This window comes from Hakea prostrata, chromosome 4 (genome assembly GCF_041222555.1).
Source record: "Hakea prostrata isolate BN-2017 chromosome 4, UWA_Hpros_2, whole genome shotgun sequence".
In the NCBI taxonomy this organism is placed as follows: domain Eukaryota; kingdom Viridiplantae; phylum Streptophyta; class Magnoliopsida; order Proteales; family Proteaceae; genus Hakea; species Hakea prostrata.
Window position 1 is genome coordinate 51,082,098 of NC_142603.1, and position 60,948 is coordinate 51,143,045.

Here is a 60,948-nt window from a genome sequence, read left to right on the forward strand (position 1 = left end):
TAATCCCCAAAAATTATAATAAAAGAAATACATCTTCACATATAATTCCACTAAACAATTGCTTAATTAATCTGGCCATTCATAAAATCAGGCCATCCTGTTTAAAATCGAGATGTCCCTGCTCTAAGCCGCTGACGGCGCCTTAATGTAGTTTACGACGCCAGCCTCCGACAGTGCCGCCGCGAACGGTTGCCGGGCCTTGCCTTTAGCCGGTGACATCCTGTAATCCAGAGTTTCGTCGTTGTAAATGTCCCACCACTTCTTCACCAGTTTCTTGATGTCATCTCTGTCCATGTTCTCTTCCTTCCCAGTGTACCTCCAGGGTTTTGATCCCTGTTTGATCATGTCCATAGAAAACCCAATTAATACCAGATCAATCGAAACCAGGGACATAAGCTAGCTAGTAAAATTTATTACATAATCTTTGAAAGCTAGCTAGTTAAATTTATTACATAGTCTTTGAAGTTGAAGAAACTCACCGCAGCACAGTAATGGATGACTTTGGCCTTGTCCAATTCGATATTCTCTGGGTGACGCCATAGCATGGCCAAAACCAGATTGTATACTGGAGGAATGGGCATATAGATGTCCTTGAAAAACATGTTCAGGAAGTCTTGCTCTGCAAAAGTTGTTGGTGGAGTAACCATGACAGACTTCAAGAGATCATCGCAGGTGGAGAGGCTGGGCTCGAACACGAACATGCCGGCGTTGAAGTAGAGGGCAGGTGGTGAGCCCATCTCGGCGGGCCACTTAACCCTATCTGGGCACTGCTGGCAGTAACCGATCTTGTACTGTGGAGTGTGGCTCCATGTCTTCTCACAGAAACAATCCATCACTGCGTGGAAGTAGCCATTTTGAAGATCAAAGAGGTGATCAATGTTCTCAAATACTTGAATGTCTGCGTCCAGGTATACCATCTTCGTGTACTCCACAAACTGCACGGTCAAAATGTGAAGTTAATTACATTGAGTTGATTAGACGCTGCTACTGGTGGTAGAAAAGAGGAACAAAGATTCAGAAAGAATGAGACAGGAAAAAAAACTTGCGTGGTACCTGCCAGATACGGAGTTTGGAGTAGTTGATGACATAATACGCCATGGCGAATTGGGTCTGATTCTCAGGTGGATAGACAGGCTCGATCTCTCTGACGATGCAGCCCTGAGACTCCAGGATCTGGCGATGCTCTGCCGGAACGTCAGGCAAAACAGCCACCACGAGTGGGTAAGCGTTGTTCACCTTCCTAAGCCCCTTGGCCAGACCCACAGCGCCTTTAATGTAGTCACCATCACCTGCCAAGAAAGTAACATAGGCTCTGCTAGGTTTAAGAAGGGCAGGTTTGGTGAAAAGAGCGGTGCTAACAGTATCGGAAGCCATGGAAATTCGCCGGAAAATTGCAAATTAAGGACTAACGATTATGAGATGTTGGAGGACAACGAAGGACTGGGATTGAGAGATTGGAAATCTTAGAATGGATAATCTTACCAATTTCTAGTTGGGTCAGTTTGTCTGTCGTAGTTCGGAAACTCAGGTTAACGCGTCTCTTAAATAGACCTCGAAGTTGAAAGATGGTGCTAGCAGCGAAGTTTCCTGAGTAGAGAGATTCAAGGGATTCTAGTGATCTCACTATTTTCTGCTAACACGTAGAAGAACGTGGCGATCCAACGGTTTTCCGGTATATAGTAAGTAAACTTTCAGTCGTGTGTATCCAGTAGGAATTTTGCTTGGGAGCAGTGCCTACGTGGCACTGCTCCAAGCAGTGAACGGTCAAGATTTGAGTTGGGTGTTAGATTAAATTTATCCGTCCATTATGAGCATGTCACTAAATCCACTTATGATAAACCGTTTTATTCAAACAACCGAACCTCGGGTTCAATTCGTAATCGGGTTTTCGGTCCCCGTTGGCCGGCCTTTGGGCGTCGTCTTCTTCGCGTCGTCGCGCTGCCCCGGTCGCGTCTCCTGTTCTCGCCGTTCCGCCTTGGGTCTCGTTCTCCCGCTTGGCGCCTCTGTTGGCTCGGGGCGCTTCCCGCCTCTTCCTCCACCTTCCCTTCCCCCCGTGCCGCGCTACTTGGGTGTCCGTCCCTTTCTCGTTTTTTTTGGTGGCTCGGGCGCATGGTGCTGCCGGTGGTGCCCCGTGTATGTTGGGGTTGGGTGTTTGGGCCTTGCTCCCGCTATCCGTCGGTCTTGGTGTTGGGCGTTCCGCTATGTTCCTTCCATTTCTCTCCGGTGCTTCGCGGTTTGACTCGGTTATCGCGTTGGGTTTGGGGACTCCTGCTTCTGGTGGGTTTGTGGGTTTGGGTTCGGCATGTCTGTGCGAGTTGCCGCTGTGGTTGCGTTGTTCGCTCGGTGTCCGGCTCGCCGCACCATTTCTCGGGTGGTGTTGGATGCTCTGATCCACTCCCCCTTCGTCAAGGATACGTTTTCAATAATCAATGTTGCCCCTTGCTTTCCCTCGTCCCACTTATTTTGACTCAACCGTTTAGGGTTTTGTCCCGGAGAGACCTGCCGATTCTCCGGGGCGCTTGGTGGCGCGGTGGCCCGGGTTCTCGGGTTACCTCGGTTTTTTTCGTTGACCCATTGGTTCGGTTTGTTTGATCGGTTTTTTCATTGTTGGTTTTAGTGCCGGATCACTGCGGTGATTTATCTTCCCACTTCAATATTGCCGTTCCTGCTTGGGCGTGCCCGTGGCCTGCTCCCGCTCCATCTAGTAGTCAAGTTCAGGCTCATGGTCAAAGTGGGCGGTTGAATAAATGACTCTGACAGGAACGAATCGTTTTGTGGGGACATGGATTGAGACAGACTAGTCAGACACTGTCCCTTTGAAGATAAAGCCGTGGTCGGCGCAGAAACGATAATAAGATGCCATGTGGACTACGTTGCATGTCATTTGTTTTTTTTGGGGGGGGGGGGTTAAAATCTGGTGTGTCAGTTTCATTATGACCGTTTTAGGTATAGAATCTTCTACCGACAGTTTCATCCGAGGAAATATAGACTGAGATGGTGTGAAAAGGAGTAGCCAAGAGTGGCTCTACTCGACCTGCTCGATAGTGTTCTTTTGGATGTCGTTTTCTCCGGCGATGAGGGATTATCCAAATTTTGTCCTTTTAGGTCAAATTGATTTTTTGGAAGTGTTATACGCGTGTATCTAAGTAGGAAAATCTGGCTGGTACTTTCTAATCAGGTTAGATTTTTATTTGTAGCAGCTCCTAACTACTACCAATGGTGGTGATTGCACAACATAATCAAAATAAGATCGAAAAATTGAGAATCACATGATGGAATTTACTTGTAAATACAATTTTTTATTTTTTATTTTAAGGGTTTAAAGTTCACTAATTTACAAAATTAGACCTCTCATTTACCCTCTTTCAAATTCCTATTTCATTTTTCTTTTGACGAGTTTTCTGAAAATTTGTTCATTTTGGTATCCGAAACTGTCGGATTTATACTTTGATCAGCTCCTAATCACTCGCCTTCTAATTCCACTGTCATTGGCAACCATCATGAGTATTAGACCATGCCGATCCGCATTCATAGCAAAATTCAAACCCACACCTACAGCCACAATTAACCCAAAAAAACTATAGGAACAAAGATGTGATTTGAGCGATATACATAACTAGCTAACCAATCATGAGTTCTATTGGAATTTTAAATTTATTTTTAAATTATAAGTTCAAAATATTTTTTGTGTTTAGAAAGAAGGGTTAGAAGTAATGTTATTCCCTATTTAGATACCTAAATAGCCATGGGTAGTCTATGAAAAGTCTTGTTTGAATGGCTAACTAACAAGACTTAAGGGAAAAGACATGATCTGGGAAGTATCTTTTAGAGATACCCTTTATAAGTGTCTCTTCCTCTTCTATATAAAGAGAGGAAATGATCCCTAGGAACTCTAACAGTTTTAACATCAATATTAGTCTTTTGGTTTTCTATCAAGGTATGAGTGCTTTTGATGAATTTGTGAGTATTACCTTCGGACGTTCTTTGCAAGTAAATTCCATTGGAGTTTATGTCATTGGAACTAAGGAGTTGTTGTATCTTGGAGGTGAGGGTGCCACGGTCAAACTCAGTCTGCACTATAGGGGGCGTTCAAATACCTTAAGGAAAAGTACTGATATGTATGCCTCAACTCACCGTGTTCGAGTTCTTCTTGTTGTTATCGTATTGTTTCCTCGATGACATACAGATGCATAGTGATGTTACCTATTTCTTCTTCAACTACAACAAAGACATAGATATCTCTCCAAATCAGATAAGTTCTATTTCATCAATTCTATAGTCTTATACTTGCTGCCCATATAATGATTTCCAACAAGTCCTGAGAGAGAGTAACGTGATTACAACCCTCTCTTTTCTCAACAAAGAAGCTGCATTTTGGGCATATCTTCCACTTGAGCTTATTAGCCAGTTCAACATCCATTAAATCTTGTATTGTTGTGGTATCGTTTTTGTCCAACCTCTGGAGCTCCTCGCAGGTAATTCCAGCATGCCATGGAACCTTGCAGTGTGGCAGAACAACCTAAAGCAATAGGGGCACTCTAATTCCCTAATGATATTATTAACTGACATTCCCCCTAGATTACCTTCAATATTGTCAACAACCAACACTCTTGAACAATCCTTGAAAGGGCAATAGAATCTGGAAAAACCAAGTATGAGAGAATTGCACAGAGTTGTCGACCAACGATCGAGAACTTGGTCAGGGACAATGGAGTGACGGTGGTGTGGCTCAAACACTGTTCTATAGTCGGGATCGAGGTACTTCACTTGGTATGCGTTTTCTTAGATCTTCGATGCCACGTGCTTGGCGATACAGTGTCGACAGTAGGAGTGGCAGTAGGTGGGAATACCACCAAGAGGTTAATCTCAGTCATCAATTAATCTCAATTGAATAGTTCCAGCCGGACACCGAGATGAACAAATACCAAGGAAACTACTCAAAAGAAAAACGAAATAAGGGGTTTGATTTTGTAAATTAGTAATCTTTGAACTCTTAAAATATAAAAATAAAAAATAGTATTTACAAATAAACCTCCGCCATTTGATTCTCAACTGTTCGATCTTATTTTGATTACGTGGCATAATCACCAGTGTTGGCAATAGCCAAAAACAGCTAGCAATTGCAAATAACAATTCGTGACTCTATTTGACGTGCTCGATAGTGTTCTTTTTTATGTCCTTTTCTCTGGTGATGAAATTGATTCTTTGAAAGTGCCATACGCTTGTATCCAGGCAGACACACACATTGCATTGGAGATCTGGCCGGTACTTTGCCACGCGGCTAAGAGATTCCTGGGAGACGTCTTTCCTCTTGCAGCCATTTTTAGAGCACCTTTTCTTCTGTTTTCTCTCTTGGGCGAGCTAAAAGCAATATGCAAATATTATTGAGTGAATTTGCCTACTCAAGACTTGTGGTAGATCTGATTTTATATAATGTAGTGGTGTTTGTGTGGGTTGTCCATAATGGGACGAACTGAAACTCTAAACTGAATATTCAAGTAAAGACCTCTAGTCTCTTGGAACTTTAAGAATCTTTTGGCATCCTTAGGTTTGCTAAATTCGAAGTGGGTGAAAAGAAAGGGGAAAAAAAATTAAATTTTTTCATAAAATCCTTCAAGAGGATCTAGCCAAGGGGTTATACCATGTCCACCCGTGTCGGAATTTCTCGACAACCTAGTGCTAATATCCATGCTTTCACATTGGTCAACATTGTTTTGCTTTTATATACAAGAGTCGACAACTCTAAACTTGTGAGGATTTCCACTAGAAAAAAAAATATTTGTATTTTGTCTTCAAACACAATATCAAGTGACTGGATGTAGAGTGAAACCCATTGATGTTTCCGAAGGTAAGTGCGCGTGCGCCATCAACTTATTTCATAATAGAGATCTTGCTATCAGGGAAAGCAAGAGAATCTCTGGAGATCCTAATGTGTGCCAATATTTGGATTGGTAATGTAAAAAAGCTTCCGAATTGGAATCAAAACCCCAAACTGTTCGGATAAATGGTCAAATAAATACATAGAAATCCAAACTGTTCTATTTAGCTGTTAAATTTGAGTAACCATTACATCTATTTACATAATTAATCCCTCCAAAAAAAGAAATACATCTTCACATACAATTCCAAGGAACAATTGCTTAATTAAACTGGCCATCCATAAAATCAGGCCATTCTGTATAAAATCCAGACGTCCCTGCTCTAAGCTGCCGACGGCGCCTTAATGTAGTTTACGACGCCAGTCTCCGACAGTGCCGCCGCAAACGGCTGCCGGATCTTGCCTTTTGCCGGTGACATCCTGTAATCCAGAGTTTCGTCGTTGTAAATGTCCCACCACTTCTTCACCAGTTTCTTGATGTCATCTCTGTCCATGTTCTCTTCCTTCCCAGTGTACCTCCAGGGCTTTGATCCCTGTTTGATCATGTCCATACAAAACCCAATTAATACCAGATCAATGGATACCAGGCACAAGCTAGCTAGTTAAATTTATTATATAATCTTTGAACTTGGAGAAACTCACCGCAGCACAGTAATGGATGACTTTGGCCTTGTCCAATTCGATATTCTCTGGGTGACGCCATAGCATGGCCAAAACCAGATTGTACACGGGAGGAATGGGCATATAGATGTCTTTGAAAAACATGTTCAGGAAGTCTTGCTCTGCAAAAGTTGTAGGTGGAGTGACCTTGACAGTCTTCAAGAGATCATCGCAGGTTGAGAGGCTGGGCTCGAACACGAACATGCCGGCGTTGAAGTAGAGGGCAGGTTGTGAGCCCATCTCGGCGGGCCACTTAACCCTATCTGGGCACTGCTGGCAGTAACCGATCTTGTACTGTGGAGTGTGGCTCCATGTCTTCTCACAGAAACAATCCATCACTGCGTGGAAGTAGCCATTTTGAAGATCAAAGAGGTGATCAATGTTCTCAAATACTTGAATGTCTGCGTCCAGGTATACCATCTTCGTGTACTCTACGAACTGCACGGTCAAAATGTGGAGTTAATTACATTGAATTGATCAGACGCTGCTACTGGTGGTAGAAAAGAGGAACAAAGATTCAGAAAGAACGAGACAGGAAATTAAACTTGCGTGGTACCTGCCAGATACGGAGTTTGGAGTAGTTGATGACATAATACGCCATGGCAAATTGGGTCTGATTCTCAGGTGGATAGACAGGCTCGATCTCTCTGACGATGCAGCCCTGAGACTCCAGGATCTGGCGATGCTCTGCCGGAACGTCAGGCAGAACAGCCACGAGGAGCGGATAAGCGCTCTTCACCTTCCTTAGGCCCTTGGCCAGACCCACAGCGCCTTTTATGTAGTCACCATTACCTGCCAAGAAAGTAATATAGGCTCTGCTCGGTTCAAGGGCAGGTTTGGTGAAAAGAGTGGTGCTAACAGTATCGGAAGCCATGGAAATTCGCCGGAAAATTACAGAGATGTTGGAGGAAAACGAAGGACTGGGTATTGAGAGATTGGAAATGTTAGCTTAGAATGGATAATCTTACAAACTTCTAGTTGGATCAGTTTGTCTGTCGTTGTTGGGAAACGCAGGCTAGTGGATCTCTTATATAGACTTCCAAGATGAAAGATGGTGCTAGCAGCGAAGTTTCCTATGTACGTAGAGATTCAATGGATTTAGTGATCTCGATTATTTTCGGCTGACACGTATAAGACGGTGTCTGTATCTAAGTAGTCAAGTTCAAGCTCATGGTTAAAGTAGGCAGTTGAATAAAATCTGTTATATCTGACAGGAACGAATCGTTTTGTCGGGACATGGGATTGAGACAGGTGCCACTTCTCTGCTGTCAAGTCTCAACAACCAACCATATCCAAAGCCAAAGTCCAAAGACTAGACTAGTCAGACGCTGTCCCTTTGGTGATAAAGCCGTGGTCGGTGCAGAAACAATAATATGATGCCACGTGGACTATGTGGTATGTCAGTTGGTTTTTTGGGGATAACGTCTGGCTTTCTGGGGTGTCATTTTCATTATGGCCGTATTTTAGGTATGGTATGATTAGTTTCTTCTACCCGAAGGTAACTATATATTCGCCAAATTTCGGTGATATGGGGAGGGGGTAAAACGAAACCCACTTCCCAAAATGAGATATGCAAGATATAGCTGATTTCTTGGCGATAATCGCGATATATTGAAAAAATAATATATTTCTTTTATTATTAATTCGCGATTTTTATGTTATTTCTTGCATTTTTTAGACGATTTCTCTCACGCTTTTATCCCAATCTTACCAATTCTTTCCGATGATTCAAAACTCAAAAGTTAATGTACTAAATATAATTAGAAAGAAATTTTACATAGAATAGTTTATAGATAGGAAGACAATTTATAGCAAAATCTTCAAAATTAATGAGCAATCTTACCAACTATATTCTAGTGATTTAATCCTCAAAAGTCAACATGCCAAATGTGGTTAGGAAAGAGTATATACATGAAATAATTTATGGAAACAATTTAAATTGTGAAGGAATTTTGTAATAGAATCGTATGTTAATCATTCCAATTATGTCTGAATGATTTAGGCCTTAGAATGTAACATGTTAATGTGACTAGACAAAAGATTTAAATGGAAATATTTATAGGAAATAATTTAAATTTACCACATATCTGCATCAAATTAGAATATAACATCAAATTTATCAAAATTATTGATCAAAGTAGTCCCGAAATAGGGGGCAAAAAATTTTCAATTGAGGGGCGAAATATCGCAATCTTTCACCAGTTCCCCCGGTTCGCGTATCTTCTACCGACAGTTTCATCCGGGAAAATAGAAACACCTTGTGTGAAAAGGTATAGCCAATCTGAGGCAAAAAATTTTAAAAATAGCCAAGACGACTTTATTAGAACTGCTCGATAGTGTTATTTTGGACGTCCTTTTCTTAGTGACGAGGATTATCTAAATTCTGTCTTTTCACGTAAAATTGATTCTTTGAAAGTGCCATACGTGTGTATTCAGGCAGACACACATTGCATTGGAGATCTGGCCGGTACTTTGCCACGTGGCACAGAGATTCTTGAGAGACGCCTTTCCTTTGGCGGCCATTTGTAGAGCACATTTTCTTCTCTTTACTCTCTTGGGCGAGCTTAGAGCAATATGCAAATACTATTGAGTGAATTTGCCTACTCATGACGTGCAATAAATCTGATTTTATATAAACATAATTATGATGATGGATCAAACACAGCTATAGAGGTAGAGCTTTACAAGAGTTATAAGTAGAGTAATACTCACCTTTAAACGCGCTAGGATTCTTTGACAGTAAGAAAGTTTTATCCTAGATTCAATCTTGATATAGTGGTTTTGGTGTGGGTTATCCATAATAGAACGAACTAAAACTCTTATACCAAATATTCAACTAAAGACCTCCATAATCTCTTGGAATACTCTAACAAGAAAATTTTGGCATCATTGGTTTGCTAAATTCAAAGTGGGTGAACAAAAAAAGGGGTGGGAAAAATTAAACTTTTTCATAAAGTCCTAAAACATGGTTTGTTGTTTGTTCTAGGATTTCACTAACGATGATCTTCCCAGTTTTATTTATGTTTTCCTTGCAACGTTGTACTTTCTGTAGGTGTTAATAGCACTCTCGTTTGCTTTTCCCCAAAATGCAATAACTTGGAGGTCATACAACAATTTCGATCCTTTTTCATTTTACTAGTGTTTACTATTGTACTTTCCCCAAAATGCAATAACTTCATTTCATTTTACTAGTGTTTATGGTGATCCTATTCATCGGCAATGACACTGTTTGGGAATCTATTTTTGAATCTCAGTGTTGATTGTACTTTGCCATGGGTCCTAGTAGGGGATTTTAACTCATGTTTGCAATGGAAAGAGAAAGATGGGGGGCGGCCGCCTGCTCCCTATGAGATTTCTTAGTTTGCTGAAATGGTTAAGACATTGTGGATTGCTAGATACTAAGTGTCATGGCTCCTCTTATGCATGGTCAAATTGACATGTTGGTGATGCTCATATTCGTTTTAGCTTGATCGCGTATTGGCAAATTTTTCATGGACAACCCCTTTACATAATGCAACTGTGTTTCTTCGTGGGCCAATAGGATTTGATCATAGCCCTTTGGTCTTGGATACAAACAAAGATGTTTTTAAGGGTCAAAGGCCTTTCCGGTTGAGGTGATGTGGTTTGATCATCCCACTTGTAAAGATGTTGCACGTTCAACTTGGAGGAAGGACTTTCATAGGGCACATGCTACAATCCTACATGACAAGCTGACTACTTGTAGAGATGATTATAGGGTGTGGAACAAGATTGTATTTGGTAATTTGTAGATTCAGATTAACTCTACAGTGGATCTATGAAATCCTCCAAAACCTTAACCCAAAAATCCATATCGTAGGTCCAAAAACTCGGAGTTCGCAAAGAAGACAACTGTTGGTCATCCAGGTAGAGACCATTAGATTGAATTTCGAACCAATGGAAGTAGATGGATCAAGAATACGATGATTATACATGTAGAAGGTCTCAGAAAATCAGGTAAGACTCTTCTATTGCATAGAAAAGAACCTAAGGCAGAGCTAGAGAAATCAGGCCTTAACTTTGTTCTTGGAACAAAAGTATCAGCGTTGGCTGCCTGCCCCCATTTTGTAACGCAGCTCATTGTATTTGGTCTAATCCAGAGTTTTTATTTGCACGATTCATGAAGTTTATATACATCCCTAGTGCTAATTTTTTGGATGCTACTGTGGGATACAACCCAAGTTGGGGGTGGAGGAGTATTTTGTGGGGTTGAGAAGCACTCAAATGTGGTCTGGGATGGTCGTTTGGACGGGGATAATCGATCAACTTATGGAAGGACAGGTGGATACCATCTTCATTGGGTATGGTTTCTCCAAGGCCAAGAGCTTTGCAATAGACGTCAAGTGTTGTAGCGGATATAATTGACCAACAGACAATGTCTTTGGTGAGTTAATGTTGTAAGCCAATTGATTTAGGTGATGACATTCATCGAGTCCTTTGCATCCCTTTGCTGCAGTTTCCAGGTGAAGACCAATTTGTTTGGTGTGCAGGGAAAGGGGGAACCTTCACTGTCAAACCTTGTTACCATCTTCTCTCCAATCTTAAGCAGGAGGCAGCAATCCATTAGGCATCTACTTCAAGTGATGCTTGGAAAGTGCTTTGGCAATGGAAGACTCTTCCCAAGATTCATCATTTCCTATGGCGGGGTTGTATGGATGGTCTAGCTACAAGGGAGAGTTTGGTGCAGCAAAGAGTGCAAGTTTCTCACAATTGCTTGTGTTGTGGAGAGCAGGAAACTATTGGGCATGTTTTATTGGGTTGTAGGTATGCTCGGATTGTTTGGTATGGGAGTGGATTGGCCTATCAACCACCGAATGGATCTTCACCGTCACTAACAGAATTCATCCACTCATGGTTAGAACACATGACAAAGCTATGAAGAAACGGTTGTGTTCCATGAGTTCCTTCATTATGTGGCAACTGTGATTATCTAGAAATCGTTTGGTTTTCAAACAGAAGGACACACCACCCTTGTTAGTCATTAGGAAAGCTCAAGTTCCGCATAAGAGTTTATGGCTATGATGATTACACGGCCTTCGCCACAACAGGATCCTTGACAGCATCCCATGCTACAACAACGTCGATCTCCTATTAGTATTGATGTTCAAGTCAATATTTACTGTGATGCAGGATGGATACCGAAGTCCAATAAGGGAGGTATGGGATATGCATTTATTGACCAATCTGGGAACTGCAAGTATGCGATGTCTCTATGAGGAACTTCTGATTCTGGTTGTGGTAGGGGAAGCTCTCTGTTTGTGAAGTGCACTCAATGAAGCACCACTAGTTCAAGGATATGGTCATACTCATTTGTGGTCAGACAACCTCTCTTGTATTGTTTATTTACAACAACAATGGGTGTACTTCCGCATGGAGTGAGAGGTGTTCTGCAGGATGTAATCCACCTCGCATCCCAAATGGAATTTTTTATTTTTGATTTTGTTCCAAGTGTATCAAACACTTTGGCAGATGCATTGGATCTCGCTAGCAGGGAAAGCAAGAGAATCTCCCGGATCCTAATGCGTGCCAATATTTGGATTGGTAATGTAAAAAAGCTTTCAAATTTGAATCAAAATCCCAAATTATTCGGATAAATGGTCAAATAAATACAGAGAAATCCAAACTGTTATATTTAGCTGTTAAATTTGAGTAACCATTACATATATTTACATAATTAATCCCAAAAAAAAAATACAAGAAATACATTTTCGCATACAATTCCAATGAACAATTGCTTAATTAAAATGGCCATTCATAAAAATCAGGCCATCCTGTTTAAAATCCAGACGTCCCTGCTCTAAGCAGCCGACGGCGCTTTAATGTAGTTTACCACGCCAGTCTCCGACAGTGCCGCCGCAAACGGCTGCCGGATCTTGCCTTTTGCCGATGACATCATGTAATCCAGAGTTTCGTCGTTGTATATGTCCCACCACTTCTTCACCAGTTTCTTTATGTCATCTCTGTCCATGTTTTCTTCCTTCCCCGTGTACCTCCAGGGCTTTGATCCCTGTTTGATCATTGTCCATACAAAACTCAGTTAATACCAGACACAAGCTAGCTAGTTAAATTTATTATATAATCTTTGAACTTGGAGAAACTCACCGCAGCACAGTAATGGATGACTTTGGCCTTGTCCAAATCGATATTCTCTGGGTGACGCCATAGCATGGCCAAAACCAGATTGTATACTGGAGGAATGGGCATATAGATGTCCTTGAAAAACATGTTCAGGAAGTCTTGCTCTGCAAAAGTTGTAGGTGGAGTGACCTTGACAGTTTTCAAGAGATCATCGCAGGTGGAAAGGCTGGGCTCGAACACGAACATGCCGGCGTTGAAGTAGAGGGCGGCGGGCCACTTAACCCTATCTGGGCACTGCTGGCAGTAACCGATCTTGTACTGCGTAGTGTGGCTCCATGTCTTCTCACAGAAACAATCCATCACTGCGTAGAAGTAGCCATTTTGAAGATCGAAGAGGTGATCAATGTTCTCAAATACTTGAATATCTGCGTCCAGGTATACCATCTTCGTATACTCCTCGAACTGCTCAAAACGTGAAACATGTTTATTGAATTGATCAAACTCTGACACTGGTGGTAGAACAGAGCATGAAAGATTCACAAAGAATTGAGACTGGAAATTAAAATTGGGTAGTACGTACCTGCCAGATGCGGAGTTTGGAGTAGTTGATGACGTAATAAGCCATGGCGAATTGGGTTTGATTCTCAGGTGGATAGACTGGCTCGATCTCTCTGACGATGCAGCCCTGAGACTCCAGGATCTGGCGATGCTCTGCGGGAACGTCAGGCAGAACAGCCACCACGAGTGGGTAAGCGCTGTTCACCTTCCTAAGGCCCTTGGCCAGACCCACAGCGCCTTTAATGTAGTCACCATTACCTGCCAAGAAAGTAACATAGGCTCTGCTAGGTTCAAGAAGGGCAGGTTTGGTGAAAAGAGCAGTGCTAACAGTATCGGAAGCCATGGAAATTCGGCGGAAAATTGCAAAAGGACTAATGATTATGAGATGTTGGAGGAAAACGAAGGACTGGGTATTGAGACTTTGAGAGATTGGAAATCTTACAAATTTCTAGTTGGATCAGTTTGTCTGTCGTTGTTAGGAAAAGCAGGTTAATGGATCTCTTTTATAGACTTCCAAGATGAAAGATGGTGCTAGCAGCGAAGTTTCCTAGGTACGTAGAGATTCAATTCAATGGATTTTAGTGATCTCCATTATTTTCTGCTGACACGTAAAGACGGTGACGATCCAACGGTTTTTTCGTTATCTTCTAGTAAAACTTTTGCAATTGGATCAGTGGCGTCAGTAGCGGAAAGAAAGAAAGAAAGAAAGGCACTGGGCCACTCCACTGAGAGGAGCTCTCATGAGACATGCAGATCTGCATTGTAAGGTTTTAGTCAAAGTTCAAGCACATGGTCAAAGTGGGCGGTGAAGTGAAGTGAGGCATTTTTTTTAACCAAATAGATGGATTAATCTTGATTGATCCATCTGGATTCGATCTTATATGGATCTCAATGGACCGGATCCCAACCGTTTTGTCGGGACATGGATTCAGCCAGGTGCCCTTTCTCCTATATGTCACTACCAACTGTCATAACTGCTCTAACCAACAACCCATATCCAAAGCAAACGACTAGTCAACTCCGTCGATTTGAAGATAAAGCCGTGGTCGGTGGAGAAATCGATGATAAGATGCCACGTGCACTATCTGGTATGTCAGTTACGTTATGACCGTTTTAGGTATAGAATCTTGCTTCTACCGACAGTTTTATCCAAGAAATTTCGACAGTTGGTGGGGCCAACTTTATCCATTGTCTTTCTACGTTCTGTGGCTCCGAAGACAGATGTTTCAATGCATGCAATCGTTTTTCCTCTGATAGCCATTTGTTGAGCAACCTCTTTTTTTCTTGTTCTTCTGGGGACTTGAAAGTAATATGCGAATCTGTACGTTAATATATTCCTTGACAATAGGAGAATTTATCTATTCAATCTTAAAATAGAATATTCAAATAAAGATCTCTATAGTCTCTTGGAATATTTTAAGAACTTTTTTAGAATGGTTGGTTTGCTGAATTTGAGGAGGGTAAAAAATATAAGTATTTTTATATATCAAAATTTAAAGGGTAATTTTTTTTTTTATTGAAGAGACATGTCATTTTTTTTACTCCATCTCTTATAAGTATCTCACATATTTAATGAGATTTTTTAAAAAATTTAAAAAATATAATAAATATTCAACTCACATTTCTAACTTTTTTACAAAATTAATTTTCTTTCATATTTTCTTACCCTTATTACAAGTAAATTCCACATATTCTTTTTTATTTAGCAAACAAGCAATGCATTTACTACTGTTATTCAGTTTCACCAAAAACTTCTAGATGCTCTTTTACGTAGTCACCATTACCGTCTAAACATGTAGCATAGGCTCTGCTTGGTGTTAGGGCTGGTTTGGTGAAAAGATCACTCGTCACTGTGGTGCTAATAGTGTTAAAAGCCAATAAAATTCGCTAAAAATTGAGATGAATATAGCAGACTCGTACGCTGGATAAGGATGAAGAAGAGTAAGAAAACACTGAACCTTATAAGCAACTTTGTTTCCGAAGGGAAGGAAAAGAAAATTCTATCTCGTGATCTGACCGAGAAGCGGATTACCCAAAAAAAATCTGACCGAGAAGTAGAAAGTTGGAAAGAGACTTCTACTTCTTTTGGTTGGTTGAAATGAAAGATGGTGCAGCGAAGTTTCCTAGAAAGAGGGAATTAAACGTGTATGTTGCACGTTGTAACCGTTCTCAGTTTTACCAAAAAAATAAAAAATAAAAAACTTTTTTTTGGTAAAAATAAAAAAAATAAAAAAAATAAAAACGGCTCTAAGTTGTAAGTGTTAGCACCGCCCTCTGTGGTCGGTTAATATATAGTGAAATCAAAAAGCGACACGGATGGACGTTAAAACTACAGCGGTTTTACAGGTATATTTTATTTTATCCACAAGCGGCGTGGGCCCGTGGGGCATCGATTTGGGTAATAATATTCAATTTTGTTACTGATGTATTACGGGGAGAGGGGATGGCTCCAACCTCCAAGTGTCCCATTGAGGACCTTTAAGAATTAAGACACGTGTCCTAAATGGTTCACGACGCCAGGTGGCAAGCTGGGGGCTGGGGGCGCAATCAATGATCTTTTGACCCTTTGATTTGCTGGTAAAATTAGAAAGAGAGTTGGTGGCTTGGTGCCTCCTCCTCCTCATTCTAGAATCTGATAGGATATGCTTGAATGATGGGAGAATATTCTGATCACTGGTTCGCTAAGTCTGACCCACAAAGTTTTTGAGGTCCCATGGCTAAAGAGATTCCCTGTTCACCAGTGGTCCACTTTTCATGAAAAGCCCTTGAGTTTATGAATCCCATTTATGTGATGGTCGGCCCACTCTCATTGTTTTTGTTTGTTTCACTGGTTAAACTATAGTTTTGATTGATTTACTAAAGACACCACATTTTAGATGCAATACACATCATTTATAAATTTAAATGTAGTTTATCGGTTTTACACCTTACATATTGTTAATTGTCCGATACATACAACGAGTAATAGGACAACCTCATGTAGAAGGTTAACACACTAAGGATGCTCTAATTAAGACAACCCATTATTTAAGATTCTATTTTCTTCCTTGCTTTCTTCTTCAATAGTTTTGCTATTCTTTAAGGTCCTGTTTGGTCACATGAATCCAAAGATTTGAAATCTCTGGATTCATGAATCTAAGAATTATACCTGCTTGGTTGTAAAAATCTTTAGATTCATGAAATCTAGAGATTCACATTTTTACACTAAAAACGTGAATTTGTAGATTTATGGGTAAGGAGTGAAATCCAGAGATTTCAAAAAAACTATACATTTGTACATTCACAAAAATCACGTCGATCAAATAGTTTTTTAGGATGAATCCACAGATTTCATTCCACAACCAAACATCTAATTTTATAAAATATAACTCCATATATTTGAAATCTATAGATTTGAAATCTCTAGATATTTGAAATCTCCAAACTCATGTAACAAAACAGGCCCTAACAGAATTTCCATCTTAATGGATTCTAGCTAGTAAATTTTTTTCTGATTCAAAAGTGATATTAAATTCTGTTGCAGTTATCTTCAAAAGGGACATCATGGGATGAGATAGAGTTATCTTCAAAAGGGTCATCATGGGATGAGATAGACTTTGAGTTCTTTGATCATGGTGGATTCATAATCTGCCAATCATCATCAATAATAGTTCATGTTGATAAGGGGAAAGGTTGGAATCAGTAAAACTAAACAACTCTCTTCCTCCTTCCCCAACCCCCCACCCCCTGTTAAATAATGGAGGAATTTCAAATCTAAATTTAACTAGGTTCTGTTATGTTCTAATTGTTTGGCCTCTGTTCTCTTGGGTTTGTCTTATGATTATGATAATTTTTGGGCATGAGTTCTCCCATGCAGTCCTCGTGTTTTTCTTTCAAATTTGCTATAATCGGCTCAAAACATTTATGGTTCTACGTATATTTAATTGCATTTTGCTATTTATTTCTTTGTTCTAGTTGGGTTTTGTTCTATTGCATTGAACCATTAACTTAATTGCTCTTAGGTTGCAGTAGTGGATTATGGGATTTTTTATTTATCATACATTAAAGACAAGTGATTTATTGTCTTGGTACCCTTCATCCATACAATCATACATACTCCATTTGTATTACTTTTAATTGTTTCTGTATGAAAATGATGTTCCGTAACCTAAAGATCCTAAATCTTTGTCTGTCATAAACCAAAAAGTTGTGTGATGTCCTGTACTTTTAACAAACAAATGTGCGATATTACTTTTACTCAATGAGCAGGACATATGTATGAGTCAATGGAATTTAGGAACTTAAAAATCACAACTTGGATTTACTCCAAACTTCGGTCGAATTTGGTTTGATAGCCACCAATGAGCAAATCTATATCTAAAGATGGCAGAAATAAGGTTGAAGGTTTATATACTTATTCATTGGAATTGGAGCTATCCTCATCGTCATATCTTGTTGGGGTGAAACAATATCGACAGGATATCGCCATATCTCGCCTTTTTATTGCCAAACCGGCGATAACACCACCATAGCAAGCCGACTTGCAAGTTGCAACACCACCGTCCATGGAACATCAACGACTTTCAGGCAAAGATGGAGGAGGAATATGAACAGTATATGCATTTTGAACCACGTGAACCACACATGTGATTCATGTAAGACCATAAAATTATATATATAAAAAAAATACTGACATCTCTTACCTGACTTGACGAATGAGAGACATGATTTTGACCATTAGGTATTACTTTTTATATTTTAAAACGTTAGTGTCATCAGGCTCATCAGTCATCACTAACGTTTGCATATTTATATTATATATTATATATGAGTATGATTTGACTAATCGACTTATCACATATTATTTTATATATTTTTTAAACATGATGTTTGACGTTTTGCAGAAAAATGGTCAAAATTTTACTTTTTACGGGTAAGTTATTAAAAATTTAAAACTCATACGGTCATACATTTGTTTAAAAATTTTAAATTCTAATAGGAATTTGGGGCGAAATATGAGTCCGGATCAGCTACCCGTCGAGGAGCACAAACAACGGCTTTACCACCATAAATACAGGGGGACCCATGGGTTGGGTGATGGGATTTTTTTTATTTTTTCCTGTGGGTCCCACCGGATTTGTGGTGGTAAACCCGCCGGGAGCACTCTGTGCTCCCCTGACGGGGTGATGATCCGGATTCACGAAATATCCCCGAGATTGGTTTTAACGTTGCTGTGCTGCCCCGACACGGGTAGGGGATCCGGACTCTCCTCGCCCCTGTTTCGGCTCCCCTGACACTGTTAGTACACTTCCAGTTGCTTTTTCTGTGTCCGTCAAGACTACGGCAGTGCTTCAGCACAAAACTATTCTCTGTCATAGTGTTCATGTTCGCCAATCGCCAGTCTATGCGAGACAAAAGAGTCCCAAGGGTATTTGAGAGATTATGAGGCGTGAGTGGGGGACCTTCACAGCCATGTGATTCGCATGGGAACATTCCAGTAGCATGATAGATGGGCGGTTAGTAGGATCTTTTCTCTTAACGACAATGATTGTAACTTGGAAGGGCAAGCAGAATATCAAATCACTTATTCTCTTCAACTACTTCTTCCCTGTGTAGGGCTATCTCACCAACAACTAGGAGTAACAGGGTGGAGCTTTGGGATATGCAGAGACGGACATCTACAGATCGTCAATTTTGGAAAGGAGACTAAAGGGATTTTGGACACCACACTTTATGCAATACAAATGGGAATGATAAGAGCTGCAGAGAGGGGGACAAAAGTTGATGAAATATGGACTAATCACCACCTAATCACAAAGCTCTTGCCATGGCCATCTATAGCGAAGTGGCCCCTTGACAAATTAACAACACTAATGGAGCTGGCTAACGCTACCAAACATATGAAATATGCTGCATTCTCCAACCCAATGCCCCAATTATTTTTTGAAAAATATGCAATGTATGCAACCGTACAGGCTCAGCACTCTAGTCTAAGTATAGACCCTATATGTAAGTGCTTCCAGCACTAATTTCTTTTCTAATGGAACCTTTTATTTCACCAAAAAAAAAAACTACTTCTTCCCTGTTCTCGTTCTATTTCTCAAACCCAGATCTAGAATCGTAACAGTCTTTGATACCATTTCCACTTCACCCAGAGCTAGACAAGATGATGCACATGACCTTCTATTGGGGGAAAACGGTGACGCTGCTCTTTGACTCATGGAGGACCGACTCATGGACGAGTTGCTCTTTCACCCTGCTCGCTTGCTTCCTATTCTCCATTTTCTACCACTACATGGAAAATCGTCGTCTTCGCTTCAAAGTTTTCGCTACTTCTAACAATACTTCCCTGATGTCCTCAAGACTTGCCGGTAGCGGCGGTTGGGGCAGCCCCGCCAGGTACACAGCTGCCATCTTTTTTGTAATTAATTTCGGCTATCGGTTCCCCTGACACCTTTAGTACACTTCCAGTTGCTTTTTTTGTGTCCGTCGAGACTGCGGCATTGCTTCAATAGCGTAATATTCTCTGCCATAGTGTTCCTGTTTGTCAAGCGCCAGTCCATGCGAGACAAAAGAGTCTCAGGGTATTTGAGAGATTATGAGGCGTGAATGGGGGGCTTTCACAGCCATGTGATTCACATGGGAACATTCCAGTAGCATGATAGATGAACGGTTAGTGGGATCTCTTCTCTTAACGACAATGATTGTAACTTGGAAGGGCAAGCAGAATATCAAATCACTTATTCTCTTCAACTACTTCTTCCCTGTTCTCATTCTATTTCTCAAACCCAAATCTAGAATCGTAACAGTCTCTGATACCATTTCCACTTCACCCAGAGCTAGACAAGATGATGCACATGACCTTCTATTGGGGGAAAATGGTGACGCTGCTCTTCGACTCGTGGAGGACCGATTCATGGACAAGTTACTCTTTCACCCTGCTCGCTTGCTTCCTGTTCTCCATTTTCTACCACTACATGGAAAATCGACGTCTTTGCTTCAAAGTTTTCGCTACTTCTAACAATACTTCCCTGATGTCCTCAAGGCTTGCCGGTAGTGGCGGTTGGGGCAGCCTCGCGAGGTACACTGCTGCGGTTGGGGCAGCCCCGCCAGGTACACTGTTGCCATCTTTTTTGGAATTAATTTGGCTATTGGTTCCCCTGACACAGTTAGTACACTTCCAGTTGCTTTTTATGTGTCCGTCGAGACTGCGGTAGTGATTCAGCAAAGTACTATTCTCTGCCATAGTGTTCATGTTCGCCAAGCGCCATTCTATGCGAGACAAAAGAGTCCCAGTGTATTTGAGAGATTATGAGGCGTGAGTGGGAGACCTTCACAGCCATGTGATTCGCATGTGAACATTCCAGTAGCATGATAGATGGGCGGTTAGTGGGATCTCTTCTCTTAACAACAATGATTGTAACTTGGAAGGGCAAGCAGAATATCAAATCACTTATTCTCTTCAACTACTTCTTTCTTGTTCTCATTCTATTTCTCAAACCCAAATCTAGAATCGTAACAGTCTCTGATACCATTTCCACTTCACCCAGAGCTAGACAAGATGATGCACATGACCTTTTATTGGGGGAAAACGGTGACGTTGCTCTTCGACTCGTGGAGGACCGACTCATGGACGAGTTACTCTTTCACCCTGCTCGCTTGCTTCTTGTTCTCCATTTTCTACCACTACATGGAAAATCGTCGTCTTCGCTTCAAAGTTTTCACTATTTCTAACAATACTTCCCTGATGTCCTCAAGGCTTGCCGGTAGCGGCGGATGGGGCAGCCCCGCCAGGTACACAGTTGCCATCTTTTTTGGAAATTAATTCGGCTATCGGTTACATTTCGATGCTTGCCATCATGTCCTTCAATGTGATAATACTGTAAAGTTGTATATTTACTTTTAACAGATTACATGTATACATAATGTATATAGAAGGATACAAAGGGAAATACATCAAAAGATCTTTTGGACTATGGTATCCTTATCACGCCCCCTCATGCGAAGTAGGTCCATGACCGTGAGCTTGGCACAAAGTAATAAGAAGCGAGAGCAAGAGAGAGCTTTGGTGAGTAAATCAGCAAGTTGAGAATGAGTAGAGATGAAACGCACACGAAGTTGCCACGAGGCTACCAATTCGCGAACGTAATGAAAATCAATCTCTAAATGCTTTGTACGAGAGTGAAAAATAGGGTTGACTGTAAGATAGGTAGCACCCACATTATCACACCAGATAGTAGGCGGAAGTGGAAGAGAGACACCAAGTTCACCCAATAAGGAGCGTAACCAAACTAACTCTGTAGTAGTGGTAGCAACCGCTCGATACTCTGCCTCCGTAGAAGAACGAGAAACAGTTGACGAAGAGGGCACCCACATTACACACCGAGTGGCGGGTGGGGACCCAGTTCACCCATGGCGCCCCTCGGTGTGGGCCCGCCCCCGGGCCTGCGGGTCCCCCTTTCCCGTGTGGCGGGTGGGGGCCCGTTCCCCTGGCGTCCCTCGGTGTGGTGGCCGTCTCCTCCGTGGGCGGTGGTGCCCCCTGTGTGGCGGTGGGGCCCGTTCCCCTGGCGTCCCTCTCGGTGTGGTGCCCGCTGTCTCGCCTCCGTGAGACGAGAATAGTTTTCTGCTTGCGAGAACACCAGGAAATAAGATTGGCACCAATGAAAATACAAAACCCTGAAGTAGAACGCCAGTCATCCAAGTTATTGGCCCAATCAGCATCCAAATAAGCATTAAGGTGCATGGATGAATCAGCCCGTAGAAAAAGACCATGATGAGACGTGCCACCTAGATAACGCAAAATGCGTTTTACAACCGACCAATGCACGTCAGTTGGATTGTGCATAAACTGTGCAACACGACCAACAGCATAGGAGAGATCAGGTCTAGTAATGGCAAAATATTGAAGAGCACCAACTATTTGGCGATACAAGGTACCATCCACCAAAGGAGAACCAGATGTAGCAGAAAGTGCCTCAGTGGTCATAGGTGTAGAGACAGGCTTTGCAGATTGCATGTTGGTTTTGACTAATAAATCCAAAATATATTTATGTTGAGTCAACTGTAGGCCAGTCTTGGAACGGTGAGCTTCGATGCCAAGAAAGTAGTGTAAGTCACCTAAATCTTTGATAGCAAAAGAGCCTCCTAAAGCTCGAATGAAACCATGAACCGCATCCAGATCATTACCAGTAATGATAATGTCATCAATATAGATGAGAAAATAAAGAACCACTGTAGAAGACCGATAAATGAAAAGAGAAGTATTAGTTTTGGATGCAGTAAAGCCATAGGAAATCACAAAGGTACTAAGCTTAAGAAACCAAGCACGAGGAGCCTGACGAAGTCCATATAGCGATTTCCAAAGATGACAAACATGAGAAGGATGAGAAGCATCAATGTACCCTGGTGGTTGAGTCATGTAGATAGACTCATCCAAATCACCATGAAGAAAAGCATTTGAAACATCTAATTGCCGTATGGTCCATGATTGCATCACGGCGATAGAAAGAACAAGACGAATGGTGGTGGGCTTAACAACCGGACTAAAGGTCTCATTGAAATCAAAACTAGGGCGTTGATGGTAACCCTTTGCAAGCAAGCGGGCCTTATATCGAGAGATAGAGCCATCGGAGTTTCGTTTGATCCGAAAAACCCATTTACACCCAATCACGTTTTGGGAAGAAGAGGATGGAACTAATACCCATGTTCCATTTTGGAGAAGTGCATTAATCTCATCATCAATAGCACTTTGCCATTGAGGGTAACGAGCAGCTTGGGCATAAGTGTGAGGATCAAGAGAAGCATTAGTTGTTGAAGCCACAAAATTAAATTTATAATTAGGCTTTAGAGAACCAGTTTTGGACCTTGTAAGCATGTGATGAATGGGCTGAGATGGATAACTAGATGCAGGCCCATTAACAACTAAAACACCAGTGGGCTGTTGATAACTAAGAAAATTATTTTTGTCAAGTGTTCCAGGCCTAACAACATCAATAGGAGCAGATCCATCCAAAAAATTACCAACAACATTGTAAGTGTCATTAGCAGTCCGTGTACATAAAGTGTCAAAATTATTACAATGATGAGAATCTGAAAGCCCAAATGAAGGAGAAAAAGCAGTAGAACATCCTTCAGCAGTAGATCCTGAAACAACTCTAGTATTTGAAACAGGATCAGCAACAATAGCATGTGCTGGAACTGTAGACACAACATCAACACTTTGTTAAAAACCAGCGGCTGCCATTGCTGTTGAGTGTGTTCCCTAACTTCGATTCAGGTGATCTAAGTTTTTTAAACTCTAAACATACTCTATTTTTGGTGCTATTTCAACCAATATTTCTGTTGTGGCCTCAAAAATACTTGCTATTTCTGCATATTAGCAGCTCCAACTGATGTAATGTATGGAATTTGTTCCTCATCTCTCGTTTTGCTATGATAATGCATGACAATATACCGTTTGCTTTATGTTTATCACCATTCTTTGATGCTTTCTATGAAAATTTGATGTATTTGGAGCCCTAGAAACTTGAAATTAGATGTAAAAGTAACAAATGTTGCATCTGCTATGATGTGTATGTCTCTAAAATCAACTGCATAATGCATTAAGATGATCACACCCATATGATGGATGCAATGAGGCAGTGCATAATACACTTCACAATAGATTTTCCTTACCAAATTTAATTCTAAAAAATTATTGGGGTATCAGTAGTCTGTTTTTCTTATTCAATGTAAGATCGTTTTCATGATTTTATCTTCTTGCACATTCCTCTTGTTTGGATTCAATTAGTGTAAATAATTTTTATTTTGTAAGATATCTAGCAGAAATGGATATGTTGTATTCACTTATATCTGAAAAAATAAAAAATGATGAGATTTGAAGGATGTAGAAGTTTTAATTGGTCTATTCTCATTCAATTGTTGTCAATCCTAGGGTTTAAGAACATTACCCTGTTGAGGTTTTAAGCTCACTCATGTATTTCATGTACTTCTGAAGTTTTATTCCCCACAAAGACCAATGGAGCATCTATTCATTTACCTTTATTACCAAAAACATATTTTGCAATTGAACTGCCCTCGCCCGTTGCTCACATTTGGTCCTGATTTTATCAAATTTGCTGGTGTTATTTTGACTCAAACCAAGAAGTCCTCTCAATAAGTTGAACTCACATGATTAAGTGCCCCATGATTTTGAATTCATCATTAGTATCACTTCCTATTCCTTATTCTTATGTTTTACAAGCTAAAAAAATCATGTTGCTGCTCACTCTCTATTGGGGTATAACGTATCTATTTTATTATATGGTTTCTGTTCATGTAATTAAACAGTGTAAAAGAAGTGGAGTTATGACACTGTAACTATATACTAGCCATTGAACTGCTAGCTAACAATTGAGGTTGTGACTCCCATTCACCTCTGCTACTCATGTTCCTCCATGCATTTCCATATGGAGCTTTTCAATGTCGACACTAACACAGACAACACAGAGTAAAAAAAGTGGAGCTATGACACTGTAACTATATACTAGCCATTACTGCAAGCTAACAATTGAGGTTGTGACTCCCATTCACTTCTGCCACTCATGTTCCTCCATGCATTTCCATTTGGAGATTTTCTGATGCTAACACAGACAACACCAACATATGATTCCCTAAAGGATTTATTAAGAGAAATTAATCATAGTGAGAAAGAGAGTGCTATAAAGTTACTGGACTACTAGAATGGTCTACTGAGTTGGATTTGAAGAAGGGTGTTGGATAATTTGGAGTTTGAGTATGTGTGTGGAAATATATTAAAGCAGATATAACTTGATACTAATTACATATTGGTTAACCATAGCTTAGAGTTATTTATTCTTATACCATGCCTTTTAACACTCAATAACTTGGGCTTTGTGAACAAAAAAATAAGGTTTCTATGCATCATTCTTTTGATTTGGTTTAGATTTCGATGTAAAAATGTGATTTTAGTTAACTTTAATAGGTGAAAATGTGTAGTCAACAGGTTTTATCAAAAATCAACTTGTTCTAGAAATGTTCTAGAACCATTTACTGAATGAAGTTATCAAACACTCATAATCAAACAAAAACATTCCACTAGTGCAGCAACAGTGAAAACCGTTTTATCTCAAAGAACTGAGCTACCAGCATAGAATTATTGTCAAACATATCCTAAGCGTAGAAAGTTACTCTGAATCAGGACAGTTCTCCATGTTTTATCGTCTACCCTATAGACTGATTTTTGCAGTGGACAAAATGGCCAAGGGAGCCCTATGTAACTCTTCAGCAATCCCAACATAGATCCTCCATAATGATCTCAAAAGAAATAAAGTTCATGTGACATAAGTAAAAAGAAAAATATTCATGACTGTATTAATGAATATCTCTACTAAAACAAATGTAAAATGCAAGAACTCATCTGGCATTTAATTTAGAATATTAAGAAGCCTGCCAATTGGTGAATCACCTCTTACATTCCAACAGTAAAGGTCCACTAGAAATTGTTTAAGGAACAGCTTACCTGTGCCTCACTTGCACCAAAACTAACAAATGATCACCAATTTCCCAAATGCTTGATCTGTTCATAAAAAGCCCCTTCAAAACCATAAAAACACAGTCCTAATTTAACAGGAGAGTGCTTCTGAATATGCTGGCTCTGTTGGACTCTTTAAGTTTTCATATACTTGAGGAATTGGTCCAACAGCTTCCATCTTTTCGAGCAATTTTTGAAGGGCTTTTTGCCTGTTGGCTAGTTCCATTAGAACCCTTATCCTCTTAAAGGATAAAAAGCTTGGCTTCTGTCCTTTCTCAACCATCTGCAAGAAACACTTTTCAGCCTCATCCAACTTTCCCAAGTCACAGAGTAAATCAAACAACACATCTGACACCAAAATATAGGACCCAAAACCCTTCTGTACCATGTTGTTCCAGAGATCAAGTGCCATATCCACTTTCTCTTGTCTCCGAAACAGTCTGATAAGAAACATACAAGACTGGGTGTTAGGCAGGCAGGCAGTCTCCATCATCCTTTGATATAAACTCCAAGAGCTTCCCAGGTCGTTGTACCAAAAATAGCACCGAAATAACAAATTGTAAGTAGTGGCATTAGGATTCAGACCTTTGCCTACCATCTCATCCATCAGTTTATAAGCATCACCAAGCCTCTTTGCAATGCAGAAGTTCCTTATAACGGCATTGTAGGCTGCAACATCTGGGTAACAACCATATTCCTTCATCTCCTTTAAGACATTCCTGGCTTTATCAGGTTGACCCATCAAACCTAAACCCCCAATAATACTAGTGTAGGAGAATACATCGGGGGAAATCTCCTCATCCCTCATTTCATCGAACACCTTATGTGCCTCGTCCAATTGTCGATTCTTGCAGTAAACATCGATCAAGCAATTGTATGAAACAATATCAGGCTTGACACCCATTTCAGTCATCTCTTGGAAGAACGCTTCAGCTTCTTCGGAGGTTTTCCATCCCGACAGGAGTATATTGAAAGTCTGTAAGTTGGGACGGAATTCATATTTGAGACTATGATACACGTTACGAGCGTCACTCATGCTCTTCTCTTGACAGAGGGTCCTAAGGAGGGCATTGTAGATGGTAGTATCAATTTCGGGAACCAACTTGCGAAACTTGCGAAAGCTTTCTACTGTCTGCCGGACGGAACAGACCTTAGCAATGCGAGCAAGAACAACTTGAACAGTACGTGGTGTTATCAGAGATTGATCTTTCCAACGCATTTCCTTTAGAATCTCCCAAACCATATCAAAATTGCGGCTTCTTCCCAAGATATAAAGCATAGTATCGTAAGAGAAGGAAGTGTGGAAAAACCCACTCCTCTTCCCAGTGTAATTGAAGAATTCCAAAGCCTGCAAAGGATTCCCATGGCTGAATCTAACCCTTTTCAAAACCCCATCGACTAAATCATTCGACAGAAAGATGCCACTCGCTTTGAGGGACTGTTTCAGGTTCTGACAAGAGGTTGCGCTGCTAACAATCCCGAAAATCGTATCCACTTCCGGGGAATTGCAGTCGACCGAACTTAGAGTACAGAACAATCGAGGGATAAGGGAAGAAGAGTTCTGTGAAGAAGAATCAAGATAACAGCTCAAAATTGAAGAAGAGTACCTAGTCACAGACAGAAATGGAGAGCTTTTCAAAATCATTCTCCCTGAATGATCTTCAAACTCTATCTATATTCGAATTATTATTCTTCCCTCTCTCCTTCCTTACTAGCTATCAGCTTAGCAAGTAATTAGGTGGTGAAGGATAGAGAAATCAGAGGAGACCACCATAGCTCACTGTCCACAGAAGCAGCTTCACGCCCAGATTAGCGAAAAAACGGTAGCAGGCGAAAACGGAGTCGTATGGTGCCCGTCATAAAAAATCCCAAAATATGGAAGGTCCAGGGCTTAAACGTGTAATCTCGAGGCGTTCCACATTGGCATGGTTGGGAATCTAACTTCTTCTTGACAAGTGATGGGTTTAACTTTTGTTGGAGGCATATTTAATATCTCAATCTCCAATCTTCTTATATGAAAAGTACTTTTGTAAGTCAATTTAGGGTTGATAGAATGATAAAATTCATATTTCTCAGTCGGAGGTCATGGGTTTAACTCTTGCTATTGTACGACAAAGCACCCCTCTAAAGATGTAATCAAGGTGCGCGCAAATTGGCGGTATGAACCCTCAGAAACCCAAAAAAATAAAATTGCTTTTGTACAGAAAAAAATTAAGACTATTTTTTTAACAATAATGCAAATGAATTTTTAAATATAATGTTCTTCTTCTATATATGGAAACTTCCGAAGCACGTAGTTCTATACATCTAGCACTTTGCTTGTCTAGTCCATCCATGTAACATGTTTTAAAATATTCAACAGTCCAAACCTCTGTGCATCCAAGCATCGTCCATCCAGTGGTTTGAGGGGATGGATGCAAAAAGTGTTGGATGCAGAGGATGTGGTTCCACTCCCAACAACCTCTAAGGCTATGTTTCGCCACATGATTGGGGTGTGTCAGGTATGTAATCTCGAGGATGGAGCTTCAGTGCTACAATTAATGTACAATACTGACTATGTATGGTGAGAATGGAATGGATGGTCGAAGACGAAATCTCGACTACACGATTTGCATTTTTTTTTACAACCATACTTACCTGTAAAAATATATACATGCAAAATGAGTGGTCAGCATTTCGACCTCAACTACTTGAGGAGATCGTGGCCATACGCAACACTGAAGTTGAACCCAATCTTGAGTGGTTGCTCAATGGCAAACGCCTCCAAATATAAAATTAAGACTATTTTTTAACAATAATGCAAATAAATTTTTAAATATAACGTTCTTTTATATATGGAAACTTCCAATGCATGCAGTTCTCTCTACATCCAGCACTTTGTGTATCCAGTCCATTCATGTAATATGCTTTAAAATATCCGACAGTCCAGCTCTTTATTCATCCAAGAGCACAAAGTGCTGGACGCAGAGGATCCACTTCCAACAGCCTCAAAAAAGGCTATGTTTCACAACATGATTGGGGTGTGTCAGGTATATCCATATTTCACCTTCAGGGTGCAGGCAGCTTGTTCTGTGTCTATCTTTTTATTTTCTTCTTTTTATGGTAGAATTGTTTGTGTGTGTACGTCAATACAAGATAAGTAGAGATTGATCACTTACCGTCTGAAGATCCTCAGATTGAAGAAGACAGGTGAGATTGAGGATTAATGGATTAGGGTCTCGAGAGAAGGGAAGGGAAGAATCATGACTTGCCTCAAGCACCATGGCAGCTATTACCCCAATTTGATCAGTTTTTCTTCAGTGTTTTAGACTTGAAACAGGAGTGGTGGCTTTTAGAAGAAAACCTTTTATCCCGCCCTTCCCACAATTTGATCTATTCCGTTGCAATTTTGGTTTGCTTTCAAATCATCATATGTGCTTCTGAATGAAGTGGTAGTAAACATGTTATCAAAGTAATCCATTGAGGAGTTCTTATGAAAATCTTCTCCCAAGTTTCCATCTGATGATCATTACCACTTCTTCCCAAGACACTCTGATTTTGGTTTGCAAATGCACTATAGTGCACCGTTGGGAGCATTCCTCTCTATTTTCACCCCAAAAGATGAGATATTCAGTTCTTATATTATGCCTGAACTTCCCTGCACCTATCTCAAATATAATGATTCCCAAGAAAAGATTCCATTCAATAAATTGCAATCTCATTCAGTAAAAAGCACAGAAGCTAAATCTAATCATTTGTTTCTGTAGATGCAAGTAAGAAAGAAACCTCTCGTATTAATCTTACATATTCCCATTTCAACTGTTCTATTTTTCTCTGAAGGATTGTACATTAGTAACTCGGGGGAGAGGGGGGTTGGAGAGGAAGAAAAATCCTCAAAGAAAGAAGGGTCAATGGGACGCTAGAAAGGAGTATACAGGTTTGTCCTACTGGTGGTCCATCTGACAAAGAAAATATAAGTTGTTCAGGTACTATTAGCTTCCTCCCTTGCTGCTCTTCTTCCCCTTTTTTTGCTTCTGTTTCAGTTGGGAAAGACCTGCAGCAGTAATCTTTACGTTGCCAATGATGGCAGCAACCAATTCAGGATCTGTACAGGCTTTCATTAGCTCTTTCTCCCTATTTGTTGCTTCGGGCATGTGGCTGAACAAATTCATCGCAGTTTTTGCCGCTGCATCAATCAAAAAATATAAGTAAAACAGACAACTGACAACCTAGGAGCAAAGGAGCAAAATGATTTAATGATGTGGTGAGAAAGTAATGGAATCATTTGGAGTACTATGAGGAATTAATGGATAAATAACAGAACCATTGAGATCTTAAAACTAAATGTCCCTGCCTAGAACATCAAGTTACAGATAATTAGAAGCGGCCACCACCCAGATAGAGACATAGCCCTGAACTATTACTGAAACAAATTTCAATTTTCCACAAGATAAAACCACCATATGAGCAATCCAAATACCTTTTCCTCTTTTTGCGGAACCAGGTGTTATCTTCACTTTGTACTTGTATGTTTGTAGTGCATTGTAAGGAGAACAGACAGGCACAGCATACAAAAGAATATCATTAGCTAGTGGATTTCCTGTCAAGTAATCCACATCATTTAACTTTTCCTTCTCATCTTCACCTATTTCATTGATGTCATCTTCCTCAATAGTAATTCTGTCCGTCTCATTAGTGTTGCTACCTAAAAGTGCATCTGGCATATCTTCAGGTTCACCATGTTTTCCACGCTTGCTTATATCAGCCTTAACATCACCAGGCTCATTTAAATGTTCCTGACAATCACGAGATAGATGACCTACTTTCTTACATTTATAACATATTTTCGAACCATCATCTGGGCCTATCAAGTCAGGAAAAAGGAAAAATTAGATCTGAGTTCAACTCCAATTCAAAAAGAAATTCTTGTTTCTTGTTCTTGAAAGTATGCAAAATACAAAAAAATCAATATTTTTCACAGCAAATGCTTATTATACTTGAATTAAACTACCATATCCAAGCATGGTTGTCAAGGCGATGCTAGGGAATAGAGGACAACTAAAACCAAGGCGATAAGGCATTGCCTAGGCGACAAGACGGCCACCTAGGTGGACGCTTTGACAACCTTGTATCCAAGCTCAAGATAGGGGGCCTTTTGGGTACGAGAAATATATGAACATCTACGTTAAAAAGTCAGAGCCACCCTAACAGCTGAAATATGACAACTTCACTTTTCTCTTTACCTGAACAGTTTTGGTATTTTTTTGGGTCAACAACAGTTTTGGTTTTAAATGGACTAAAAATGGTCTTATTAGGATTTTTTATTTTTGTTGAAGTAGATTTTAAACTTAACATTGAATTGAATTGGTTATTGTCTTTTTTCTTTTGGATGAATAAATAATTCATTAACCAAAAGGAGAAAAAAAAGGGGGGGGGGGGGTGGGGGGAGAAGGCAAGGGCCAATGAAAGCCAACACTGGCCCTAAGCAAAAGCAAAGCAAAGAAAAAACAAATTAGGCATTAATGCCACAAACAAAGAACCAAGAAAAACTCAAGGAACAAATCTAGGTTTTCCTATTCTCTTCTTCTCTTCTTCCTAGAAGACTTGAGCTCAACAATAAAGTCTAAATGGTTTGATTTTGATTATACCTGACAATCTTACACTGCACCGAGGCATTTATACCATAACCGAACCGTCTTAACACCCTTAGTACTAACTTCAAGATTTTTCCTCAAAATGAATGTGCAACAAAATTTAAGCATGTGTCATCACGACTGCAGACCAAGAAACCCTAATGCATTACATTCATCCCCTTCCCATGAAAAAGCCAACATTCCCAGTGGTTCAAACTAGCCAAATGAAGATTGAAGCAGTACACCCAGAAGGGAATTTGCCATTTCAAGCTCTGAGCACATGCATAAACTTGGAGTTATCTTTTGTAATGAAAACTGAAAAACATTGACCTTAATGGAATGGGACAAAAAGGAAACATATTCTTGTTTGCAGTCGAAGAAAAGAAGTGGTTGACAGATGGCTTGGTAAGCATACCATTGATACACCATTACTTGCAGCACTGAAGAAGGGCAAAAAAGAACAAAGATGCACAAATTCCCAATTACTAGTATCAGTTGTCCAGACCTAGAAAAATAAACAGTAACATACCAGAAGTTGATTTTGTTCCTTTCCCAACAGTTGCGGTTCTCTCCTGTGAACTTTTTTCATTCTTCAGTGCCTTCCCAGCAGACTGAAAGTTTGCAAATGATTTTAGTAGCAAACCAATACAAGGGTCAACAAAATTCATGCCATTGAGCTAGTTTTAAGAACTAACAACCAACTCCCAAAAACAGTGAAGCCTGGGGGGGACCATTAAATAAAGCCAAACACAAGGCGGCTATGCCTATATTGGTTTTAACCAAAATTAAGCACAGGTAATGCTACTCACAGCTAGTAGAGCCATACGGATTCTCCTTTCTTCCTCATCCTGTTCTGCGTACTTCTCCTTAATCTTCTTGAGCTTACCCTTTTGGCCACGGCTGACCCTTCCATTAGATGACTTTGAGTTTTGAAGATTCTTGTCTGCATGAACTCCTGAAAGGTTGTTTTCTTTGGATTCTTCTCTACCATACTTATTTTCCTCGGATTTGTCACTTCCATGCTCAACAGTTGAATCAACTTTGCCACTTTTCAAGCCTTTTGCTAGCTGCCTCCTTTCAGCCTTCGAAATATAAGGCTTGTCTCTCACTGAAACCGTTGGTTCTTCATAATGATTGTCTTCCTTAAACTCAACTTTAGAAGCATCAGGCCCATTATTCCTCCCAGAAACATTAGCAGATCCAAGCTCAAGAGCCTTATCAATGAGATCCTCGAGTTGGGGTGAAAAGGAAGAAAGGGGATTTTTGGAGGCATCATCTACATCCTTGTTGTGAACACCATTCATCATAGCAGCTCTGTCCTCAAATGGAACTTTGGAAGTGTCAACAGCTTCAAGACCCGAATGAACTGAAACCACTTGAGAAGAAATACTTCCAGATATGAGATCTGATATGGGTTGACATTTGTCTTGAGTGAAATCTGAAGGGCCATTCAACTCCGTGCTCACATCTTTTTGTTCTTCAATAGGTATTTCCTTCTCAGACTCAGAATCAGAATTTTCCATTAAGGATCCACTTTCGTCAACATCATGTCCACCTTCATCTTCACCTTTGACCCTCCTCTCATTCAGATGTGATCCCAAGGAGCTCTCATCCAAGCGGAATAGAACACCAAAGCCCATAATAAGAGGATGTGGAGGTAGGAAATTCTTTTTCCCACGAATCATGAAACTCCCAACTGTAAGATATTCACCAGTGGGAGCAGTTTTACTGACCTGATGGGGATACACCCACCAAGCACTTGTTACAATTTTTGAGTCCCATGCCTGGCTATGGCAAACCTATAGATGGAAATATATTGAAGATGAATCACACTCCCATCAGACAATACAAACAATCCTCCCGCACATACATATAGCAACAGAAGACGGTGAAAAAAGTTGAAAGCAAACACAATGGATGCACATGGAAAACTTACAGTGAAACATCCTGCTTGGTTTAAAGTAAGAGGAGGGATTGGTTGTTCTGATTTGTGGTTCTTGATCACAGTACTGGAAGCTCCATGGAGATCTGCATGGACATACCTGTTTCATATCCAATCTCAGTATATATCAACATTAATGATTATGCCATTAGAGATCTGTTTCATAGAACATAAGGCTATAAGTATAAACATAAACAAACGACCTCCATGCACCAGCTTCCAACATAGGTTACATTGTCCATGATCATGACAAACTGAGAGGCTTGGAGATCCAACATAATGCAAGATTTCAGTATTTGCATAGGAAAAAAAAAATAACACAGGAAAAAGTCAAAAGACAAAATAATTTGCCATAATTTCAGTTGGCTCAAAGCCAATAAATGCTGGTAAACATTATTTCACAATTCCAGGTAAGAGTTAATAATTATCTAAGAATATTTGTGTACATACATGTAAATAGAAAATTCTCAAGACAAATAACTATAAAGTGTTACAACTTTTGGATCCATCACACCAATTAATATTTCTCCAGAAAATGTATATGCACAGACAAGTGGCATACTACGTCACATATGTGACTTTTTTCCCCCTCTGCAAATATAGTATGGACAATTTCCACATAATAAAACAGAATGTGAGATTGGACTGCACACTGTCAAATTATTTTTATTCATAATTTAGAAGGCATCAACTCACAGGTCTCCTTTGGACATGTAACGTTTTACAATCATCTCATTTTGTTGAGCATCACGTCCACTGATGACCAGATAATTTTCACTGCTGATGAACCAATTAAATTTCTCAAACCAGTGAACTTTGCGCATATGTGAGATCGCGGCAACAGTTTTCTCCTGTAAATAACAGGTAACAGGTGAAAGATGGTTGAAAGTTCATATGCACAGTGTCAAAGCAGCCAAACTACCAAATAATATACTTCGAAAATAAAACATCTAACAAGTTCTTGTCATATAGAAAGGCACATTATACAAAGTTTAGAACACCAAACTTGTACTTAGATACAACGCCATAGCGAGTTGACATTTTAAGCTCCAGGAAACAGGTAAAAGTTGCGCTCGAGATAGAATGACAACAGAAAAGCAAGAAATGCTCGGGTTGAAGAAATGAAAAAAGTGATGCAAGATTGTGATTTCAATAAAACACTGGCCCCCTACATAGTCATATGAAGAAGAAATTTGGATGTGTCAAAAGTACAATGAACAAATTGGAGGACAGACTAGCAATTTGAAGACCTCAAAACTGAAGCTAGCACCAAGTAATTAAGTAGAAAATTATTAATAAATTACCTGAGAAAGTTGGAGACGAGACTTCCTTTCAGCTGCTTTGAAAGCCTTCTCATGTGCAGTAACAGTCTTCTCCTGCTTAGTCTCCTGTTTTTTCTTCAGCTCATACCATCTCCGAGCATTAGCATGTGCGGAAAGTGCCAAATCAACTTCAACCTGGAAATAACAAAGGGCCCATTGATCATGGTGAATATGGCAGCAAGGAAAAAATATCTTCAACTTACTTTTAAGTTTAAATTCATATGCTTGCTCATCAAACCAAACTTCAAATACAGCCCACTGGGAGCATGACTAGAAGGCTTAATGGTAAGGCTTGACAAGGATCAAAGAATGGCTCCCATTTTAAAATAAAAAGAATATACCATACAACCAAATTTATGGTCATCTTATTAAACCAAAATATGCTACAAAATGGAATACATTTGAGATGTGCTTCCAGTAATTCATATATATGGCTCTAGAAATTGTGTATGCATACACATCTTGGTAACTAATGCTACTAGAAGACATTTTCTATGATAAACCATGCAACAACTTTGCAACTTAGGCAACACCTTGTCTACAGGGCTTGTCTTCTCATCATCATCCATTTCATCAAGGTTGTTGCTCAAAAGAAGTGTCATACAATTTCTTTCAAGATGGAGCTTGTCAATGAGCCCAGCCACAGGATTTCCAGACTTCTTCTCATCCTTTACCATTTTAGCAAGATCCTCCCAGTCCATTCCATTTGCAAGGGCAACACGAACAGCCAAAATAGCAGCTTCCACATCATCTAGGTTGTACTCAATCAATTCTGCCTTTCTAATGGAATTATCAACTTCCCTCTTAAGAGTAAGTACACGATTTTCCTGCATTATAGATTGAAGCCACATGTAACAAACTGATGCTATAAAACAAAGCAAAGGAAAGACTGATGAAAAAATTTAAACCATGTAAAGCAACAGCAACATGAAATTGCAAAGTAATGGTATCGACACTCAATCTGTCATCGCATGAATCGAAAAAAAGCATGAAAATCCATAAACGAGCATCAATGATAGTTCACTGGACAAAATAAATAAATAAATAAAGGAATAAAAAGTGAAAGAGAATCTATTAAATGCCTTAGAGATCATAAAAAGAGGAATTCATTTGGTCAGGTTTGCTGGCAATTCAGCAGCACCAGATCTCAATAAACAGTCAAATGCCAGCAAAAGAAAGATAACTACCATGATAAATTAATCAATGAAATCATCATGTTGGTTCTATTTGGGTAGGATTCCCCCCCCTTTTCACAAGTTGTGTTCCATGACTTCCATCTATCAAGAAGGTGCTCCCAAATCATTACTTTATTATCAACAGAAGAATTAAAAGGTAATATAGACTTTATCCATACTAAACAGAAGTAGTGATCATAAATTTTAGGAATGCATGGATGATCTCGTGCCAGATTTTATCCATAATAAATTAACCAATATTGAAGGAGATTTAAATAGACATGTTGGGGAGTGACCAACAAAAGTATGGAGTCCATGATGACTAGTTTTAGTCATAATAATCAAACATTCTTGAAGGCGATCTAAATGGACATGTTGGGAGTGACCAATGAAGGTATGAAGGTAACTAAGATGGCTATGGAGATGGGGGCATGAACAAAGAGGGGACTTCAACCCTAGACTTTGCAGTTGCTTATGATCGTTCCATGTTGAACATTTTCTTCGAAAAAGGAGAACACCTAGTCAACAAAAGAGAACAGTAAGAATCATTCCAGCCGAATAGCTTTTTAACAAGAAGGCTGGACAAATGGTGTGTAAGGATCATCAAGTTATCCCTGAGGAGAGCCTAACCTGATGTAGTGATGTAAATCGAGGAAGGGATCCATGAAATTCCAGGATTTCCTTGTTTTGGGCAAGGATGTCAAGGCGGCAAGGCGACCAAAATGGTTGGGGCTCCGCCTAGGCGATTAGGCAGCAATAAGGAGACCAAAGCGGTTGCGTCAAATTTTTTAAATACAACTACTTTTATGCTGATAAATTTCTATTATAAGCTAAACAAACATTCAAGAATCGCATTCATCTAAAAATACAAATGTTCAAGAATCATAATTATGAAAGATTATTCAAAAAAGAACATAAACATTAGTTCATCTCATCAAGCATCATAACATATGACTATAAACTATACCAAACTATAAGTATGAAAATGAAAGTATTAATTTTACATTTTTACTTACATCTATGATAGTGTGATGCCAAATAAGTGCTTTATCCATTTAATGATTCATTGATTCCCAATTCCAAAGTGACTAACTGATACGCCCCTTATTTATTTTTATTTTTTTTGGATGAATAAATAAGTTCATTAAAGACAACAACACTCGTAAAATATCGCAGACAAAGAGAAGGCTAAAACACTAGCATAAAACAAAGAAAGGCCAAAGAAAGGGCCAAACAAGGCCGAAACAACTATTTCGTGGATTTCTTCTTTTTCTTCTTTTTCTTAGAGGACTTGAGGTCCACCAAGAAATCGTCACCAAACGGATTATGTTCTTTAGCGGCGCAATTGCTCCTTCGACACTCAGCACGGTCAAGAACAAGCGAAGGGGGAGAGAGGGAAGGGTCCAAATCGAAATCGGTAGGGATCGAAGCTACAGGCCTGGGATGTAATAGTGCAAGCAAATTTCGGGGAGTGGGCTTGGAAATTTCGAGAATGGGAGAAGGGCGAGGTCATAGCAAAGCTAGAAATTGGCTGGTTAGGTCCATGGGCCACTGGATCCAGAGAGGAGAGAGAGAACATCTACTGGATAGAAGTAGGAAAGGCGGGCTTGGGCCCATTTGGCATAGGGCCGCTTGGGCCCATTTGGCATAGGGCCCAACAATGAAGGTTTAGGGGTTAAAATGGTCAAATTTAAGTCTTAGGATAAAGGGGGGGAATTAGGGCTAACGAGAGGAGCACCGTCCAGGAGATCGTTTATCAAATTGGTAAGGAGCAAAGACTGGGAAGGTTGAACAGGTAACTCGGAACCAGAGATATCCTGTAAAGGGAAAGTAGCAGAAAGAGGATCAGGAGAAGACTACGACGACCCGAGGAGGTTGGGAGATGGGCTATCGATTTCTGTGGAAGCAGCAGAGGTGGCAGCGGCATCGATGGCCATGAGATGGCAGGGATTCGATGGCTGGGAGAGCTGGAGCTTGGAGCGACGCCTCCAGTAGGTGCACTCTACCGGCGCCGTGGAAGAAGGAGCTAAAAGAGAGGTTCCGGCGATGCTATTGGGAGCCAGCGGTTTGGGAGAAGGGGTTAGGGAAGCAAAGGGCAAGTTGGACGAAATATGGGTAGGAACAGGGAAGCCGATAATTGGGAGAGTTGGGTTTTCAATAGCACAGACAATTCCAAATTCAAAGGCAATAGCATACAGAAGTTGAGAGATGGAAGTTCCAGCTGCAACGTCAATAGAACACTTCTGCAAAGAATCGATGATAAGGTGAGAGGACTCAGAAGCACTTGCAGGAGCTGGCATCATTTCTTCAATCGATGGCGGCACCCGAGCGAGAGAAGAGCCCAGATGGATGGTGGGCTCACGGTCTTTAGGCAACGACAAGGGAGGGATCGTCTTCGGGCCAGAGGTTGCAGGAAGCTTCAACACACCAGGGCAAATTGAGTCATCGTGGCCAAAAGAAGCACAGATTGAGCATCTGATGGGGATCCAGCCATAGACAATGATTTGGTCATAATGGAGACCGAAATCATCCTCAATGGAGATGCAAGGGGGAAGGGGCTTTTCAACAGAGACCTCCACACATATTCGGGCATATGAGAGCCTTTGCAGATTGATACTCTTTGGGTCAACGCGAAGAGGGCGACCGAGAGCTGAGCCAATACGGCTGAGGCATTCAGGACTCTAGAATTCAAGAGGGAGACCAGGGAGATTGAACCACAAGGGGAGGGAGCGAAATAAATCCCTGCGAAATGGCATTGAGGGCTCCCAAGACCTGGTGAAAACAGGGGTCTTACCAACAAACCAGGGAGAGCCTTCAAGGGCTTTGGCTTTGCAGAAAGTAGAGGGGAGCTTAAACAAAAAGGTGTCTGATTCTATGGAAAATATTTCAAGAGAGGAAGGAGCAGACCATTGCTTGGAGAGGGATGCTTTGATGACATTTAAGGGGGGACAAGGGCCAAGAAATTGGCCGATAACAACCAATTTCCAAGGGAGGGTGCCAGGATTGGTTTCAGATGAGGGGCAGTGAACGAGTGGGAGGGGAGCTAAAATCAAAGGGGGGATGAAAGATAGCGAGCAATCTGAAGAGGTGGGATTCAGAGAGGGATTGGAGAAGAGGGAGCTCCAGAGGAGCGGTGGAGAAGGAGAAGGCAAAGAAGAAGAGGGGTTAGTGGGAGAAACAAAAGCAAAAAGGGAGGCAGAGCAGCCGGAGCCATTAACCTCAGGATGAGTAGCCATTAACAGGTCAGAAGAATACCTTCTCTTCTTGCTTCCACATTTTCTCTCTCCTGAAGAAGGAACTTGCTTTGCCAATCCTGGTTTAGGATTAATTCTTAAGTCAAAAGCAGAACTTTTCTCTAGGTTGAGAGCAAGGAATAGTAAAGCGCTAGAGCTTCAATATGCCCCTTATTACTAAGGTGTACAAACGTAGAAATAAACAGGGGAAGACAGCAGTAGCAGCAGCTGATACAGGGGAGAATATAGCAACACCAGCAACTGATGCAGGGGAGCACAAGACAGCAACACTCGCAACAAGTGAAAGGGAGAGGACAAGTGGCAATCCCTTAGTAGACAGCAACCACCATTCTGATATGGGCAGAGGAGCAGAAACAACAATCCAGGTGGCAGAAGGACATTGGATAGAACAGTAAGAGTTTGTTAGAGTTTGTAACCGAAGGCTGGAGGGGGGAATATATAAGGATAGTGAGAGAGAGATAGGGGGGAAGAATAGAGAGAAGCAAGCAGAGCTTGCAGGAAGGGGGAAACCTCTGAGGCAGGGTATTGGGTCTGTAATGTTATCAGTTACAGATTTAGTATGTTTAATTTCTTATTCCAAGAATTGATTATCAATGAGTAGAATTAGAGTTGTATCTATTCATGTTGATTATCAGAATATTGCAATGAAATGAATGTCATTCTGTTGCTGTCTTACTGTTTTGATGCTGTATTTATTGTTGATTTGGGGAAGCTAAGACTAATAGCAAGGGGGTCTTATCACTAACTATTAAGTTCGTATTGGCTTTGTAGAATAAAATTTTATTTTTAAAAAAATCAAGAAAAAATATTTGGGTTTGGGTTGGGTAATTTTGGAAAGCCATGGAAGCTTTCGAAAGGGGTTAGACTTTGGTATACAGGATCCACAGATACGTGGGAGGGGTCTGAAATTCCTATGGGATGAAGTAGGAAGGGATTTGGAACTTCTCCAAGAATCTTTCTTTTCTTCCCTTTCTTCTTATCTTTTCTTTTTCTTTTGGCTCATCTTATTTATCTTTCTCCCACTCGATCTTTCCTTTCTGTTTTTTTTTTTTTTTTTTTTTTTTTTTCCCTCTTTTTGCTTTCTTTTTCCTGCAGTTTTATTTTTCTGCTCTTTCTGCCAAGAACAGGGGATTGAGAGAGAGGGTGGGAAATTGAACGGAATCGTGGGGTTGGGAAGGGAGGAGGTCAACTCCAAAGGAGTGGAAAAGGCTTGAACAAAAGGGGAAAAGGCTTCTAGAGGGGCTCAGAAGGCATGGGATGGGGTTCTCCGAGTTGCACAGAAACATGGGAAGAAGGGGAAAAAGTGGGCTGGACTAACCTGGAATTGCTTGCTCTTTATTTCTGCATTAGAACTGAACATTGAGAATCAGAATGCAATAACTTAGACAACTGCAGGGTCCCTCTCAAAGGAACCCTGCCACCTCCTCGGCTGTTAACTCTCAGAATTTTTTATTCATTCAAAACTGAAGATTTCTGTAGGAGGCTTGAGAATTTATAGCCTTTTACAACTTAGAAACATAATCAAACTCTAATCGTAATTGATCTCAACTTAGGTTCCTTATCTAGTTAAGAAACTTATCTACTAATCTTTTCCAGATAAGAACTTAATTAAGAGACTCTAACTAGAACCCTTAAAACAGATTAGAGTCCAAAACTGAAACAAACAACTACTTCTAATCTGAAAAAAACATCAAAAATAAAGAAAATAACCCAGAACAGACAAAATACCCCCAAAGGAGTGCGGATGGACCAGGAAGGACCTAAGCCCCCTTCGGCTTCTGGTGGGCCTCCTCACATTCACATCAACTGAATAGGTTCACCAAAGACCTGCTGCCAGTAAGCCTAGAAAAGAATCAACTCAATAATGGGAATTAGGGATTAAGGTTTGCTGGTTTTAAGGTGGGAATGAGGTGTAGCTTCGGGCTGAGTGTCTGATTGGTTAGGGGAGGATATCAGTCCAACTTTGGGCTAAAATTAGTAGAGGAAGTGGGTTTCAGAGGATTCTAGGGTTTAGCATAACTTTGGAATGCTTAGGGTTTAGTGCTGCAGATAGAATGGAGTGCTAAGGGGTATGGAGAGGGAGGACACAAGACTTTCAACCTACTCTGATGGAGGGAGGTGGGAGAACAGAATCTGCAGAATTTCAGGGTTAAGAGGAAACTAGGGTTGAGGGGTTTTAGGGTTTTCAGCAGCCTGGAGGTTGCAAGATCTGAGATGGATCAACTGGTAGGGGCGCTGTGAAGATGAGACTCCAAAATTTTATGATTTTAAGTGCCAAAATTGGAGTTGGGTTAAGTTAGGTTTTGGGGTTACATTTCAAGCAAAATTATAGGGAAAGAAGGCAGATGGGATTTGGATCTCCTCATTGGTTACAGACACCTAGCACACAAGGCTTCCTCCTAGACTGCGAACCACCAAGGAATCTGGACCTTAATCACCAGCAGCAGCTCTCAGCACAAGGAGACACTAACAACAAATTTGCTCAAGCGAAGATCCAAAATCTGAACTGCTTATTCCTCACATCAAGTAGGGAATAAATAGGGTTAATCAGTGTTACAATATGAAGGCCCAGGTCTAGAGGGGCTTGACTGACTAAAAACAGATTCAAGACAGAATTACAACTTTTAGGACTTTAACTGACTAATAACAGAATCACCAAAAAAAAAAAAAAACTTACAACTGAGCACTTGACTAACTAAGAAACTAGTCACTACACAACATGGGAGCTAAGATGGTGTAGAGCTGACTCATTAAAAGTCACATAATCACATGAAACCTTTATTAAGATGGCATTACAGTTGACTTCAGAACTGTCCCGTCAGTGACAGAATCTGGGAATTCTTTGAGGCGATATGCTCATGTTCAACTAAGGCCTTGGAACACTGAGTAAGGAATGTATGACCCTGATTGAAGGAACTAAAACAGCAAGGGGTGGGTCTAATATGACCACAGGCGAGGTCCTAAAGAAGTGTGCATTCATGGTATAGCTCTTGTTCCAACTTCCAAGTGTGACCTTAATAAAGCCTAGGGTCCATATGACAGACCCCATTTACCTGAGGTTATCCTATTGGATTGTGCCTCATTCCTCTTACCTACATCTTTCATTTTGCTTGCCATCTTTCACTTGTCATTTTCCATTTATGTCTCAATTTCCGTACCTTGTTTTTATTGGATCCACGCAGCCAACCCCATTAAGTGGGACGAGGCTGAGTTTGTTGTCTTTTTCATTTGAAAAGTTGTTGCTGCACACATTTCAATGGCATAAAGAGCAAGAGCAGCAAAATCAAGCGAGAAACTTCACCCAGGTTCTTTTTTTTTCTGGGTTGGGGGATTTTTTTTTCTTTGGGGGGGGGGGGGGTGTTTGAATATAAACCTGATCCGAGCGTATTTTATCAAGTTTTTGCATGACAGACCCCTCTTTTGCTTTTTGCTGTTGTTCCGCCCTTTGACTTTCAATTTTACTGTAAAATTCATCCAGTGCTGCATCAAACGTATCCAGTTTCATGAATTCCCTGGACTTGAACTGGTTTAACAGAATCGGACAGAACTCATCATAAACCTGCAAGCCCATTGAGCAAGGAAATCAAGTTAATACATAACTGCAGCGAAGAGGACCTACCATATCAATCATCAGAAGGGGGGGGGGGGCTGTTGGATTCCACACAAAAAATTAAGCAACCTGGCATGTAGTTACTTCTTCAGATTGCAGGCTTTCCTTCTTCCTGGAAGCTCCCTTCTGCATTAAGATGTATCCTTCAGGAACTCTGTCACCTGATATAACATCTTCAAGCCAGTCCTCAAACTTCCCAACAGCTTGGGCCAAGACCTCAATGCTAGTGGCATCTATTTTACTTTCAGCACTAACTTTCATGTTAGGGACAAGACCAGCATCTAATATAATGTGCTCAGAAAGTGCAGGTCCATAACCCAACACCTCCCCAAGAACCATCTTCAATGTGGCCTGCTTGCTACGAGCACCATCACCAGATGGTTTATTTGAATCAGGTGGCTTGCCACTCTTACGACCAGTCTGCTTCAGTTTTGACTTATTAGAATCATTGCCTACATCTTCATTAGCCCCACTTGAGTCATCGACGACTGGTGCCATCAAAGATTCAAGTGCCTGTTGCAATTTTGTGACAGTAGTCCTCTCAAAAGCACGGCAAGCTTCAATCGGGTAGCGGTGTCGGGACATTATTGCCAACCCTTTGTCATCATCCCTGCAGCCAATGACCCATTATAAACTAGAACAAATACATAAGCTTCCAAACCAATCCAAACATGAAAAGTCAACACAGAGACCCAAGTTGATGGGACTATTATTTCATCAAATCAAATAAACGAATGTGTTGAAACTACATTGAAAGTGTGAGCCAGGGTTCCATCAAATTCTAAGAAATTCAGTAATGCAAGAGTTGACCTCTTAACCAGGAAAGAACCAATGCAAGATCCACTGCAGTCAGGATCAACACAATAAGGAAGCAAAAATTGAATGTAAATGAAACTTTATTGCTTTTTTTCCCTGTTTACAAATTAAAGAACATTAAGATTTGAGAGGAAGAGGGAGAAGGATAATAGGCTATCTCAGCCTTAGGCCTCGAAAGCACAGCTATCTTAGCTGTTGAAACAAGCCTTTATCAGCCCAAACACTTGCCAGCAAGTAATAAAGTTCCAATGCAGGCCTATTCAGAGGTTGGCCTAATCTTCACAAAATAGAAACCAAATAAAAACATAAACTAAATATAGCTAAAAGAAAACAAACAAAAGAGGAACTTTAAAACAAGTACCAAGCCTAATTTCCTAATCTGAAATCAGAAAATCCCAAGATTCTATTAGAATGAAACAACAAAATTTTCCTAAAACTGGAAACATAAACTAAGTTATGGCAGTGTTAGGATAGAATCTTTCTCCACTCGAAGAACCACAACATCATCTATTCCCATGCAAAGCAAATACGGGATGTCACACTGTGAACAGTATTGGTCTCTCTTTTATTTTAGATCCTTCATAAATATTTTGATCTACATCGAATAGATTTTGCCATCCATCATCAAGAAAGATACAGTTGTGCAACTAACCACAGAAGTACAGTTGCAACTGGATCTTTTATCGCTCATCATTTTCTTAATTTTGTATTACCTAATGTGTTTATTATTATACCTAGTGAATGGAGTGGGACCTCCAACAATTAGTAAAATACTCCCAAGGTTACATGTTCTAATGATTCGCATTGTTTTTCTTCTCTTCCGTCCTTCTTTATCTTCTTGTCTCTTACTTTATTATTTACAGGATCCAATCCAATAAAAATAGTAAAAAAATCACATTCAAAAAATGATAAAAGTCCCTGAGTTCTAAAACAAAATTCGGATAACACTAGGTCCTCAGCCTAAAAATTCAATAAATCTTAATATGGAAAAATATTGGTAAAACCCTAAAGAAAGGTAAAACATTCATTTATTTTGACATCAATAAACATCTATCAATTTGGACAGGGAGTGTGCACACCAAATAAAGTCTGATAGAAGCAAAACTCCTTCAATGGAAATCAGATTCTGGATTTATTAGAAAGCTTGTTTGATCAGTCAAACTTCTTAGAAAGTAAGAACATTTCTCAAAATTGAGAGCCATTAGATTATTTACAAATAAGATCACATTTTTAAGGATAATATAAATCAATAAAAGACCATGGATACCATGACAATGACCAATCAAACAGCTGTAGTTCTAATTGTTTTAGGACTTCCAATAACTTGCTCCTTCATTATGATTTCTTTTAACTCTACTGTTAACTTAATGTGCCTTAATACTGATTTTTCATCACTAAATGTAATTTTATTTTATTTTTGGTTACCATCACTTGATATAACTTAACCTTTGATTCTGTGTGACTTGAAGTGCCTTAATATTGATTCTTTATGAAATAAGGTATACACTCTAACATACTATGAAGTTAAAAAAGAGAAAAATGAAAAACAAAACTTTATAAACCATCCTATGGATTGCCTTGCCACTTTGACAATTGTGCTCCTGGCTCCCAAGTAGCCATAGAAATTAGGTAACCCATCATGTAAAACTACCACCAATCTAATAGAGCAATAGTTTTATTGCAAATAATTAACAGCTTAGCTATGGATAGCAACATCCAGTTAATGCTCATAACCTTAAATAGCATTTGAATCACAAACCTGTGAGAACGTAGAAGGGTCATCACAACTAATTCTGAATCTGTGAGTATTATGTTTCCTTGAGCATATAGTTCCAGTATTATGTAGTGTGCATTAGCACCTAGTCCAAATTGAAAGAGAATAATCTGAATGGTAACAAAGACATAAATCAGAAAGAGAGAGAAAGAAACAAAAAAATATTTGCGCAAAAGACAACAATAACAACATTGCCAAGCATGCTTCAAACAAAAAAGAATACAAGGGACCATACACGATCGTATCCGAGCTGCCGCACATCTTCAAGTCTTCTCGTGCGTATGTGTTTTCTTAATTTTAGAGTAAACCCAGAAGGAGTCCTACTTTTGTCCCTGGTAACAGCAATGAACTAAAGTGTATCAACAAAAAGCACTACACAACTGATTAACTGGGGACACAGGCTAAAACATTTAATTGTTTCTTACCGAACATAATCAGTCGTATGCAACCTAACACCACTCTCCATTAACAACAAAACTTTTTCACTCTCGCCGGACTCAGTGACTCCACTACTGTTCATAAGCTTGAACATATATGTCTGAGACAAAACAATCCACCATTATCGATATATACACCGAAAATTTCAATAAAGTCATCTAAAGATTAGGCTAACACTGATATGGATCCCAAGATAGAGTTCTCATTAGAATCAACAATTGAGAACCTCCTCTTAAGCATTTTTGAATTATATCCACGGGAAATTAAAGCAATTCTAGAATAACAAATCAATAGTGGCTAAAACAGCAAATAATCAGAATAATTTAAATAAAGGGTTTAAGAGAAGTGCAGGAAGAAATTAACTCATTAGAACAAACTTAAAAAATGATAGCGATTCAGCTCGTGGCAATCGAAACTTTGGAATCACAAGTACCTTTGGAGAGAGATCGTAGACATTAGCGCATCGCATGCCGATTAAACGTCGCAAGCACTTGACCTCTGCTGCCACATCGGCCGTGTTCATCCGAACCTTCACCATTTTCGCCTCCTTCTTCCGTCCCCTCCCTTGCCTTGCTCTCTTTCTGAGCTACCGCGAACAGAGAACGAGGGAGAATTTTCTGATTATATTCAACTGGGTTCTCAACGTGTGAGGGCAGAACAAAAATATGAAATGTATTCCAAATTTCCAATACAGAATTCTTTCGTGAATATGGATGGGTACCAGAATTATAATTTCTGATTTCAACAATGACAAAGATGTCCCTAAACTCTATTTTTCGTTTTTGGTAAAATATGAGATGTATATTAGTTTTTTACATGTGAGCCCTCTTAGGAGCCTATAAACCAATGTTGACCCAAAAAAAAATCAATGTTGTGTCGTGGATCTCAACCACAATAACGTATATTAATTATATTCAAATTTCAAGCATGAAAATACCAATATATCCCTCATGTTATTTAATACATTGTAATTATGACTGAAATGTCCTTTAATTATTCACATTAGATAATCAATACACATATTGTATCAATTTGAATGTATTTAACATTGGTTAGTGACACTAGTGGTGGTAATATATTACACTGATGCTGCATTTGTTTGCAATAATAAAGGTGGAGTGGGAATAAAGGGTGGGAGAATTCTTGAAAAAAAAAACAAAATTTTTTTATTTTTCTTTTAAATCCTAAAAATGTAGTTTGTGTAATGAGGTGGCAAGCAAACTTTCTCACCCAACCCTTTTCAAAATTCTACAAAATATGTGGAATTTTGGAAGAAAAAAAATGTGGAAAAGTAAAAAATATGACCCACAAAAAACATTTTTCTACAAAATCTTTCTATTTCCTTTCTTTCTCCCTCACTCCACTATACATTGGGCTTATATGTTTTTTTTTTTTTTTCTTTCTTTTCTCTCACCCTCCTTTGCAAACAAACGCATTCTAAAAGGACTCAATATTAGTTTATGGTCCACTAATGGGAATGGTGTCAAACAGTACAATTTCAGTAATTCAACACTGTCTTGGTATGGTACTAACTTTGAATACTAAAAACGATAATTGTATGGTACCAAATTTACACGGTATGGTACCGTTTCGGTGTTTGAAAAAATGGTTCAGTACAGCTTCGGTATTAAATCGGTGCGGAAAAAGTGTTTAAACACGGTATTTAGTGCAATACAATTTTAGTACAAACGAAGCCATGCCACTTTTGTTTTAATTCATTAAGATTTTAACAAAATTGCGATCAAACAATGGTTAGAATATGATATTAACCGAGACAAAGCAAATTAATCTAAGAAGAGGAGTGAGGGATGAAATGAAAAACTGAAACAGATAATTTCGGATTTTGGTACAATTTTTTCGTGCGATTTTGTCTGGGGCGTTGGTACATCGATTTCAATACTAATTTAAATCTATATTTGTCTTGGGTTAATTTAAATTGGTTTGGTGGATTGTGGATCCAATAATTATTGTCGTGCGCTTTTTTTGACCGTCCTTTGTCGACGACCAAACAGTAAAATAGTTTTAAACGGTGCGATTTTGTCATGTTAAATGGTTTCAATATACAATTTGATACCTTTATTAATAGGACCTTGCTTAGCAAGGAAGATAGACGACTTAAAAATCAAACATCTAGGGCATTATCGGAAACAACCGATTCATTTCCTAGATCCGGGATCAGACGGAGGCGAAAAGGTCGCAACGAGACTGAAGCTCGTATAAGCCAATAATCCATTTCTTTCCCGTAAAAGGCCGCGACCGAGGCAAAAAGTGGGGGCGGAGTAGAAAGATATCTTGCTAGTTCTGAAAACTCATGAGCAAGGAGGGAAAAGCAAAGTGATATCGTTAGGGCATCTTCTACGTCTCTTGACATGGATCAAAACCAGGTCATTACTCTCTACGGGTCTCTCATCTCTAAATTCATATTAATCTTCTTTTGTTTACATGATTGTTGGATCCCGCTCTTTTTGGACAGTCAGTTTGCATATCTTTGTTCTTAGGTTCTATACGATCTTTTAAGTTTGTTGTTGTTATCTATTTATTGTTTGTCTTGGGAATTTTCATTGCAACTCTCCGGTTCCAATGCCATTAGTTAGGCATCTTTGTATCAGAAAAGTTTAAGTTATTGTTAATTTTTATGAGTACATAAGTCATACGAAAATCAGATCATGCATGGCTGAAAAATGATTTACAGGTCAAGAGACTAACTTGTGCATTTCTTTCTTGAGGATAATATTAATCGTCTTCGGTCTATATGTCAGGCTGTATGGCGATAATTGCCAGATCTTGCCTATTTAATTACTGTACTCAACAATTCTGGGAGACGGGGGCTCATGGGCCGGAACCCAGTTTTTGCAGAGCTATTTTGATGCTTAATTAACTCATATTTGCTATTGTAGAATTAGAATTGATCATTATTTTCTTTACTCGTTCAGCCTGCAGCTGAAAATTATGCAAACCCGAGAACATGCTTCTTTCATGTGCTATTCAAGGTGAAGTGTTCAATCGTTATCTTTTAATTTACTGTTTTTTCTTTAGGTAAAGTTTTCCAAGGCAGCCATGATCTGAAGATTATTTAGACAGGCACCCCCCTAATTGTTCCACATGTAGAAACAGTTGGATATTAGGAAATAGTTAATTTGTTAGTATGGTTTTGTCGTATACCCTCCAATGACTCCAAAGGTTTATTCTGCCATTTATGTCCATTCACCCCTTGTGGTCTGTAGCACTCCTGGATTTGTTTTGCCGCATGAATGATTTTGTTTATTATACCTATCCATGAAATTTCTAGTTTCATCTTATCTGTCACTGTGTCACATAATATAAATAGGTGTCCATTTATGAAATCTTTCCTTGACTATCGACCCATTTTACTCACTACTTTTGTATTTTGGCAGGCTGCTGCATTGACCTTCTACATTCTATCAGCCCTCTTCTTTAATAGCTTTGTCATCATTTTTGTGGTCACTGTTCTTCTTGCGGCTCTCGACTTTTGGGTAGTAAAGAATGTCAGTGGACGGATATTAGTTGGTCTGAGATGGTGGAATGAGATAAATGATTTGGGGGAAAGCATATGGAAATTCGAATGCCTTGACCAAGAGGTTGGTATTCAAGTATATAGTCATTTTTTCTTGGTGATGAATTTACTTCTCTTCCCCTGTTTTCCTGTAAAATCATTTGCAAGATCATTAGCAAGGATTTCTACATAAATTTGCATTGCTGTCTTTTTTGTTTTTCATTTTCTTCCTGTAGTCATTGTCCCGGATGAACAAGAAGGACTCATGGCTCTTCTGGTGGACGCTTTATCTCACAGTAAGTCAACATTCATTGAGCGAATTACCAAATTCTTATTGTTATTATTATTATTATGTTTATTTTGCTTCCCAAATATGTTTCAAAAAGGGGATATGTTGCCATCCCACCCCTTGCAAATCAATCTTAGGTGTCACTTTTATTTCTGGACTTTGTTAAGCTATTAAAGGGTCAAGGATGACTTAACCCCAAATAACACACAAATAGAGAAATAAAATTAATGATAGAAATTAGTAACTTAGATCGCTTATGGTTATGAAGGTTGATTGGTTCAAAGTCTTCAGCGGGTAGATAACTCTCAAAGCATTTGAAGGTGATGCTGGTCTGAAATCAGGTTGGGCTTGAACAAGAGAAGAATAGAAGAAATAGGAAAAATAGAAAGTCAAGGGACAAAGGTGTTTTAGCTCTCTTAACTAGGTTCCTCAACCCTAGGCATTTAGCTCTCAACAGCAAGTCCCTCACCCTTGTTATCACCCAAGGAAGAGACAAGACATTAACACAAAGTAAAGCTTCATTAATCAATTTAATGAATCTCTGTGTGATTGAGAACAACCAGTTGCAAATATAGAGCATAAACTCTTAAACAAAAATAAGAAACTGCTAATTTAGGAAATAGAAACTATTTTGCTGAATTATTTAGCTACGATTCTCAGCATCTTACTTCACTATCGAGAATCGAAAGAAGACTTCCATCTCCAAGCTTAGCTCAGACATAGCTTGCTTCTTTTTGGTTGTGAATCAGCATTAAACCAAAATACCCAACAAGCATTAGCTCTCCTTGAAAAGGAGGAGAATTAGAAAGTAATGAAATAATGCATTTAGCAACTTTGAATAGGGCCTGTAGTCTTCAGTAAAAGGGTCTTTAGTCTCTAGTCTTCAACCTTAATTGAAGATCTTCACATAATATACTCTTGGGCCCCACAAAATCTTTAAGTAGACCTCCTTCAAGGCCAAAAAAGGACTGTGACACTGTTCATGTTACTGTTTAAGTGAACAGTGTTTTAGTCTCTTTTTGGTCCTTTAGAAGACTGTTTCGAGTTGTCTAGATGAAAACCGGTTGGGTTCAGCCTGGGTTCTACATTAAAGATCAATAGAACGGCCTTTTACAGAATTAATTGGAGCATTACATATTAGGTTGGGAGGTTTGTTGCCCTGTTCCCCACAAAATAAAAAGGTTCATTAGGATTTTCAATTAGGGTGTATGGGTTTAAAAATGGGATGACCTCAAAAGGGGTCTTGGATAAATATATTAGGACTAAAATGGGTTGGGTTAATGGGTTGCAGAGGATTCAACTATTAGATCACCAAAGATGAGACTCAAAAGGGATTCTTTTATTAAAGATTTGGGATGGGTCAAAATGTCGTAAGACCAGTGAGATGTGGAAAGATAAATTTTACTAGTGGGATTGGGCTACCAGCCTGGATGGGTAGTTGTAGGGGCTGTTCCTGGAGTTTGGGAGCTTTTTGATGGAAGGATACGGAAAATTAAAATTTGTTGATTTTAGGGTTTGAAGAACTCAAAATTTTAAGAGGTTGCTGGTTTTAGGGTTTAGGATGAGAAGAATGGGTTGAGGGAGGGTAAAGTCTGAGGTTAGGTTTCTTTTCTTTTTTTTTCTTTTTTTTTTTTTTTGGTTTGGGGGCGGGAGGTGGTGTGGCCGTTGGGGGTGGCTTGGGTGGGGGGAGAGTTTTTTGTTTGGGGTTAGGGTTTGGTAGGTTTATTGGGTCCAAGAAAAGGAGAAAAAGGGGGAAAGACGCAGGTGGGAAGAGGTTGGTCTGCATCTAATATTGTTCTTCAATGGGGAATCTTGCATGACAATAGAGAAGACTGAATTCATAGTCAAAGCAGGTCTTCTATATTATTCTCCAACGATTCCTTTGGCAACTTGGATGTAACTCACCAATAATCTAGCACTTTGATGTGACTGAGCAACTTTTAGGCTGGATATCACACACCAACACTAGTCTCACTGTTACAGAACCTGGGATGTAACCTGTGAATAAGAGGAAAAACAGAGAGGAGAAGAGAAGGAAAGACAAGAGAAGAAGAAGCTGAGACAACCTTGGAGGAAGGCATCACGTTAACCTGTGAGCCACCAAAATTTGAAGTCTTTATTTATGGGTTTAAACAAGAGTTCAACTTGAAGTAAGGAACTAAAAACAGAATAAGGAAACCAAGTCAACAAAGGAAGCACCCTAGATTTCATCTTAGTTCCATTTGTGCCCTCTCAACACTGCCTTAGGGGTTGGGGTTAAACTGCCTAGCTTGTTCAAATAAATCCGCAGCCCCTAAAGATTTTGTGAACAATCAGCCAATTGGTCTCCTGTACGAATCTGTTCAAGGGCTCCTCAAATTAGCTGTTGTTGCACAATGAATCCTTTGAATAATAATCTTGCAACTTCTCTTATTATATAACAGTTGGTACCTACTCCCCATATTTCTAGATAATCATACAAAGCCAGCCGAATAATTGGCTAATCCACATCACTACAAGAATGAGCTGGATGGAATTCTTCACCAAGTGGAGGGTGAGGAACATGAGTAGAGGCAGCAACTCTGGCCTCCATTTCTGAGAACCTCTCGTCCATCACCTTCTAGTTCACGGTGATTTGGTTGCTCAGTTGTTGAACCATCTCCATCATTGCCGCCATAGGATTAGTTGGACTGGATGGTCCAGAATTTTCACTCCCCGTCATGGCTCTGATACACATCGTAATGTAGATACTGAATTTGATTGATCAAAACAGTACCCAAATAGGACCTTTTCACAAGGAGACAATTGCAAATTTGATAGACTTAAAAGTGAAACAGAGTTTAGATGGGAAAGAGGGCTGAAACTAGAATGGTATTATAACGGGCTCAATAGATCTTCAAATAGGGACAGAACTATAATGAAGAAAGTGACAATAACAATGTAACATGTAACACCCAAGTTTTACACCGCAAGGTGGATCGATTGGATCGAACACCAACCTACCTTGATCAAACACAAGGGTTCTCCAAAGAGGAGGAATGCTAGCAAGCAATTTGATTTCAATTCATAAGTTGTGTCTTCACCTCTTACATAAGTCTCTTTATATAGCATTCTAAAGAGACATAAACACTAATGGTAACATCCAACCACTAGCTAACACCACCTACCTATTAATAACTCAACTACTACCTACCTCTTTGACAAAAGAAAACTCCTTTGACAATGAGTTCTTTTATTTTCAAACCATAGCCCCTTTTATTGACTTTTTAAAATCTAGACTTGGGCTTAAATCTAGACTATAAAGTTCAACATATGTGGGCTAACATTAACCCACTAAAACAGACGTAGCCCATGAAAGCCATGGGCTGATTCAGGTGATAGCTTTAGGCCTTTGATGGGCCTAACCCAATGGGCCTTTTCTTTCTTAGATATGTCTTTAATTCTGCATCACATTGATACCTTAAACCGTGGCTGTAACCATTTGACTTTATTTTCTGAGTACAAAATATTTGATAGAGCCACCTGGCATTTTATAGAAACTGTCATAAAAATAAGGGATACACTACTATGTTAGTATAAATCTTCCAGCCCATTTTAAGTGTTATAATCTGATGATGGTGCCGTCTTATTGTTCAGGCAGTTGCATGGATCATCCTTGGTATATTTTCAATCATAAGATTCCAAGCAGATTACGTCCTAGTTGTCGGAGTTTGTTTGAGCCTCAGCATTGCAAATATTGTTGGATTCACTAAATGTCGCAAAGGTATGCAATTATCTTGTGTTTGTCATTTGCAGTTGTCAATGCTCATGCATTACAACCAAATCCTTGCCTTTTGATCTGCATAACTGTTCATAAATGATTGCTTCAAAAAATGCTTCTGGATACAATACACTAATGTTTCTCATTTATCCAGCATTAAATTGTTCATGCTCATTCTCATTATAATATTATTATTATATCTTTTTTGGGTGGGGGTGGTTAGTTTTCTAAGAATGGTGGTTTTTGTCCTTGTCAGGAAATCACCTATTATAATCAATGCAGTTGTGCATTTTATAGACACAAAACAGTTGCCAGTAGACAAGATCTTTGGATCAGAATAACAATTCAAGATATAGACATTCTCAGTAGACCAAGGAGGAGGGTAGCTAGGTAATGACTCAGAAAAGAACATTAACAGGATAATGATTCACACTGAAATTGTATTTGGGTTAGCGATTAAAACGGATTTGAGAATCTGTATATCGATGAGAAAACAAACACAAGTCACAGTTGGATTAGAACAGTAATTTACCAAGTCAGAATTCAGAAATTAGATCGTGTGGTGGTCAAATTAATGTATCAGTGAGAAACAAACGAAGTCAAAGTAGGAGAAAAACAGTAATTTAGTGAGGAAATTAGGGTGTGCGGTGGTCAAGCAAATCAACAGCATTTGACATAAGCAGTAGCTTAAATCTCAGTATCGATTTATAAATAAATGTAAAAATGGTCATTCTAATGAAGGATGGAAGCACAATAGGGAATCAGAAATCTCTGAAGATCAGATGGTCAGAATTAGGTAAAACTCATTCACCATTAGGGTTCATTAACATATGGTCAAAATCTTGAAGGAATCAAATGGCTGGATTTCTGAATCTCAAAGAATTTAATAAATTCAATGTATTACAAGAATTTGCAGAAAATTCAATGCCGGAATGTACTCGTGGATGACAGAACTTCAGAAGATAGACTCAGTAAAACTGGTAAAAAAACAACACAAGAACATGAACAATAGACCCATCCTTGAGGCTTCACACCCAAGGTGGCGTCAATTTGATCTGATACCAATCTTACTTGATTACACACAAACACACGCAGGGTTTCTTCGTCAAACACAAGATCTACAATGGGAAAGAAAAGAGCAAGGTTGCAGTTTTTATCAATCAAAATTCATGTACGACCCAGGCCTACGGTACACACTTAAATAGAAGACTCAAAAATACCTGACTCCTACACTAAAAAGTAAAGGCCTTACCTACCCTCGACTAGAAGATAACCTATGCTAACTAGAAACTGAAATAATAGAAAAAACTAACACATAAAGGGTGACTTATAGAATCCTAAACTGGAGTGTATATATATAGCTACTAATTGAACCAACATAGCCTGTGCCTATACGTGCACTATAGGCCCATCAAGCGAGTCTATTACACAGAAAAATTAATGGACTATGGGGAAAAACACACGTATAACCTAACCCAAATCTAATTTCGTATAAATTAAGCTTATTTAGATGATTTTACTGCATGAATAATATTGAGGATAATTTTATACAGTCTGATGCAGATCCAACGCCAAAGAGGCCTTCTTTTGTTAGGCAACAACCAGAGGCTAATATATGTATGGGTTAAGCCTTCATTGGATGGGTTTCCATTGTAATAGGCCAACTAAAACATGAGTTGAGAATGAAATTCCCCACGCTTGGTTTATTTTTAAGTCATTTAGTCAAATCAATCAATTGAAACAATGGTTCACATTAAATTAGCAGTTCATCCAGTTTAAGTTATAAGGGCAGAATAGTCTTTATAGTTATCAACTTGTGAACTTGAAAGGCCTGCATGATTTAGAGTTCTTGTTCATTGTTTTAATTGTCCAATAGCTTGGAGTAGGTCCAGCAGCTTTTCAACTCCAATTCTAAGGAGGTTCACATTGTAAGGCTGACTAGCTGCCTATTAATTACCACGCCTCCTCTTCCTCTCCCCACTCCCAAACAAAAAAAAAAGTGGGGGGTGAAAACAACTTGAGATTAGGTTGGTACCTTGGTGAGTCATATGCTCGTATCCGAGGTGGTTTTACTAGGGTTTTGGTAGGTAATATCCAAGATCGTGTTGTGACTGAGGGTTCAGCCTTACTTATCATCAAGTCCACATCCGCACTTAAAGAAAAGGTCCTAAAGCAGGAAGCTGAAGGCCATCACTTCCACTTCCCATCCTTTCTCCCTTTTTTTCCTTGTATTCTTCTTGAATTTTTGAATTCTTAAGGAACTCGAAACTCAAATCATATCTAAACCAATCTAACCAAAAAAAGGGGTAATTTTCAGTTGGACCCCTTGAGGTTTGATCCAAATCAGATTCAATCCAGAAAAAGATTGTGCTTTGCATTTGGCTCCGCTGTGGTATTTGAAAATGTCCAAATAAGGACATTCCGTTACTTTTTATCAACTCCATTAGTTTTAACTTTCTTATGGACCATATTACCAGACAGGCAAAAACACCATCCCTCTTGCTAATAGAGTGAGTTTGGCAAGGAAGGCAGCGATCAGAAAACGAAGAGCTTCAATACGCTGAATCGTTGGGTTCAGTTCGATTCGCAATTTTATTTTAGCTTACTAAACGTTTCAGACTTACAAAGCAACATGTTCAATTTAGGGCTTTGGAGATCCAATCCCTGGGATTTCAGACAGTAATAATACTTATAGGGTTTTTTGCAAGGGTGATTCTAGGCTGATGTTGACCCATTTCATAATCAAAAGAATTGCAGAATACAGAGTGAAGAAGAAGTAGGGAGACGAAGATGAGATGGGGAATAATCGATTAATCTATTAAACAATGAAAGGAGCAATCGTAGCGGAATTTTTATTTCTGATTTTTATCCCTTTGTAAATCTAATCAAATCTATCTAATTAATCATGGATTTCCCGTCTTACTTTTGTGGAGTTGGAAATTTGTACTTCAGCAACGACCCATTCGGACTCAGACCTATTTTGTTCTTCCTCCCATTCTGTCGTCTCTTCCGCTCCACCTCTTATTCTGTTATTTTCTTATTTACTTTCTTTCCTCAATATTCTTTTGGCTCCACAGCCAAGAGAAAATGGGTGCTATTTAGGTACAATGCAAGAAATAAGCCTAGGTCTTTGTAGGAAGCAGCCTTCCAATGTCCATGAGATGAACATTAACACAGTTTTTATTGATCTGCGAAGTCTTTCACTTCACTGAAAAACTGAAGAAGAAAAGTAGAAGGGCAAGTGAGATGAAGGTGAGAGGTTCTCAAAAACAGTCAGGAAGTGAATACCCAAATTTTAACAATAGAACAGGTCCTGCAATTGCTGAAGCTGCTAAAAGAACTTCTGGTATTGTTGGGAATTTTCTGAGGAAAGAGATCTCAGAGATTGTTTTCATGGTCAGCAATATCAGATATATTCTCAAGTATGGTGAAAAGTACCCAATGCTTAAAATTTTGGAATTCTAGATTTTAACCAGTTCGGCCTTTGAAGATTAACCAACGGAAAGGATTGGAAGCACTGGTGGAATCATTAAAGGACTGTTGGGAATTTTCTTCGAAGAGGGTTACCTGAAGACCAAGGATGTGTGAGGGTCAGAGCAGGGGAAGAAGTTACAATAAATGAAATGCAAAAGAACATAGGTGTATTTTGGTCAAGAAATTAGTAAATTAACGAAACCGTTTAGTCATTAACAATGTGTTCTTAATTGGTCTTTTTTTGATACCTCAGGTGAGGTGAATGCAAAATGTCACTTTTATAGGCTCAAAAGTGATGTGGATCAAACCTCAGATGAAAATTAACCCCCAAAAAAAAGTAAATAAAACCCATCAGATCTCTCCCAAACTATAAGCATCATCCGAAACCCAAATTCAAGATGCTGGGTTCCCAAAACCAAGGAGCGAAATTTCGCTCCATGTCGCTGATTTGCTACCTAGTGAACTAGCCAAAATGGTGAAACGATATTTTGGCAAGATTTTGCCCAAATATCGACATATTTCACCTGCCCATTACGGGGGGTATTTTTGGTCATTTTGGGCTGAAACTTGGCGTCTACCCTAATTTGATGCCAGTAAACATAGTGGAATGGTTGGTTTTGCCTAAAACCTCACCCAAATTGGTGTTCTCGATTTGCACATACCGGACTGTATACGGGTAAAATTGGAATTCTAAAACATTATTTTAAACAAATAAACCAACATAAATATGCACAATGACAATAGAGTGATAAACATCATTAAAAAATATTAATATACTAGTATACAAATACAAATATACAACTAAGTACACGTCAATACTCAATACCAAGTACTATGCATCGGTGGATCCATCAGCTCTGTGTTTTGTGATACCGTGGTACAAGGCCCAGAGGCTACAACTTCAAGCTTATGCTCCATTATTCTTTTGAAGTTACTCCATGTCATCTCATGCTGATGGTTGTTGATGCACAAAGAAACCAGAGCTCTATAATTGGCATCATCCATGGATGCAAAACTACTCCCATCAGGGGGTAATGTGAATGGAGATATGGAATAGAGTCAAGAAACCCTGGTGGGTGTCTTGGTGGTGGTGGTAGGATCATATGATCAAAAGGATATCGGTAATGCTATCTCCAACATAGCAGTTGTCTCCAAGCCAAATGGAGGCATAATCGGGACACTCTGATGATGATGACTCCAATCATTATAACCCCCATAAGTATATGTGTTGCCATCTTGCGAACCCAAACACATGGAAGATCCATCATTATACCCATAGTAGTGCAAACTCTTAAAAGACTGGTATGTACCATCGTGCCCATAAGCGGAAGGGACACCATAACCATAAGCCCCACAACCATAAGCAAATGTGGAGCCTACAGACTCCTCCAAGCTCATGGACCCCATCACTCCCGACAAGCTGTTCGTCGGATCGAAATGGTCGTATGAGCCATATGATCGAGTATCGTCACTATGACCATAGCCATAGCATACGCCCCATACCCATGCATGTGTTGCTGCTCCCCCCCTCCCCCCATGACCCTTCCGCCTCCCTGGCCGAGTGTAGCTCGTAGGACGACCACGATAAATCTCACCACCATGATTGTCATCCTGGGTGGCATGTGTACTGAGTCTCTCCAATGTATCTCTCTAGGGGATGATGTGTCTTTGGTAATGGAACATGTAATTGCTCATGTATTCCTCCACCACCACCACCAAGACCATCGTCATCATCATCCTCATCATCAGCCCTCCAAGTCTGAGTGGGACTAGGAACAAGGGTGTCATCTGGATTATCCTCGTGCGGCGCCAGGCTCCACCATCCAATCCTCATCTGCAATGGTGGCAGCCGCCTATACATGTGCATGTCCCTCTCGAGATGTCATGTACTCATTTATATCAACTCCCGCAGCTTGACCAATTACTGGGTCTGGCCTACTCCAGGCTGGTCTTAACACTAGCTCACCCTTGCCCAACAAGCAATCAATGAGGGGATGCTGCTCATTTGCAATGACCTCAAAGATGTCATCGAGTTGAATGTCCCTACCCATCTCACGGTTAGCATTTAACCTAGCATGCTCTAACTTCAACCTCAATTGTAGTGGCAATACATGAGGTCATTCAGGCATTGACTTCCCAACCTGTTCCTCCTCTTGGAGTGAATCATGCCAAATGTACTCTAATTCCTCTCGCACCCAAAGGCAAAGCAAGTTTGGAAGAGGATCTTCATTGCCACTTTCTGGAGGTTCTTTGCATCGCCCCCATACAGAACCCACCACCCAGCTGCATTATCACAAATAAATTAAGTGAATACTTTAATGCTTAATAAAAAAATCCTCCTTATATAGTTATATACTTATATGTAAAATGTAATAATAGTAGTAATCATGCATCTAATGATTCTAACATGGATCATAACTTTGTCGGTTATGTACCGTAGCATCTAAACCAAAGGCCCCTAGTGCATCCCTAAACAATTTGATCTACAATCATTTTCCCTTCTAATACATCTAATATGGTTTAGACGTCTACTCTTCCTGTCCCTTAGTTTTTTCCCCTTCCTTTAATGCTAGTTAATCATATAAATTTTCTTGCTTCTTCTCCCATGTTTTCCCCACAATTGTCTTAGCTTCATTTCTAGCCGGCTTATATCTTTTGTAGATCCTCTACATTTTTAGTCTTTTGCCATGTTTTAAAGTTGGCTTTCTTACTCTTAATAGCTTTCAACCCCACCATCTCACCACCATGTCTTTCTATGAAAATGTTGCTTTCCTCTTGATTCACCTATGATGTCTTTGGCCACTTTCCTATAACATGCAGTCATCTCATTCCATATCATATTAGTGTCCCCCGCAAATTCCCATTTTCCTTTTTTGATTACCTTATCAGTGAAGAATCCTAGTAAAGTGCATATTTTAGTATATTGGAAACCTATATTCTTTTTCCTCTTTCTCTTTCTATTTTCTATAATGTGTTATTATATAATTTCAACTTGATGCTGAACTTTCATCTTGATTAATTTCAGATGCCAAGAAGCAGATTCAAGCATTTGCTACCCAGACAATTGCATCCCGTTTCTCATCGACAATCAATTCGGCATTCAGCGTTGTTTGAGATGTTGATGAAGAAAAAAGACAAGATTGGGGGGAGATGATTTTGAGTGCATAATTGATATGTAAGCATTGATATTTTGCCTTATCTCGTTCTCAAGAACGTACCTTCTGGTTCTTTACTAGTCTGCCTTTTGTGAAAAAATATACATGGTACAGGTGTTCCTTTTGCTGTTTGTAACTTGTAGTTCTTTACTTTTCTTTTTCCTTGGCTACAATATATGTATTGTCGCTACTTTCAATGTTTTGGTTCACTAGTTTCGGATTTTATGATGTTCTGTATGATGGCTGATGGATTATTGAGAATGAGATATAGAGAGTTAGCTAAGGAGAAGAAAGAGGGTACTGAACTTTTTGTTTGTTAGTATTTTACTCCAAGATCGTTATCTATGGTTGGTAAGCTGTTTTCAGTCTGCATGATTTGTAACTAACAACTGCTTTACAAGAACCGACATTGAGCAAACAAAGAAGCAGACACAGCCCAAACAGGATGTCCTGGAGACCTTAAAGCTTGTGCATGTGGAGCATCGGTGCTTGTTCGCCCAAGATTGGTAAGCTCTGGTCCAAAATATTTTGGGGCCTCAGGAAGACGACAAGCCCCTGAAGCTTGTTCGATGAGGCTCTTGAATCAAAATTCATTCTGGGTTTATCTGGACAGCATGGCATACATAAACAGTAATTTCAGTCGTTTACTTTAAACAGTATCATAGTTTAGTGGAGAATTCTAAAAAAAAAAATAAAAATGTTTAGAGGCGTGCGTTTTCTTGCCAAGAATGAGTCTCTCCTCATCCAGCTTGATGCAATCCTTGAGATTGGACTCTTTCTTGGTTGATACGTTTCATCTTTTAAATCTTGTTGCTGTCATGCAAGGTAAAAACACTTTCTTTAGTCTCTCCACTTTCTTGTTGGTGGAGAACAACTGTTGCTGATCCCAGTTTTTGAAATCTTGAAGAGGCTTGATTCTTGACTACAAGAAACTCTTCAAGTTCCCCTTTTCCTGAATTCTTATTCCTAGTTTAACTGTGTTACTCCTTTAGATGGGATTTCAAAAACCATAGTTTAGCATCAGATAAGAAATAAATAATGCAAACACCTGCCATGTTTAATTGAATCATGCATTAAATGAAAGAAAGGTGGCTTGTCTTTTGATTGTTTTTTCGTGTGATATCGATTCTT

General features: G+C 39.6%; 6 protein-coding genes and 1 pseudogene across 6 annotated transcripts in view; 1 reads left to right on the plus strand and 6 right to left on the minus strand.

Moving 5' to 3' along the window:
• LOC149019439 (galactinol synthase 1-like) overlaps nt 1–1,530 on the minus strand; it is a 1,677-nt gene extending 147 nt beyond the window's left edge. The window contains exons 1-3 of the mRNA XM_089151032.1: nt 1,054–1,530; nt 480–935; nt 1–333 (exon numbers count right to left, since the gene is read on the minus strand). The exon at nt 1–333 is cut by the window's left edge and continues 147 nt beyond it. Of these exons, the coding sequence (XP_089007158.1) occupies nt 124–333; nt 480–935; nt 1,054–1,374 (987 nt within the window). The 5' untranslated portion in view covers nt 1,375–1,530 and the 3' untranslated portion in view covers nt 1–123. The remainder of the gene's footprint in view (nt 334–479; nt 936–1,053) is intronic.
• A 1,955-nt stretch (nt 1,531–3,485) lies between these two features.
• On the minus strand, nt 3,486–4,857 carry LOC149019440 (E3 ubiquitin-protein ligase RSL1-like; annotated as a pseudogene).
• A 922-nt stretch (nt 4,858–5,779) lies between these two features.
• Nucleotides 5,780–7,564, minus strand: LOC149019441 (galactinol synthase 2-like). The gene is made up of 3 exons (XM_089151033.1): nt 7,095–7,564; nt 6,521–6,976; nt 5,780–6,411 (listed from the first exon to the last, which is right to left on the minus strand). The coding sequence occupies exons 1-3, from the start codon at nt 7,410–7,412 to the stop codon at nt 6,202–6,204; spliced, it is 984 nt and encodes a 327-aa protein (XP_089007159.1). The 5' UTR covers nt 7,413–7,564; the 3' UTR covers nt 5,780–6,201.
• A 4,575-nt stretch (nt 7,565–12,139) lies between these two features.
• LOC149019442 (galactinol synthase 2-like) lies at nt 12,140–13,775 on the minus strand. Its single transcript, XM_089151035.1, has 3 exons — nt 13,215–13,775; nt 12,659–13,096; nt 12,140–12,563 (listed from the first exon to the last, which is right to left on the minus strand). The coding sequence occupies exons 1-3, from the start codon at nt 13,533–13,535 to the stop codon at nt 12,354–12,356; spliced, it is 969 nt and encodes a 322-aa protein (XP_089007161.1). The 5' UTR covers nt 13,536–13,775; the 3' UTR covers nt 12,140–12,353.
• Nucleotides 13,776–25,517: 11,742 nt separating this feature from the next.
• On the minus strand, nt 25,518–27,668 carry LOC149019443 (Pentatricopeptide repeat (PPR) superfamily protein). The gene has a single exon (XM_089151036.1). It carries the CDS (start codon nt 27,346–27,348, stop codon nt 25,795–25,797), a length of 1,554 nt encoding a protein of 517 aa, XP_089007162.1. The 5' UTR covers nt 27,349–27,668; the 3' UTR covers nt 25,518–25,794.
• A 1,624-nt stretch (nt 27,669–29,292) lies between these two features.
• On the minus strand, nt 29,293–46,314 carry EMB1441 (zinc knuckle (CCHC-type) family protein). The gene is made up of 14 exons (XM_089153449.1): nt 46,080–46,314; nt 45,634–45,746; nt 45,444–45,540; nt 45,194–45,318; nt 42,688–43,228; nt 42,382–42,567; nt 35,113–35,406; nt 34,562–34,714; nt 33,954–34,108; nt 33,252–33,357; nt 32,125–33,114; nt 31,845–31,926; nt 30,163–30,546; nt 29,293–29,868 (listed from the first exon to the last, which is right to left on the minus strand). Exons 1-14 carry the CDS (start codon nt 46,182–46,184, stop codon nt 29,675–29,677), a joined length of 3,525 nt encoding a protein of 1,174 aa, XP_089009575.1. The 5' UTR covers nt 46,185–46,314; the 3' UTR covers nt 29,293–29,674.
• A 1,466-nt stretch (nt 46,315–47,780) lies between these two features.
• LOC149019445 (Golgi apparatus membrane protein-like protein ECHIDNA) lies at nt 47,781–60,521 on the plus strand. Its single transcript, XM_089153451.1, has 6 exons — nt 47,781–48,030; nt 48,580–48,636; nt 49,042–49,245; nt 49,397–49,456; nt 53,065–53,191; nt 59,688–60,521. Exons 1-6 carry the CDS (start codon nt 48,016–48,018, stop codon nt 59,774–59,776), a joined length of 552 nt encoding a protein of 183 aa, XP_089009577.1. The 5' UTR covers nt 47,781–48,015; the 3' UTR covers nt 59,777–60,521.
• Nucleotides 60,522–60,948: the final 427 nt, after the last annotated feature.

What these genes read in the sequence shown, in the direction of transcription:
- LOC149019441 (XM_089151033.1), bottom strand. Translation starts at nt 7,412, where the DNA reads ATGGCTTCCGATACTGTTAGCACCACTCTTTTCACCAAACCTGCCCTT. An exon ending in CCAAACTCCGTATCTGGCAG is followed by an intron (nt 6,977 to 7,094) that starts GTACCACGCAAG and finishes TTGACCGTGCAG; the next exon opens with TTCGTAGAGTACACGAAGAT. An exon ending in TCATCCATTACTGTGCTGCG is followed by an intron (nt 6,412 to 6,520) that starts GTGAGTTTCTCC and finishes ATGATCAAACAG; the next exon opens with GGATCAAAGCCCTGGAGGTA.
- LOC149019442 (XM_089151035.1), bottom strand. Translation starts at nt 13,535, where the DNA reads ATGGCTTCCGATACTGTTAGCACTGCTCTTTTCACCAAACCTGCCCTT. An exon ending in CCAAACTCCGCATCTGGCAG is followed by an intron (nt 13,097 to 13,214) that starts GTACGTACTACC and finishes CGTTTTGAGCAG; the next exon opens with TTCGAGGAGTATACGAAGAT. An exon ending in TCATCCATTACTGTGCTGCG is followed by an intron (nt 12,564 to 12,658) that starts GTGAGTTTCTCC and finishes ATGATCAAACAG; the next exon opens with GGATCAAAGCCCTGGAGGTA.
- LOC149019443 (XM_089151036.1), bottom strand. Translation starts at nt 27,348, where the DNA reads ATGATTTTGAAAAGCTCTCCATTTCTGTCTGTGACTAGGTACTCTTCT.
- EMB1441 (XM_089153449.1), bottom strand. Translation starts at nt 46,184, where the DNA reads ATGGTGAAGGTTCGGATGAACACGGCCGATGTGGCAGCAGAGGTCAAG. An exon ending in ACCCTTCTACGTTCTCACAG is followed by an intron (nt 43,229 to 45,193) that starts GTTTGTGATTCA and finishes CATTGGCTGCAG; the next exon opens with GGATGATGACAAAGGGTTGG. An exon ending in AGGAACAAAATCAACTTCTG is followed by an intron (nt 30,547 to 31,844) that starts GTATGTTACTGT and finishes CTGACTTGATAG; the next exon opens with GCCCAGATGATGGTTCGAAA.
- LOC149019445 (XM_089153451.1), top strand. An exon ending in TCTTTCATGTGCTATTCAAG is followed by an intron (nt 48,637 to 49,041) that starts GTGAAGTGTTCA and finishes GTATTTTGGCAG; the next exon opens with GCTGCTGCATTGACCTTCTA. An exon ending in TCGAATGCCTTGACCAAGAG is followed by an intron (nt 49,246 to 49,396) that starts GTTGGTATTCAA and finishes TTCTTCCTGTAG; the next exon opens with TCATTGTCCCGGATGAACAA.